This window comes from Tachyglossus aculeatus, chromosome 21 (genome assembly GCF_015852505.1).
Source record: "Tachyglossus aculeatus isolate mTacAcu1 chromosome 21, mTacAcu1.pri, whole genome shotgun sequence".
NCBI classification, from domain to species: domain Eukaryota; kingdom Metazoa; phylum Chordata; class Mammalia; order Monotremata; family Tachyglossidae; genus Tachyglossus; species Tachyglossus aculeatus.
In genome coordinates this window covers 3,426,250-3,498,150 of record NC_052086.1, presented here as the reverse complement: position 1 = coordinate 3,498,150, position 71,901 = coordinate 3,426,250, and the positions used below count along the sequence as shown (strand labels likewise).

The window sequence follows — 71,901 nt, the reverse complement described above, 5'->3', positions numbered from 1 at the left end:
GAGACAGTCCCTACCCAACTGTGGGCTCACAGTCTAGAAGGGGGAGACAGAGAACAAAACCAAACATACTAACAAAATAAAATAGAATAGATATGTACAAGTAAAATAAATAAATAGAGTAATAAATATGTACAAACATATATACATATATACAGGTGCTGTGGGGAAGGGAAGGAGGTAAGACGGGGGATGGAGAGGGGGACGATGGGGAGAGGAAGGAAGGGGCTCTGTCTGGGAAGGCCTCCTGGAGGAGGTGAGCTCTCAGTAGGGCCTTGAAGGGAGGAAGAGAGCTAGCTTGGTGGATGGGCAGTGTCTGTCTGTCTAGAATGGAAAGACAGACAACAAGACAAAACATGTGGACAGGTGTCAAGTCCTCAGAATAAATAGAAATAAAGCTAGGTGCACATCATTAACACGGTAAATAGAACAGTAAATATGTACAAGTAAAATAAATAGAGTAATAAATACGTACAAACATCTATACTGTGACTGTGAGCCCACTGTTGGGTAGGGACTGTCTCTATATGTTGCCAACTTGTACTTCCCAAGTGCTCTGCACACAGTAAGTGCTCAATAAATACGATTGATTGATTGATTGCTCTGCACACAGTAAGCGCTCAATAAATACGATTGATTGATTGATTGATATACAGGCTCTGTGGGGAGGGGAAGGAGGAGAGGATAAAGGGGGCTCAGTCTGAGAAGGCCTCCTGGAGGAGGTGAGCTCTCAGTACCGTCCTCCCCCAAGCACTCTGCACAGAGTAAGCGCTCCCTAAACACGCTGGATGAACGGGTGGCTTCGCGTCGAGCAAGTGCTCGGTGAGCACGGTGGACGAACGGGTGGCTTTGCCCTTTGTAGCTCAACCAGAGGCTGCGGAAGAAGCTGCAGAGCCTGAACCCGGACCCCTGGGACCCCGACGTAGTGACCGCTGCTTACCAGCCCCAGATCAGCGGGCTGGTGGGCGTGGTGAGCCACAGTCTGAGGAGGTGGGCGTGGGGCAATCCCTGCTCCTTTACAAGATCCCGGAGGGGGCTGGGGGGGGGGGCGGGAAAGGAAGGGTGGTCCTGGGGTGGGTTACCAGGGGTCTCAGGTCATGGACTCTCAGGTCCGGGGGTCCTGACCACCCCCCTCCTCACCTCGTTATGGGCGGGGGACGCGTCTGCTAATTCTGTCTACGGTATTTGTTCCATGCTTCATCAGTCGTATTTATTGAGCGCTTACTATGTGCAGAGCACTGTACTAAGCACTTGGGAAGTACAAATTGGCAACATATAGAGACGGTCCCTACCCAACAGTGGGCTCACAGTCTAAAAGAGTGGGCTCACAGTCTAAAAGAGTGGGCTCGCAGTCTAAAAGAGCGGGCTCACAGTCTAAAAGACTGTATAGACATGCCTACTATATGCCAGGCACTGTAATAATAATAATAATAATAATGGCATTTGTTAAGCGCTTACTATGTGCAAAGCACTGTTCTAAGCGCTGGGGGATACAAGGTGATCAGGTTGTCCCGCGTGTTTGTACATACTTATTAGGGGATACAAGGTGATCAGGTTGTCCCGCGTGTTTGTACATATTTATTAGGGGATACAAGGTGATCAGGTTGTCCCACGTGTTTGTACATATTTATTACTCTATTTATTTATTTATTCTACTTGTACGTATCTATTCTATTTATTTTATTTTGTTAGTATGTTTGGTTTTGTTCTCTGTCTCCCCCTTTTAGACTGTGAGCCCACTGTTGGGTAGGGACTGTCTCTATATGTTGCCAACTTGTACTTCCCAAGCGCTTAGTACAGTGCTCTGCACACAGTAAGCGCTCAATAATACGATTGATGATGATGATGATGCTTACTATATGCCAGGCACTGTAATAATAATAATAATAATAATAATAATAATGATAGCATTTGTTAAGTGCTTACTATGTGCAAAGCGCTGTTCTAAGCGCTGGGGGATACAAGGTGATCAGGTTGTCCCGCGTGTTTGTACATATTTATTACTCTATCTATTTATTTATTTTACTTGTACATAGCTATTCTATTTATTTTATTTTGTTGGTATGTTTGGTTTTGTTCTCCGTCTCCTCCTTTTAGACTGTGAGCCCACTGTTGGGGAGGGACTGTCTCTATATGTTGCCAACGTGCACTTCCCAAGCGCTTAGTACAGTGCTCTGCACAAAGTAAGCGCTCAATAAATACGATTGATTGATTGGTTGATCATCCCCATTTTACAAATGAGGTAACAGACTCCGAGAAGTGAAGTGACTTGCCCAAGGTCACACAGCAGACGTGTGGCGGAGCCGGGATTCAAACCCACGACTTCTGATTCCAAAGCCCATGCTCTTTCCACTGAGCCACGCTGCTTCTCTGTACTAAGCGCTGGTGTAGTTGCAATAGTAATAATAATTGTGATATTTATTAAGCGCTTACTCTGTGCCAGGCACTGTACTAAGCGCTGGTGTAGTTGCAATAGTAATAATAATAATAATTGTGGTATTTATTAAGCACTTACTATGTGCCAGGCACTGTATTAAGTGCTGGGGTAGTTGCAATAATAATAATAATTGTGGTATTTGTTAAGCACTTACTCTATGCCAGGCACTGTACTAAGTGCTGGGGTAGTTGCAAAAATAATAGTAATTATGGTATTCGTTAAGCACTTACTCTGTGCCACGCACTGTACTAAGTGCTGGGGTAGTTGCAATAATAATAATAATAATTGTGGTATTTGTTAAGCACTTACTATGTGCCAGGCAGTGTACTAAGCACTGGGGTAGTTGCAATATTAATAATAATAATAATTGTGGTATTTGTTAAGCACTTACTGTGTGCCAGCCACTATACTAAGCACTGGGGAGTTGCAATAATGTTAATTGTGGTATTTTTTAAGCACTTACTAAGTGCCAGGGACTGTAGTAAGCGCTGGGATTATTGCAATAATAATAATTGTGGTATTTGTTAAGCACTTACTATATGCCAGGCACTGTACTAAGTGCTGGGGTAGTTGCAGTAATAATAATAATTGTGGTATTTGTTAAGCACTTACTATATGCCAGGCACTGTACTAAGTGCTGGGGTAGTTGCAATAATAATAATAATTGTGGTATTTGTTAAGCACTTACTCTGTGCCAGGCACTGTACTAAGTGCTGGGGTAGTTGCAAAAATAATAGTAATTATGGTATTCGCTAAGCACTTACTCTGTGCCAGGCACTGTACTAAGTGCTGGGGTAGTTGCAATAATAATAATAATAATTGTGGTATTTGTTAAGCACTTACTATGTGCCAGGCAGTGTACTAAGCGCTGGGGTAGTTGCAATGATAATAATAATAATAATAATAATAATTGTGGTATTTGTTAAGCACTTACTGTGTGCCAGCCACTATACTAAGCACTGGGGAGTTGCAATAATGTTAATTGTGGTATTTTTTAAGCACTTACTAAGTGCCAGGGACTGTAGTAAGCGCTGGGATTATTGCAATAATAATAATAATTGTGGTATTTTTTAAGCACTTACTAAATGCCAGGCACTGTACTAAGTGCTGGGGTAGTTGTAGTAATAATAATAATCGTGGTATTTGTTAAGCACTTACTATATGCCAGGCACTGTACTAAGTGCTGGGGTAGATGCAATAATAATAATAATTGTGGTAATTGTTAAGCACCTACTATATGCCAGGCATAGTATAAGCACTGAGGAGTTGCAGTAATATTAATTGTGGTATTTTTCAAGCATTTACTTTGTGCCAGAGACTGTAGTAGAAGCAGCGTGGCTCAGTGGAAAGAGCCCGGGCTTTGGAGTCAGAGGTCATGGGTTCAAATCCCGGCTCCACCAATTGTCAGCTGTGTGACTTTGGGCAAGTCACGTCACTTCTCTGGGCCTCAGTGACCTCATCTGTAAAATGGGGATGGAGACAGCCCCTCCGTGGGACAACCTAATAAACCTAATAAACTTGTAACCTCCCCAGCGCTCAGAACAGTGCTTTGCACGTAGTAAGTGGTTAATAAATGCCATTATTATTATTAGTAAGCACTGGGGTGGATACAAGCAAATCGGGTTGGACACAGTCCCTGTCCCACATGGGGCTCACAGTCTCCATCCCCATTTTTCAGATGAGGAAACTGAGGCGTAGAGAAGGGAAGTAGCTTGCCCGAGGTCACACAACAGACAAGTGACGGCGATGGGATTGGAACCCAGGTCCTCTGACCCCCAGGCGCGGACTCTACCCATTAGGCCAGACTGCTTTAGTACAGTTCTATTGTGTTCTCCCAAGCGCTTAGTACAGTGCTCTGCACTCAGTAAAAACCAATAAATAATGGCCAATAAAGCCCTCAGTAAGATAGCAAACAGCATGGCCTTGTGGAGAGAGCCCGGGCCTGAGAGTCTGAATAATAATAATAATGATAGTATTTGTTAAGCGCTTACTATGTGCAAAGCACTGTTCTAAGCGCCGGGGAGGTTACAAGCTGATCAGGTTGTCCCACGGCGGGCCCACAGTTTTAATCCCCATTTTACAGATGAGGGAACTGAGGCCTGGAGAAGTGAAGTGACTTGCCCAAAGTCACCCAGCTGACAGTTGGTGGAGCTGGGATTTGAACCCGTGACCTCTGACTCCGAAGCCCGGGCTCTTTCCACTGAGCCACGCTGCTTCTCCAAGGGAGAAGTGAAGTGACTTGCCCAGTGTCACCCAGCTGTCTGAAGAACCCGGATTCTAATCCTGGCTCCTCCGCCTGTCCATTGGGTGACCTTGGGCAGGTCACTTCACTTTCCAGTGCCTCAGTTTCTTCATGTGTAAAATGGGGATGAAGACCGTGAGCCCCAACTGGGACAGGGGCTGTGTCCAACGTGAATAGCTTCTCTCTCCCCCGGCTCTCAGTACACCTAGTAAGCGCTCAATAAGCAGCATGGCTCAGTGGAAAGAGCCCGGGCTTTGGAGTCCGAGGTCAGGGGTTCAAATCCCGGCTCGGCCAGCTGTGTGACTTTGGGCAAGTCACTTCACTTCTCTGGGCCTCAGTTCCCTCATCTGGAAAATGGGGATGAAGACTGGGAGCGCCCCGTGGGACAACCTGATCACCTTGTAACCTCCCCGGCGCTTAGAACGGTGCTTTGCACATAGTAAGCGCTTAATAAATGCCATCATCATTATTATTATGAAGACCGTGAGCCCCAAGTGGGACAGGGACTGTGTCCAACCTTAATAGCTTGTATCTCCCCCGGCTCTTAGTACACCTAGTAAGCGCTCAATAAGCAGCATGGCTCAGTGGAAAGAGCCCGGGCTTTGGAGTCCGAGGTCAGGGGTTCAAATCCCGGCTCGGCCAGCTGTGTGACTTTGGGCAAGTCACTTCACTTCTCCGGGCCTCAGTTCCCTCATCTGGAAAATGGGGATGAAGACTGGGAGCCCCCCGTGGGACAACCTGATCACCTTGTAACCTCCCCGGCGCTTAGAACGGTGCTTTGCACATAGTAAGCGCTTAATAAATGCCATCATCATTATTATTATGAAGACCGTGAGCCCCAAGTGGGACAGGGACTGTGTCCAACCTGAACAGCTTGTCTCTCCCCCGGCTCTCAGTACACCTAGTAAGCGCTCAGTAAGCAGCATGGCTTAGTGGAAAGAGCCCGGGCTTTGGAGTCCGAGGTCAGGGGTTCAAATCCCGGCTCTGCCAGCTGTGTGACTTTGGGCAAGTCACTTCACTTCTGTGGGCCTCAGTTCCCTCTTCTGGAAAATGGGGATGAAGACTGGGAGCGCCCCACAACCTGATCACCTTGTAACCTCCCCGGCGCTTAGAACGGTGCTTTGCACGTAGTAAGCGCTTAATAAATGCCATCATCATTATTATTATGAAGACCGTGAGCCCCAAGTGGGACAGGGACTGTGTCCAACCTGAACAGCTTGTCTCTCCCCCAGCTCTTAGTACACCTAGTAAGCGCTCAATAAGCAGCATGGCTCAGTGGAAAGAGCCCGGGCTTTGGAGTCCGAGGTCAGGGGTTCAAATCCCGGCTCTGCCAGCTGTGTGACTTTGGGCAAGTCACTTCACTTCTCTGGGCCTCAGTTCCCTCATCTGGAAAATGGGGATGAAGACTGGGAGTGCCCCGTGGGACAACCTGATCACCTTGTAACCTCCCCGGCGCTTAGAACGGTGCTTTGCACATAGTAAGCGCTTAATAAATGCCATTATTATTATTATGAAGACCGTGAGCCCCAAGTGGGACGGGGACTATGTCCAACCTTAATAGCTTGTATCTCCCCCGGCTCTTAGTACACCTAGAAAGCGCTCAATAAGTACCATTGATTGATTGATCGATGTACGGAAATGGGGGATATGGAAAGGGAGCACCCGTATATATGTTTGTACGCATTTATTACTCTACCTATTTATTTTATTTGTACGTATCCTATTTTATTTTGTTAATTTGTTTTGTTGTCCGTCTCCCCCTTCTTGTACTTCCCAAGCGCTTAGTACAGTGCTCTGCACATAGTAAGCGCTCAATAAATACGATTGATTGATTGATTGATTCTAGCCCGCTGTTGGGTAGGGACCGTCTCTAGATGTTGCCAACGTGGACTTCCCGAGCGCTTAGTCCAGTGCTCTGCACGCAGTAAGCGCTCAACCCCATGACCTTGTAACCTTCCCAGCGCTTAGAACAGTGCTTTGCCCGTAGTAAGCGCTTAATAAATGCCGTCATTATTATTATTATTATTATTAAGAAATACGATTGAATGAATGGGGCTGTGAGGGGGGGATCTTCGGGAGCAGAGCTGGAGGCGGCCAAGATTGGGCGCGTCCCCCCGGCTCCCCGCAGACGTGCCGCCGCCCCGCTCCTCCCAGGATCCTGAAGGGATCGGAGCCGACGGAGCCGGGCTCCTGGGACCGCCGGCTGGATGGCGTGCTCTTCTCCCTGCGGACCCGGATCAACGATGCCACGCGCCGGACCGCCTATCAGGCCCTCTACAACCTGGAACCCCGCCAGCCCCGGGACCCGCCCGCCCATTTTGACGTGAGTGGCCCCCTTCCAACCCCGACCTGCCGGGAGGCTCCCCTAACCTCCCCGGGCCTCGGTTTCCTCCTCCGTGGAATCATCATCATCATCATCAATCGTATTTATTGAGCGCTTACTATGTGCAGAGCACTGTACTAAGCGCTTGGGAAATACCAACTGGCAACATATAGAGACAGTCCCTACCCAACAGTGGGCTCACAGTCTAAAAGGGGGAGGCAGAGAACAAAACCAAACATACTAACAAAATAAAATAAATAGAATAGATATGTACAAGTAAAAGAAATAGAGTAATCAATCAATCAATCAATCAATCGTATTCATTGAGCGCTTACTATGTGCAGAGCACTGTACTAAGCGCTTGGGAGGCACAAATTGGCAACATATAGAGACAGTCCCTACCCAACAGGGGTCTCACAGTCTAAAAGGGGGAGACAGAGAACAAAACCAAACATACTAATAAAATAAATAGAATAGATATGTACAAGTAAGAGAAATAAACAGAGTAATCAATCAATCGTATTTATTGAGCGCTTACTATGTGCAGAGCACTGTACTAAGCGCTTGGGAAGTACCAATTGGCAACATCTAGAGACAGTCCCTACCCAACAGTGGGCTCACAGTCTAAAAGGGGGAGGCAGAGAACAAAACCAAACATACTAACAAAATAAAATAAATAGAATAGATATGTACAAGTAAAAGAAATAGAGTAATCAATCAATCAATCAATCAGTCGTATTCATTGAGCGCTTACTATGTGCAGAGCACTGTACTAAGCGCTTGGGAGGCACAAATTGGCAACATATAGAGACGGTCCCTACCCAACAGGGGTCTCACAGTCTAAAAGGGGGAGACAGAGAACAAAACCAAACATACTAATAAAATAAATAGAATAGATATGTACAAGTAAGAGAAATAAACAGAGTAATCAATCAATCGTATTTATTGAGCGCTTACTATGTGCACAGCACTGTACTAAGCGCTTGGGAAGCACAAATTGGCAACATCATGATAATTAGCGCGGCTCAGTGGAAAGAGCCCGGGCTTTGGAGTCGGAGGTCGTGGGTTCACATCCCGGCTCCACCGCTTGCCAGCTGCGTGGCATTGGGCAAGTCACTTCACTTCTCTGGGCCTCAGTGAGCTCATCTGGAAAATGGGGATGAAGACGGGGAGCCCCACGTGGGACAACCTGATCACCTTGCGTGGCTCGGTGGAAAGAGCCCGGGCTTTGGAGTCAGAGGTCGTGGGTTCAAACCCCGGCTCCGCCAATTGTCAGCTGTGTGACTTTGGGCAAGTCACTTCACTTCTCTGGGCCTCGGTTACCTCATCTGTAAAATGGGGATTAAGACTGTGAGCCCCCCCATGGGACAACCTGATCACCTTGTAACCTCCCCAGCGCTTAGAGCAGTGCTTTGCACGTAGTAAGCGCTTAATAAATGCCACCATCATTATTATTATTACTATTGTATCCTCCCTAGTGTGTAGAACAGTGCTTTGCACATAGTAAGCACTTAATAAATGCCACCATTATTATTATTATTATAATTGTATTGGTTAAGCGCTTACTACGTGGCAGAGAAGCAGCGTGGCTCAGTGGAAAGAGCACGAGCTTTGGAATCAGAGGGCATGGGTTCGTATCCCGGCTCTGCCACATGTCTGCTGTGTGACCTTGGGCAAGTCACTTAACTTCTCTGAGCCTCAGTGACCTCATCTGTAAAATGGGGATTAAGACTGTGAACCCCACGTGGGACAACCTGATCGCTTTGTATCCCCCCAGCGATTAGAACAGTGCTTTGCACATAGTAAGCGCTTAACAAATGCCAACATTATTAGTATTATTATTACTAATCCCGGTTCTAATCCCGGCTCCGCCACTTATCTGCTGGGTGACCGTGGGCAAGTCACCTAAACCGCTCTGGGCCTCGGTTCCCTCATCTGTAAAATGGGGATTAAAATGGGGATTTTTAGACTGTGAGCCCACTGTTGGGTAGGGACTGTCTCTATGTGTTGCCAATTTGTACTTCCCAAGCGCTTAGTACAGTGCTCTGCACATAGTAAGCGCTCAATAAATACGATTAATTGATTGATTGATTGATTAAGACCGCGCCTCACCGGGGACGGGGACTGCGTCCAACCCCATCAGCTCGTGTCCACCCCAGCGCTTAGTACGGCACCTGCCGCGTAATCAATCTATCAATCAATCGTACTTATTGAGCGCTTACTATGTGCAGACTTTTAGACTGTGATCCCACTGTTGGGTAGGGACTGTCTCTATATGATGCCAACTTGTACTTCCCAAGCGCTTAGTACAGTGCTCTGCACATAGTAAGCACTTAATAAATGCCACCATTATTATTATTATTATAATTGTATTGGTTAAGCGCTTACTACGTGGCAGAGAAGCAGCGTGGCTCAGTGGAAAGAGCACGAGCTTTGGAATCAGAGGGCATGGGTTCGTATCCCGGCTCTGCCACATGTCTGCTGTGTGACCTTGGGCAAGTCACTTAACTTCTCTGGGCCTCAGTGACCTCATCTGTAAAATGGGGATTAAGACTGTGAACCCCACGTGGGACAACCTGATCACTTTGTACCCCCCCCAGCGCTTAGAACAGTGCTTTGCACATAGTAAGCGCTTAACAAATGCCAACATTATTAGTATTATTATTACTAATCCCGGCTCCACCACTTGTCTGCTGGGTGACCGTGGGGAAGTCACCTAAACCGCTCCGGGCCTCGGTTCCCTCATCTGTAAAATGGGGATTAAGACCGCGCCTCACCGGGGACGGGGACTGCGTCCACCCCGATCAGCTCGTGTCCACCCCAGCACTTAGTACGGCACCTGCCGCGTAATCAATCATCAATCAATCGTACTTATTGAGCGCTTACTATGTGCAGACTTTTAGACTGTGAGCCCACTGTTGGGTAGGGACTGTCTCTATATGATGCCAACTTGTACTTCCCAAGCGCTTAGTCCAGTGCTCTGCACATAGTAAGCGCTTAATAAATGCCACCATTATTATTATTATTATTATTATTATTATTGTTGTATCCTCCCTAGTGCTTAGAACAGTGCTTTGCGCATAGTAAGCACTTAATAAATGCCACCATTATTATTATAATTGTATTGGTTAAGCGCTTACTACGTGTCAGAGAAGCAGCGTGGCTCAGTGGAAAGAGCACGAGCTTTGGAATCAGAGGGCATGGGTTCGTATCCCGGCTCTGCCACATGTCTGCTGTGTGACCTTGGGCAAGTCACTTAACTTCTCTGAGCCTCAGTGACCTCATCTGTAACATGGGGATTAAGACTGTGAACCCCACGTGGGACAACCTGATCACTTTGTACCCCCCCAGCGCTTAGAACAGTGCTTTGCACATAGTAAGCGCTTAACAAATGCCAACATTATTAGTATTATTATTACTAATCCCGGTTCTAATCCCGGCTCCGCCACTTGTCTGCTGGGTGACCGTGGGGAAGTCACCTAAACCGCTCCGGGCCTCGGTTCCCTCATCTGTAAAATGGGGATTAAAATGGGGATTTTTAGACTGTGAGCCCACTGTTGGGTAGGGACTGTCTCTATGTGTTGCCAATTTGTACTTCCCAAGCGCTTAGTACAGTGCTCTGCACATAGTAAGCGCTCAATAAATACGATTAATTGATTGATTGATTGATTAAGACCGCGCCTCACCGGGGACGGGGACTGCGTCCAACCCCATCAGCTCGTGTCCACCCCAGCGCTTAGTACGGCACCTGCCGCGTCAATCAATCATCAATCAATCGTACTTATTGAGCGCTTACTATGTGCAGACTTTTAGACTGTGAGCCCACTGTTGGGTAGGGACTGTATATGATGCCAACTTGGACTTCCCAAGCGCTTAGTCCAGTGCTTCTGCACACAGTAAGCGCTCAATAAAGACGATCGATGATGATGATGCAGAGCACTGTACTAAGCGCTTGGGAAGTCCAAGTTGGCAACATATAGAGGCAGTCCCTACCCAACAGTGGGCTCACAGTCTAAATGGCGTAGTAAGCGCTTCGCCTTTTTCATAATTAGATCGCAGCGGCCGACGCCATGGTGGAGCCGCAGGAGGAGCCGGGCGGTCAGGCCGGACCCCGGAGCCGCCGGCCGGAGGAGGCCGAGGCCCAGGCCGACGCGGGGGTCCTCGGCCTCTTCCCCGTCGAGGACCGGGCCGCTCCGACCGCCCCGTCGTGGGAGGACCCGACGGGGCCCAGGACCGTCTACAATCTCAGGCCGACGCGGGCGGCTCGGACCAGGGGACCCCACCCCTGTCCCCCCGAGGCCCCGGTGGAGGTGGCCGCGTTCGAAGACGTGGAGACCACCTGGGAGAGTTGACCTCCCCGCTGACCGCGAGGGACCGACCTGGCGGACACCGGAAGGCCGCGGCTAATACGGGGCTCGCCCCGCAGGTGCTCAATAAACGTGTTGATTGATTAATTGATTGGTTGGAGTTAGGCCGGGCCCCGGCTTCTCCCCCTTGACTGTAAACATCTCCTCCGGTCAGGTCTTCCTCTGGGCAACAAGGGTAAGGCCTTGCCCCTCCTTCCACGGCCCCCTCAGCCCTGGCTTCTCCCCTGCAAAAATGCGCTTCACCCCCCGGGACACACCGTCCGACCCTCGTTAGATCAAAAAGTGCCTCGGACGGCAGGAAAGAGAAGCAGCGTGGCTCGGTGGAAAGACCACAGGCTTGGGAGTCCGAGGACGTGGGTTCTAATCCCGACTCCGCTGCTTGGCTACCGCGTGACCCTGGACAAGTCACTTCTCCGGGCCTGAGTTACCGCAGCTGTAAAATGGGGATTATAAGCGTGAGCCCCACGTGGGACAACCTGATGACCCTGTATTTACCCCAGTGCTCGGCACAGGGTAAGAGCTTAACAAATACCATAATAATATTGCCAGCAAGTGGTCCTTATTGAGGGCTTGCTGTGAGCAGAGCACTGTCCTAAGTGTTGTACAATATAACAGATACATCCCCTGCCCATGATCAAGAAGAGAAGCAGCGTGACATAATAATGATGATATTTATTAAGCGCTTACTATGTGCAAAGCACTGTTCTAAGCGCTGGGGGGGGATACAAGGTGATGAGGTTGTCCCATGGGTTCACGGTCTTAATCCCCATTTTACAGATGAGATAACTGAGGCTCAGAGAAGTTAAGTGACTTGCCCAAGGTCACACAGCAGACATGGGGCAGAGCTGGGCTTCGAACCCATGACCTCTGACTCCAAAGCCTGTGCTCTTTCCACTGAGCCACGCTGACATAGTGGATAGAGCACAGACCTGGCAGTCAGAAGGTCATGAGTTCTAATTCCGGCTCCACCCCTTGTTTGTAGTGTGGCCTCGGGCAAGTCACTTGATTCTCTGGGCCTCAGTTCCCTCGTCTGTAAAATGGGAGCTTAAGAGTGTGAGCCCCAAGAGGGACAGGGACAGTGTCCAACCTGATTTGCTTGTACGTACCCCCGGCACTTAAGTGCAGTGCCTGACAAGTAGTAAGCGCTTAACAAATACCACAATTACTATTATTGTTATGAGCGTCCAGTCTAGAGCCCGAACTCTCCCAACTGGCTTGGAGGGGCGTCTTACCTTCTGGGAGAATGAACTTATTGGGGTTCCCTGGGGGGGGTTGGCCTGGGCCTACCCGCTGCTTTGACCTTCTTGTTCACTGGAAGGAGGCCATCCCAGAGGAGGGGACAGGTCAGCCCCTGCCCCCCAGAAGAGGGGACAGGTTGCCCCCTCAGAGAAGGGGACGGGCCACCCCCCTCCTGCACCTCAGAGGATGGGACAGGTTGCCTCCTGCCCCTCAGGGGAGGGGATAGGTCCCCTCCTGCCCCTCAGAGGAGACAGGTCACCCCTTTGCCCCCCAGAAGAGGGGATGGGTCATTCATTCATTCAATTGTATTTATTGAGCACTTACTGTGTGCAGAGCACTGTACTAAGCGCTTGGGAAGTACAAGTCGGCAACAGAGAGACGGTCCCTACCCAACAACGGGCTCACAGGCTGGAACCAGGAGATGGACAAGACCAAACACCCCCTTGCCCCCCAGAGGAGAGGACGGGTTACCCCCTTGCCCCCCAGAAGAGGGGATGGGTTACCCCCTTGCCCCCCAGAGGAAGGGATGGGTCACCGCCTTACCCCCCCCACCAGAGGAGGGGACGGGTCCCATCGTGCCCCACTGGGCAAACCCAGCGTCTGGTCTGTCATTGGGAAGCAGGGTGGCTCAGTGGCAAGAGCCCGGGCTTTGGAGTCAGAGGTCATGGGTTCAAATTCCGGCGCTGTCAGCTGTGTGACTTTGGGCGAGTCACTTCACTTCTCCACTTCACTTCTTCAGACTGTGAGCCCACTGTTGGGTAGGGACTGTCTCTATATGTCGCCAACTGGTACTTCCCAAGCGCTTAGCACGGTGCTCCACACACAGTTCAATCAATCCGATTGATTGATTGATTGATTCTCCAGGCCTCGGCTCCCTCCTCTGTCAAATGGGGAGGAAGGCGGTGAGCCCCCCGTGGGACGACCCGATCACCTTGTAACCTCCCTGGCGCTTAGAACAGTGCTTGGCACAGAGTAAGCGCTTAATACAAATACCATCATTATCATCACTATTATTATCGGGGCCCGGCCGGGGGATCGGGGTCCGTGGGCGGGGCCTGTTTCGGGGTGGGGCCTTTGGTGGGCGGGGCCAATGGGGCGTGGCCTTTCGCGTGTGGGCGTGGCCCGCACGAGCGAGGGCCTGCGGGGGCGTGGCCTGGGGGGCGTGGCCCGTGGCGACGGGGCCTATGGGGGCGTGGCCTGCGCGAGCGGGGCCAATGAGGGCGTGACCTTTGATTGGGGGCGTGGCCCGGGGAGGGCGTGGCCGGAGAATGTGGGCGTGTCCCGAGGGGGCAGCAGGGGCGGGCGGACGGACGTTTGTGGCGGAGGGCGCCGCTGCGGCGCCTTTAAGAAGGCCCGGCCGTCCGTCCGTCCGTCCGTCCGGCCATCCCCCGGTCCGTCCCTCGGTGCCCGGGGATGGAGCTGCACATCCTGGAGCACCGGGTGCGGGTGCTGAGCGTGTCCCGCGGCGGGCTGTGGCTCTACACGCACCCGCTCATCAAGCTGCTCTTCCTGCCCCAGCGCTCACGGTACTGCCCCGCCCCACCGGGCGGACCGGACCGGACCGGACCGGACAGGACCGGACCGGACCGGACCGACGGACGCCCACCGGGGGACAAGGCCGGGGGGCGCGGGCCTGGGGGCGGGGGAGGACGGGCACCGACACCGAGCCCGACCGGTCTGACCGGCCCCCCGCCCCCGCCCCCGCCCCGGACGCCACAGGGACCAGCAGCTGCGCCCTCCTTCTTCCTTTCTCTCCTTCTTTCCTTCCCTCTTTCCTTTCTTTCTTCCTTCCTTCCCTTTTTCCTTTCTTTCTTCCTTCCTTCCCTCTCTCCATCCTTCCTTCCTTCCCCCTCTCCTTTCTTTCTTTTTTCCTTCACTCCTTTGTTTCTTTCTTCCCTCTCTCCTTCCTTCCTTCCCTCAATCAATCGTATTTATTGAGCGCTTGGGAAGTACAAGTTGGCAACATATAGAGACAGCCCCTACCCAACAGTGGGCTCACAGCCTCACTCCTTCCTTCCTTCCCTCACTCCTTACTCCTTCCTTTCCTTTCCCCTTCCCTTCCTTTCCTTTCCCCTTCCTTTCCTTTCCCCTTCCTTTCCTTTCCCCTTCCTTTCCTTTCCCCTTCCTTTCCTTTCCCCTTCCTTTCCTTTCCCCTTCCTTTCCTTTCCCCTTCCTTTCCTTTCCCCTTCCTTTCCTTTCCCCTTCCTTTCTTTTCTTTTCCCCTTCCTTTCTTTTCCTTTCCCCTTCCTTTCCTTTCCCCTTCCTTTCTTTTCTTTTCCCCTTCCTTTCTTTTCCTTTCCCCTTCCTTTCTTTTCCTTTCCCCTTCCTTTCTTTTCCTTTCCCCTTCCTTTCTTTTCCTTTCCCCTTCCTTTCTTTTCCTTTCCCCTTCCTTTCTTTTCCTTTCCCCTTCCTTTCTTTTCCTTTCCCCTTCCTTTCTTTTCCTTTCCCCTTCCTTTCTTTTCCTTTCCCCTTCCTTTCTTTTCCTTTCCCCTTCCTTTCCCCTTCCTTTCCCTTTCCTTCCTTTTCCTTTCCCCTTCCTTCCTTTCCTTTCCCCTTCCTTTCCTTTTCTTTCCCCTTCCTTTCCTTTTCTTTCCCCTTCCTTTCCTTTTCTTTCCCCTTCCTTTCCTTTTCTTTCCCCTTCCTTTCCTTTTCTTTCCCTTTCCCTTTCCGTTTCCCTTTCCCTTTCCGTTTCCCTTTCCCTTTCCGTTTCCCTTTCCCTTTCCGTTTCCCTTTTCCTTTCCGTTTCCCTTTTCCTTTCCGTTTCCCTTTTCCTTTCCGTTTCCCTTTTCCTTTCCGTTTCCCTTTTCCTTTCCGTTTCCCTTTTCCTTTCCGTTTCCCTTTTCCTTTCCGTTTCCCTTTTCCTTTCCGTTTCCCTTTTCCTTTCCGTTTCCCTTTCCCTTTCCGTTTCCCTTTCCCTTTCCGTTTCCCTTTTCCTTTCCGTTTCCCTTTTCCTTTTTCCCCTTCCCTTTCCTTTTCCTTTTCCTTTCCTTCCCGTCTTCCTGCCCAGGGAGGGGAACTCAAAACCCTACAGCCGCACCCCCACCAAAACCCACCCTCCAGACAGAGACTGTGAGCTCTCTGTGGGCAGGGAATATGTCTTTTATATTGTTCTGCTGTCCTCCCGCAAGCACTTAGTACGGTGCTCTGCACACAGGAAGCGCTTAGTAAATACAACCGATGGACTCCCCTCCCCATAGCAAATTTGCAAGCTTTCTCTCCGCCTACCCCCCAACTTTGGGTCTCCCCTCAGCGAGCTACCCCCCACCCCCAGGGCAACCGTGCGGCCCTGAGGCTGGGGAGTGGACTCCTTGGGGCTCCCCGGGCCCTGCTGGGGCGGGGCAGGATGAGGTGGGACAGCTGCTCAGGGCCTGCAGGACACAGGTCGGGGTTGGGTCCGGGGCAGGGCGGCCGGCGGGAAACAGAATTGGATGGGTTCAGGGCCATCGTGGAGGAAGACTAGGCCTCTACCCTGCTCCTCCTTGACCTCCTTCCTCGTCCTCCTCCTCCTCATCATCCGGCTAGGAGTCGGAGGGTCTGCTCTGTCCACTCCGGCTGGCCCCGCTGCCCTCCACGATGGGGCTGAAGCTCTTGGGGGTAGAAGGGAGCTCAGCCGGGCTCCTTGGGAGATGGGAAGGAGGATCCCTGGACTCCCGGCTCCTCCCGACCGATGGACTGGATGGGAGCCCGTGGCCCTGCGGGGCCCCGGGGGGAGAGGCCACCCTGGAGGAGTCGGGCTCGTCATGGAGGAGGAAGGAGGTTGCAGGGCCAGGCATGGAGGACTGCGGGTCTGGCCAAGAGGGGGGTGCTTAGAGATCCTGATTTTTCCCCCCACCCAGTGAAGCCCTGGAGCCTGGGGAGGGAGAGACTGCCTTGTGGGATGTTTTAGCAGGGTCAGACCTGACCTTTTGACCCCCACCCCGGGGGCTGTGGGCACAGGCGGGTGGGCTTGGGTGTCAGTTGGGGTCTTCTCCAGCCAGCTGGCCAGAACATGCCCCCTTTCCCTGTCGGGAGCCAGGTTCCCGTGGCAGGTGGAATGATGCCGAGGTCAGAGGTCAGATCAAAGTCCACCCGGGCAGCATCCCTGCCCCTCCCTGCGCAGCTGCAGGCCTGGAAGGAGGGAGGGACCCACAAGACTCCCGCCATCCTCTCTCCACAGGTGCAAGTTCTTTAGCTTGACGGAGACCCCGGAGGATTACACCCTCATGCTGGACGAGGAGGGCTTCAAAGGTACCCTGGGCGCAGCTGGGCCATCATCACAATCATAATAATCATCCTCATGGTATCTGTTAGGCGCTTTCTACGTGTCAGGCGCTGTTCTAAGCGCTGGGGTAGATACAAGATCATCGGGTCCCCACCCCACGTGGGGGCTCACGGTCTTAATCCCCATTTTACAGATGAGGGAAGGGAAGTGACTTGCCCAGGGTCGCACAGCAGCCGAGTGGCGGAGCTGGGTTTAGAACGCCTGACCGTTTGATTCCCGGGGCTGTGCTGCTTCTCCTGGACTCTGCCCGGCCTCCACCTCAGTCGGTTTGTGGAGCACTTAATGTGTGCAGAGCACTGTACTAAGCACTTGGCAGAGGACGATAGAAGAAAAGAATAGTCACGGTCCCTGTCCGCACTGAGTTTACCAGCCTCCCTCTTCAGTCAGTCGTATCGATTGAGCGCTGAACGTACGCCGAGCGCTGTAGAGAAGCAGCGTGGCTTAGTGGAAAGAGCACGGGCTTTGGAGTCAGAGGTCAATCAATCAATCAATCGTATTTATTGAGCGCTTACTGTGTGCAGAGCACTGTACTAAGCGCTTGGGAAGTCCAAGTTGGCAACAGATAGAGACAGTCCCTACCCAACAGCGGGCTCACAGTCTAAAAGGGGGAGACAGAGAACAAAACCAAACGTACTAACAAAATAAAATAGAATAGATATGTACAAGTAAAATAAATAGAGTAATATGTACAAACATATATACAGGTCATGGGCTCGAATCCCGACTCCGCCATATGTCTGCTGTGTGATCTTGGGCAAGTCACTTCACTTCTCTGGGCCTCAGTTACCTCATCTGTAAAATGGGGATGGAGACTGTGAGCCCCACGTGGGACAACCTGATCACCCTGTATCCTCCCCAGCACTTAGAACAGTGCTTTGCACATAGTAAGCACTTAACAAATGCCAATTATTATTATTACTAGCACTTGGGAGAGGACAGTCCAACAAAATAACGGACATTCCCTGCCCACCACGAGCTTACCCTGGCCCCCACACCCTCCCTCTCCCGCCGCTGCCGTGGCTCCGGGGGCTGAGGCTGGCTTGTCAGCGTCTCGTTGTAACATGCTCCTGCCCGCCTCTCCCCAGCCTGCGGCTTTCCCACCCCTCCCTCCCTGCAAGAAATTCCGCATCCGGGGCTGGGCCGTGGGCCGGTTGCCCCCGGAGTGCGGGAGCGGGTGGGAAGGGAGCTCACTGGAGGTATGGTGGGTGGGCGGTCAGGATCCCTGGATTCTGGTGGTCCTCCTCCTCTTCCTCGGTGAGCTCCCTGCCCTCCCTCCTGCAAAACCACGAGGCCCCAAATGGGCCAGGCCGTGTCCACACTGGCCGCGTAGCCCCACTAGGCCCAACCTCTTAGGTTTAGCTCCAGAACGGCTCCAGTGAGCCCACTGTTGGGTAGGGACTGTCTCTGTGTGTTGCCGATTTGTACTTCCCAAGCGCTTAGTACAGTGCTCTGCACATAGTAAGCGCTCAATAAATACGATTGAGTAAGCGCTCAATAAATACGATTGATGATAATTCTGATACGTGGTAAGCGCCATGGGCCAAACACTGTGCTGATCGCAAGGGTGGATGAGACACAGACCCTGTCCCACCCGGAGCTCACGGCCTAAGTGGGAGAGATTAAGATTACTGACGAGGTAACTGAAGGCCGGAGAAGTGGAAGTGACTTCCCCAAAGTAGCGCAGCGGGGAAGTGGAGCTGGGATTAGAACCCAGCTCCTTTCATCCCCAAGACCAGGTTCTTCCCACTAGGAAGACGGTGCTCTAGCTGATATGGCCTGGGAATCAAAAGGATCTGGGTTCTAATCCCAACTCTGCCACTCGTCTGCTGTGTGACTTTGGGCAAGCCACTTCATTGCTCTGGGCCCCTGGTACCTCATCTGTAAATAATAATAATAATGATGATAGCATTTATTAAGCGCTTACTATGTGCAAAGCGCCGGAGAGGTTACAAGGTGATGAGGTTGTCCCACGGGGGGCTCACAGTCTTCACCCCCATTTTACAGATGAGGGAACTGAGGCCCAGAGAAGTGAAGTGAGTTGACCAAAGTCACACGGCTGACAGTTTGCGGAGCCGGGATTTGAACCCACGACCTCTGACTCCAAAGCCCGGGCTCTTGCCACTGAGCCACTGCTGCTTCTCAAACGGAGATTAAGTCGGTGAGCCCCACGGGGGACAGGGATTCTGTCCAACCTGATTAGCTTGTATCTCCCCCAGTGCTTAATACAGTGCCTGGCACATAGTAAGCGCTCAACCAACACCATAAAGAAGGAAAACGGGCCTCATCTTGCCTCGTCCCTCACCCCCGTCTGGTTCCGAGGGGTGTCTCCCTTCTCCCTCCCTGGCGTTCACCGGGGCCGAGCAGACTGTAAGCTTGTCGTGGGCAGGGAGTGTGACTGTTACTGTATCGTCGTCTCCCAAACGCTCAGTACAGTGCTCTGCACGCAGTACGCGCTCAATAAATGCGGTTGAATGAATGAAATGGGGTTTGAGGACTCTGTTTGCCCGGCTCAAAGACTGCCCTGGTCTGGCTGGGGGCTTCTGGGCAGTCTGCCCCCGCTGCGCCTAGGAGGCCGAGCCGCTGTGATGAACGCAGCCGGCGGGCCCGCCCTGGCTCCCCTCCCGTCCCGCTTGGGTCAGGGAAGGGAAGGGAGGGTGGCAGGGAGCTCCGGAGGCCGGGCCGGGAAGGAAGGAAGCTGACGAGGCTGGAGTTGGTGCCAACAAAGAAGGCTTTGTGCCGCTCCCAGGGCCCCGGCCCGGAGCTGCCCATGATGTACTGCACAGTTTGTGCCGTGTCCGGGTGACCAGTCCACCCACCCCTGGAGCGAGGGAGGGAGGGGTGGGGGTCCCTTGGGGAAGGGGGCACCCACTAAGCCCCCTTCCCTCCCCCCGGCGCCCTGATGGGTCAGAGGAGGCAAGAAACGAGTCCGGGGGGTGGGGTCTAAGGGCAGCCCGTGACCAGGATTAAACATTCAGGTCCGCGAAGATGGGGGCCTCTTCGGGGCGGGATAGCACCAGTGACCCCCTTAGAGTTTCTGGGTTAAAGATTTGCGGATTCCATAAAGTTGTTAAAAAATTAGCCTCCCTCCTGGTGAAAATCCCAGGCCAAGGGGCAGCGGAGAGGGAGTGTGGTGGGGGAAAGGGTACTGGCTTTTGTTTTTTTTTTATGGTACTTATTAAGCGCTTACTGGGTGCCAGCACGGTACTAAGCACTGGGGTAGATCCAACCTCATCATATTGGACGCATTCCCCGTCCCACGTGGGGCTCACCGACTTAATCCCCGCTTTACGGATGAGGGGACTGAGGCCCAGAGAAGGGAAGTGACTCACCCAAGGCCCCACAGCAGACAAGTGGAGGAGCTGGGACTAGAACCCAGGTCCTCCTGACTCCCAAGCCACTAGGCCACGCTGGTTGAGGGCAGGTGGGGCTAGACTGGACCCCCCCCCGGTTAATTTCTAGACACCTTCTCCCTACTCACTATCAATCATATTTATTGAGCCTCTTCTCTTGGCAGACCAGTCCATGGTATTTATTGAGTGTTTACTCTGGGCAGAGCATTGTATTAAGCGCTTTGGAGAGGACAAAACCACTGATAGGCCCAATCCCTGCCCTCAGGGAGCTAACAGTCCAATGGGGGAGACCGACTTCAAAAAAAATATCAGGTAGGGGCCACGGCCAAGAGTCAGGAAATATGCCTGAGTGCTTTGAAGGTGGGAATAGGGGAGAGATGTTGGGGAGGGAAAACTGGGGTGTGGGGGCGGTGAGAGATTATACCAGGAAGGGTTTTTTGTGGAAGAGAGGGGATTTCAGTCCGGTTGTGGAGGCGGGAGCTGAAAGCACTGTAGTGAACGCCCGGGAGAGTATAATGGAGTTAATAGATGTGGTTAGGAGAGAAGCAGCGTGGCGTCGTGGGTAGAGATTGGTCCTGGGAGTCAGAGGGGTCCTGGGTTGATTCATTTATTCATTCAGTCGTATTTATTGAGCGCTTACTGCGTGCAGAGCACTGGACGAAGCAGTTGGGAAGTACAGTTCGGCAACAGACGGTCCCTACGCAGCAACGGGCTCACAGTCTAGAAGGGGGGCCGATCCCGACTCCGCCACTTGTCTGCTCCGTGCCCTTGGGGAAGTCACTTCTCTGGACCTCAATACCTCCTCTGTAAAACGGGGATTGAGACGGTGAGCCCCACGTGGGATGGGGACTGCGTCCAACCCGATTTGCTTGTATCCACCCCGGCACTTAGTAATAATAATAATAATAATAATGATGATGGCATTTATTAAGCGCTTACTATGTGCAAAGCACTGTTCTAAGCGCTGGGAAGGTTACAAGGTGATCAGGTTGTCCCACGGGGGGCTCACAGTCTTGATCCTCATTTTGGAGGTGAGGGGACTGAGGAACAGAGAAGTTAAGTGACTTGCCCAAAGTCACACAGCTGATAATTGGCAGAGCCGGGGTTTGAACTCATGACCTCTGACTCCAAAGCCCGGGCTCTTTTCGCTGAGCCACGCTGCTTCTCTAATGAATGACTATTATTAATGCAGTGTTTACTACATGCTGGGGGGGGAGGGGAATACAAGGTGATCATGGTGATCCTGTATATATGCATGTATGTTTGTACGTATTTATTACTCTATTTTACTTGTACATTTTTATTCTATTTATTTTATTCTGTTAATATGTTTTGTTGTCTGTCTCCCGCTTCTAGACTGTGAGCCCGCCCGCTGTTGGGTGGGGACCGTCTCTATATGTCGCTAACTTGTACTTCCCAAGTGCTTAGTACAGTGCTCTGCACACAGTAAGCGCTCAAATACGATTGAATGAATTAATGAATGACTATTATTAATAGAAAGTTTACTACGTGCAAAGCACTGTTCTAAGCACTGGCGGGGATACAAGGTGATCATGGTGATCCTGTATATATGCATGTATGTTTGTACTTATTTATTACTCTATTGATTTTACTTGTACGTATTTATTCTATTTATTTTATTCTGTTAATATATTTTGTTTGGGTCTCTGTCTCCCCCTTCTAGACTGTGAGCCCACTGTTGGGTAGGGACCGTCTCTAGATGTTGCCAACTTGGACTTCCCAAGCGCTTAGTACAGTGCTCTGCACACAGTACCCGCTCAATAAATACGATTGAATGATTATTATTAATACAGCGCTTACTACGTGCGAAGCACTTTTCTAAGCGCTGTGGGGGGTGTTCAGGCTGATCAGGTTGTCCCATGAGGGGCTCACCGTCTTCACCCCCATTTTCCAGATAATAGTAATAATGGCATGAGCCCGCTGTTGGGTAGGGACCGTCTCTATTTGTTGCCAACTTGTACTTCCCAAGCGCTTAGTCCAGTGCTCTGCACACAGTAAGCGCTCAGTAAATGCGATTGATTGATTGATTGATCCAAAGCCCGGGCTCTTTCCACAGAGCCAGGGGCCGTGGCCATCAGGCGCTTGAGGGGGCGGGGACTCCGCCTCCATGCGCCCCTGTAATGGTCAACTCCTCGGCAAGGCACGAAACAGGCAGCAAAGACATAGGGGGTGTCCCCCCGAGCCCCCCGACACTCACAAGTACAGTGCTTGGCACTTGGTAAGCGCTTAAAAAATACCACTGTTATTATTAGGTAGAAGAAATAGTGTTTATTAAGTGCTTACTTTGTGCAGACCACTGTACTAAGCGCTGAGGAGACGCAGCTGGGTGTTCTCCCACTCTTTTCTGCGTCGCCCTGACTTGCTGCCTTTATTCATCGCCCCCAGCCCCACTTATGTCTGTAGCTGCCACTCGTTTATTTCTATTAATGTCTGCCTCCCTTCTAGACGGTAAGCTCGTCATGGGCAGAGGATGTGTCCGTTTACTGTCGTATCGTCCTCTCCCAAGCGCTTAGTACAGTGCTTTGCACACACTAAGCACTCAGTAGATGCCATCGAGTGAGTGACTGAATGGGTACAGTGAGTAGGTTGGTGTTCGGTGAGCTGGCTGAGTTTTATAGCAGGAAATAAGTGAGGAAAGGTAGGATGGGGTGAGCCGCCCGAAAGCTTTAAAGCAGACGATAATAATAATAATAATGACATTTGTTAAGCGCTTACTATGTGCAAAGCACTGTTCTAAGCGCTGGGGAGGTTACAAGATGATCAGGTTGTCCCACGTGGGGCTCACAGTCTTTATCCCCATTTTACAGATGAAGTAACTGAGGCCCAGAGAAGTGAAGTGACTTGCCCGAAGTCATACAGCTGACAAGTGGCAGAGTGGGATTTGAACCCCTGACCTCTGACTCCAAAGCCGGGGCCCTTTTCACCGAGCCACGCTGCTTTTTTTGCTCGATGCGGAGGTGGATGGGCAGCCACTGGAAGTTCTTGAGAAGGGATATGTGGACTGAAACTTTTTTATTTTTAGAAAAACGATCTGGGCAGCAGAGTGAAGTATGGATTGGGGTTGGGTAGAGACCATTCATTCATTGTCATATTTATTGAGCACATACTGTGTGCAGAGCACTGTTTTAAGCGCTTGGGAAGTACAAGTTGTTACTCAAAAGTACTCCAGTGGTTGCCCATCAACTTCCGCGTCATACAGAGACTCTCTGCGATCGGTTTTAAAGCCCTCAGTCCCCTGGCCCCCTCCTACCTCACGTTGCCGCTCTGCCAGCCTGCACCCTTCGCTCCTCTAATGCCAACCTACTTACTGGGCGCCTATCTCGCCGCCGACCCCTCGCCCTGGTCCCGCCTCTGCCCCGGAGCGCTCTTCCTCCTCATATCGGACAGTCGCTCTCTCCCATCCCTTTCACCGGCGTATTGAAAGCACATCTCCAAGAGGCCTTCCCTAAATCCTCATTTCTTCTTCTCCCACTCCCATCGGCGTCGCCCTTGCACTCAGATTTGCATCGGCGCTTAGAACGGTGCTCGGTACGTAGTAAGCGCTTAACAAATGCCGTCATCATCCTCGCCACCCTTTATTCACCACAACCTCAGCCCCACAGCACTTATATCCGTATTTGATTCATTGATATTCCTGTCTGTCTTCCCCTCTAGACTGTGAGCTCCTTGTAGGCAGGGAACGTCTACTCTTTTGTATCGTCCTCTCCCAAGCGCTTAGTACAGTGCTGTGCACTTAGAGCCGTGCAGTAGAGGGAAGGGAGCTCCCTGATGGGCATCCCTGCTGTCTCCTCGAGACCGGAAGCCTGTTGTGGGCAGGGAATGTGTCTCTTGTACTCTCCCAAGCTCACAGTACAGTGCTCCGCGCACAGTAAGCGCTCAGTATACACCACTGATTGATTGATTTAATCTCCTCCCTGGGCCCCCTCCCAAGCCAAGCTGCTGAATGCCAACTTGTACTTCCCAAGTGCTTAGTACAGTGCTCCGCACACAGTAAGCGCTCAATAAATACGATTGATTGATGAGGAAGGGGCTCTCTGCCCCCTGCAGAGGCCGAGAGACCTCCCTCTCGGTCCAGAGATCTCTCACCCTCCAGGCTTGGCCTGTGAGTCAAAGACACGTAAGGGAGCTGGGACTAGAACCCAGGTTCTTCTGATTCCCAGGCCCGGGCTCTAATAATAATAATAATAGCATTTATTAAGCACTTACTATGTGCAAAGCACTGTTCTAAGCGCTGGGGAGGTTACAAGGTGATCAGGTTGTCCCACGGGGGGCTCACAATCATAATCCCCATTTTCCAGATGAGGGAATGGAGGCAGAGAGAAGTGAAGTGACCTGCCCAAAGTCACACAGCTGAAAATCGGCAGAGCTGGGATTTGAACCCGTGACCTCTGACTCCAAAGCCCTGGCTCTTTCCACTGAGCCACGCTGCTTCAACACCCCTACTCGATTGCGTACCCCAAGTGGCACAGGGGCTGTGACCAAGTTGATGATCTTGTATCCACCCCAGCGTTTAATACGTTGCTTGTTACATAGTAAAGTATTAAACACGGTGAGCCCGTTGTTGGGTAGGTACCGCCTCTATCTGTTGCCGATTTGTACTTCCCAACCGCTTAGTACAGTGCTCCGCGCACGGTAAGCGCTCAATAAATGCGGTTGAATGAAATACTGTTGTGAGAAGCAGCGTGGCTTAGTGGAAAGAGCCCGGGCTTGGGAGTCGGAGGTCGTGGGTTCTATTCCTGACTCCGCCATTCATTCATTCAATCGTATTTATGAGCACTTACTGTGTGCAGAGCACTGTACTATGCGCTTGGGAAGTACAAGTTGGCAACATTTAGAGACGGTCCCTCCCCAACAGTGGGCTCACAGTCTAGAAAGGGGAGACAGGGAACAAAACAAAACGTATTAACAAAATAAAATAAGTAGAATAAATACGTACATAAAATAGAGTAATAAATACGTACAAACATATATAGAGCCACTTGTCAGCTGTGTGACTTTGGGTAAATCACTTCACTTCTCTGGGCCTCAGTTACCTCATCTGTAAAAGGGGGATCAAGACTGTGAGCCGCATGTGGGACAACCTGATTAGCTGGTATCTACCCCAGAGCTCAGAACAGTGCTTGGCACCTAGTAAGCGCGTAACAAATTTTCAGCGCTTAGAACAGTGCTTGGCACATAGTAAGCGCTTAACAAATACCATTATTATTATTATTATTATTATTATTAGCAGAATAACACTCTCCAGAATCTTTGATGGAAAGCTGCTGAATCTTGAACCTTTCTTCACTTCTCTGGGCCTCAAGTTACCTCATCTGTAAAATGGGGATCAAGACTGTGAGCCCCATGTAGGACAACCTGATTAGCTGGTATCGACCCCAGAGCTCAGAACAGTGCTTGGCACCTAGTAAGCGCGTAACAAATTTTCAGCGCTTAGAACAGTGCTTGGCACACAGTAAGCACTTAACAAATGCCATCATTATTATTATTATTATTATTATTATTATTATTATTATTATTAGCAGAATAACACTCTCCAGAATCTTTGATGGAAAGCTGCTGAATCTTGAACCTTTCTTCACTTCTCTGGGCCTCAAGTTACCTCATCTGTAAAAGGGGGATCAAGACTGTGAGCCCCATGTAGGACAACCTGATTAGCTGGTATCGACCCCAGGGCTCAGAACAGTGCTTGGCATCTAGTAAGCGCATAACAAATTTTCAGCACTTAGAACAGTGCTTGGCACATAGTAAGCGCTTAAATACCATTATTATTATTATTATTATTATTACTAGCAGAATAACACTCTCCAGAATCTTTGATGGAAAGCTGCTGAATCTTGCACCTTTCTTCACTTCTCTGGGCCTCAAGTTACCTCGTCTGTAAAAGGGGGATCAAGACCGTGAGCCCCATGTGGGACAACCCGATTAGCTGGTATCGACCCCAGAGCTCAGAACAGTGCTTGGCACCTAGTAAGCATGTAACAAATTTTCAGCGCTTAGAACAGTGCTTGGCACATAGTAAGCGCTTAACAAATACCATCATTATTATTATTATTATTATCATTATTATTATTATTATTATTATTAGCAGAATAACACTCTCCAGAATCTTTGATGGAAAGCTGCTGAATCTTGAACCTTTCTTCACTTCTCTGGGCCTCAAGTTACCTTGTCTGTAAAATGGGGATCAAGACCGTGAGCCCCATGTGGGACAACCTGATTAGCTGGTATCTACCCCAGAGCTCAGAACAGTGCTTGGCACCTAGTAAGCGTGTAACAAATTTTCAGCGCTTAGAGCAGTGCTTGGCACATAGTAAGCGCTTAACAAATCAGCGGGCTCGCAGTCTGGAAGGGGGAGACAGACAACAAAACAAAACAGGTTGACAAAATAAAACAAATAGAATAAATATGTACAAATAAAATAAATAGACTCCAAAGCCTGGGCTATTTCCACTGAGCCATGCTGCTTCTCAAGCTGCTTCTGGTTATCCGTCTACAAGACTTTCTCCAAACAATGAAATTCTCCAACGCCCTGCTATGGGACAAGGAAGATTCAGATGCTGGTGGTATCAAATATTTCTTTCTGCATCAGATATTTAAGAGACATCTATAAGACGGTGTTGAAAATACAATCGACACCTTTTCCTCTCGGCTGGGACATCACAACACTATGTTAGGAAATACTTGGACAGTGTTAAAAGCCATTGGAAAACGTTTAGTACATATTTGCTATTTTTATTTTGTTAGTGATGTGCATCTAGCTTTAATTCTGTTTGTTCTGACGGTTTTGACACCCGTCTCCATGTTTTGTTTTGTCGTCTGTCTCCCCCTTCTAGACTGTGAGCCCGTTGTTGGGTAGGAACCGTCTCTATATGTTGCCAACTTGTGCTTCCCAAGCGCTTAGTACAGAGGTTACACACAGTAAGCGCTCAATAAATACGATTGAATGAATGAATATAGCTTTAATTCTATTTGTTCTGACGGTTATGACACCTGTCTACATGTTTTGTTTTGTTGTCTGTCTCCCCCTCCTAGACTGTGAGCCCGCGATTGGGTAGGGACTGTCTCTAGATGTTGCCGACTTGTACTTCCCAAGCGCTTAGTACAGTGCTCTGCACACAGTAAGCGCTCAATAAATGAATGAATGAATGAACAAATACCATTATTATTATTATTATTATTACTAGCAGAATAACACTCTCCAGAGTCTTTGGTGGAAAGCTGCTGAATCTTGAACCTTCCCTCCCCCCGGCCTCCCGCAGAGCTGCCCCCGTCGGAGTTCCTGCAGGTGGTGGACGCCACGTGGCTGGTCCTGAACGTGCTGTCCAACAGCAGCTCGGCCCCCGACGTCCCGGCCGTGGGAGTGACCAAGATCGCCAAGTCGGTCATCGCCCCCCTGGCCGAGCACCACGTCTCCGTCCTGATGCTGTCCACCTACCAGACGGACTTCATCCTGGTAAGAATGGGTGGAAGGGGGGACTCACACACACACACACACACACACACACACACACACACACCCTACACCTCAATGCCGTGTGTGTGTTTGGGGTGGAGGGACATCCCGGTATTTAATTCATCATCATCATCATCATCAATCGTATTTATTGAGCGCTTACTATGTGCAGAGCACTGTACTAAGCGCTTGGGAAGTCCAAATTGGCAACATGTAGTGACAGTCCCTACCCAACAGTGGGCTCACAGTCTAAAAGGGGGAGACAGAGAACAAAACCAAACATACTAACAAAATAAAATAAATAGAATGGAAAGTACAAGTAATTCACCCAAGTGATTTTCCTTCCCGAGGGAGCCTTTCAATCAATCAATCAATCAATCAAATCGTATTTATTGAGCGCTTACTATGTGCAGAGCACTGTACTAAGCGCTTGGGAAGTACAAGTTGGCAACATATAGAGACAGTCCCTACCCAACAGTGGGCTCACAGTCTAAAAGGGGGAGACAGAGAACAAAACCAAACATACTAACAAAATAAAATAAATAGGATAGATATGTACAAGTAAAATAAATAAATAAATAGAGTAATAAATAGAGGAGCATCACGTTGGGCACAGTCCCTATCCCGCGTGGTCTCCGTGGCCCCGTGGGTAGAGCCCAGGCCTGGGTGTCGGGAGGACCTGGGTTCTAATCCCGCCTCCGCCACTTGTCTGCTGTGAGACCACGGGCAAGTCACCTCACTTCTCTGCTCTTCAGTTCCCTCGTCTGGAAAATTCATTCGTTCAGTCGTATTTATTGAGCGCTTACTGTGTGCAGAGCACTGTGCTAAGCGCTTGGGAAGTACAAGTCAGCAACATAGAGAGACGGTCCCTACCCAACCACGGGCTCACAGCCTAGAAGGGGGAGACAGACAACAAAACAAAACATGGAGACGGGTGTCAAAACCGTCAGAACAAATAGAATTAAAGCTAGATGCACATCACTAACAAAATAAAAAGAACAGCAAATATGTACTAAACGTTTTCCAATGGCTGTTAACACTGTCCAAATATTTCCTAACATAGTGTTGTGACGCCCCAGCCGAGAGGAAAAGGTGTCGATTGTATTTTCAACACAGCCTTATAGATGTCTCTTAAATATCTGATGCAGAAAGACATATTTGATACCACCAGCATCTGAATCTTCCTTGTCCCATAGCAGGGCGTTGGAGAATTTCATTGTTTGGAGAAAGTCTCGTAGACGGATAACCAGAAGCAGCTTGAGAAGCAGCTCAGTGGAAAGAGCCCGGGCATTGGAGTCTATTTATTTTATTTGTACATATTTATTCTATGTATTTAATTTTGTTAAATGGGGATTACGATTATGAGCCCCGTGTGGGACAGGGACGGTGTCCAACCCGATTTGCTTGTAACCACCGGAGCGCTTAGTTCGGTGCCTGGCACGTAGTAAGCGCTTAACAAATACTGTTATTATCATTAGTTTTCGGATCAATCCATCAGTGCTGTTTACTGAGCGTCTGTTTTGCGCAGAGCTCTAAGAGCTTGGGAGACGACCAACCGACCAGAAGTAGGAGGGAGAACAAGTATTGAATCCCCTTTTTATAGATGAGGAAGCTGAAGCCCAGAGGGGTTAAGTGACTTGCCCAAGGTCACACAGCGGGCGAGTGGCAGAGCTGGAATTAGAACCCAGGTCCTCCGACACCCGGGCTATTTCCATTAAGTCACGCTGCTTCCCCGCCCCTTTCCTCTCATTCTCCCCCTCGTCCCCCTCTCCATCCCCCCCCATCTTACCTCCTTCCCTTCCCCACAGCACGTGTATATATGTTTGTACATATTTATTACTCTATTTATTTATTTATTTTAATTGTACATATCTATTCTATTTATTTATTTTGTTAGTATGTTTGGTTTTGTTCTCTGTCTCCCCCTTTTAGACTGTGAGCCCACTGTTGGGTCGGGACTGTCTCTATATGTTGCCAACTTGTACTTCCCAAGCGCTTAGTACAGTGCTCTGCACACAGTAAGCGCTCAATAAATATGATTGATTGATTGATTTTTTTTTTTCCCCCCCCCGCCTCCAGTGATTTCCAGGTGAACTTCCTGGAAGAGGCGGATGGAGGATTGGGAGGAAGATGGGCTAGGTCACCTGATGTCACGCGGGGGTGAAGCAGTGTGGCCCAGTGGCTAGAACACAGGCCTAGGAGTCAGGACTCCCGGCTCTGCCGCTTGTCTGCTGTGTGACCTGGGCGAGTCACTTTATGATGATAATAATAATAATAATAATGGCACTTATTAAGCGCTTACTATGTGCAGAGCCTCATCTGCAAAATGAGGATTAAGGCTGTGAGCCCCGCCTCATTAGCTTGTATCTACCCCAGCGCTTAGTACAGTGCCTGGCACATAGTAAGCCCTTAACAAATATCATAAAAAAGGGGTATTCTTCCACCCACCTCCCCATGCCCTCTTCGAATCCCCCAAACCACAACTCGCCCCAGCTTCAAAGCCCCTTCCTGAAATCCCCCCTCCTCCGGGAGGTCTTCCCTGATGAATTCCCCGCACCCGCTAGACTGTCAGCTCGTTGTGGGTAGGGAACGTGCCTTCCAACTCTGTTGTATTGTCCTCTCCCGAGTGCTTAGTACAGCGCTCTGCACCCAGGAAGCGCTCAATAAATACCATCTGTGACCGCCCCACCCCCTGTGGTTTCGTCGATACTCAGCTCCCTCAATCACCCGTCAGTGGGTGGGCCCCGAGCGTGGTGCTCTGTACTAATCAATCAATCAATCATATTTACTGAGCGCTTACTATGTGCAGAGCACTGTACTAAGCACTGTACTAAATGTTTGTGTCCCCCCCCAATTCCCGCTCCGAGCGGAAGCATCATAAACTAGGTTGCCAGGGGCCTGGGAGGGAGGCGGCAGTGGCGGCGGACAGGAAATCAATCAATCAATCAATGGTATTTATTGAGCGCTTACTATGTGCAGAGCACTGTACTAAGCGCTTGGGAAGTCCAAGTTGGCAACATAGAGAGACAGTCCCTACCCAACAGTGGGCTCACAGTCTAAAAGGAAATGAAGACAGCGGGCGGACACAACCTGTTGCCGGAGTTGGAATGGGAATGGGAACCGGGAAGTGGGACTTGGCGGGGCCCATGGAAAGAGAGCAGGCTGTTTTTAGCGAAGGAAGGCAGAGGGAATGGGACCGTTGGAGAGAGGAATCAATCGGGGTATTTATTTTTTGATAATAATAATAATAATGATAGCATTTGTTAAGCGCTTACTATGTGCAAAGCACTGTTCTAAGCACTGGGGGGGGGGGATACAGTGTGATCAAGTTGTCCCATGTGGGGCTCACAGTCTTAATCCCCATTTTTACAGATGAGGTCACTGAGGCTCAGAGAAGTTAAGTGACTTGCCCAAGGTCACACAGCAGACTTGTGGCGGAGCCGGGATCCGAACCCATGACCTCCGACTCCAAAGCCCGGGCTCTTTCCACTGAGCCACACTGCCGATATGCCCAGGCACCGTTCTAAGCGGTGGGGTAGATACAAGCGAATTGGGTTGGACAAATGTCCCAAGTGGGGATCACTGTCTTAATCCCTGTTTTACAGATGAGGGAACTGAGGCCCAGAGAAGTCAAATCAATCAATCGTACTTATTGAGCGCTTACTGTGTGCAGAGCACTGTACTAAGCGCTTGGGAAGTACAGGTTGGCAACATGTAGAGACTGTCCCCTACCCAACGGTGGGCTCGCTGTCTAAAAGGGGGAGACAGAACAAAACCAAACATGCTAACAAAATGAAATAAATTTTATTTAAATGACTGGCCCAGGGTCACACAGCAGACATGAAGCGGAGCCTGGAATAGAACCCAGGTCCTTCTGACTGCCGAGACTGGGCTCTAGCCATTAGGCTACACCGTTCCTCCTGATAGTTGCCAATGTAATAGCCCCTGCACGGAGAAGCTGCCGACTGCAGAGCACTGTACAGAGCTCTCGGGGGAGAGGAGAGGAGAGATTAAGGATTGGATGCCTGTCCTTGAGTGGCTTATAGTCTTGTAAACCTTTAAAGAGCATGTCTAGGAGACGTGAGTGTGGCTTGGCGGTTAGAGGCCCTGCATTCTCATCCCGGCTCCTCCACTTAGCTGCAGGGAGACCTTAGGCAAGTCACATCACTGCCCCGGGCCTCGGTTTCCTCACCTGACATACGGGAATTCAGCAGCTGTTCTTCTCCCACTTAAACTGTGAGCCCCATGCGGGGCGGGATTGCGTTGGACTGGATAATAATGGGATTTATTAAGTGCTTACTATGTGCAAAGCACTGTTCTAAGCGCTGGGGAGGTTACAAGGTGATGGGAAGTTACAGTGGGAGGTTACAAGGTGATTAGAGAACCACCGTGGCACAGGGGAAAGAGCCCCGGCTTTGGAGTCGGAGGTCATGGGTTCAAATGCCACCTCCGCCAATTGTCAGCTGTGTGACTTAGGGCAAGTCACTTCACTTCTCTGGACCTCAGTGACCTTATCTGTAAAACGGGGAATGAGATTGTGAGCCCCCCGTGGGACAACCTGATCACCTTGTAACCTCCCCAGCGCCTAGAACGGTGCTTTGCACATAGTAAGCGCTTAATACATGGCATCATTATTAAGAGAAGCAGCGTGGCTCAGTGGAAAGAGCCCGGGCTTTGGAGTCGGAGGTCATGGGTTCAAATCCCGGCTCCGCCAATTGTCAGCTGTGTGACTTTGGGCAAGGCACTTAACTTCTCTGGGCCTGCTACCTCATCTGTAAAATGGGGATTAAGACTGTGAGCCCCCCATGGGACAATCTGATCACCTTGTAACCTCCCCATTGCTTAGAACAGTGCTTTGCACATAGTAAGCACTTAATAAATGCCATTATTATTATTATTATTATCAGGTTGTCCAACCGGGGGCTCACAGGCTTGATCCCCATTTTACAGATGAGGTAACAGGCATGAGAAGTGAAGTGACTCGCCCCAAGTCACACAGCTGACAATTGGCGGAGCCGGGATTTGAACCCATGACCTCCGACTCCAAAGCCCCTGCTCTTTCCACTGAGCCACGCCGCTTCTCTGATTATCTTGGGTCTCAACGCTTAGCATGGTGCTCGGCACATAGGGAGCGCTTAACAAATATTATCGTTGTTCTGTAGACTACTAAGTCACTTCCTCACTGGTCTTTCTGTGTCTATTGCCGCTCCTCTTCATCATGTCACTCTACTGGCCGGATCTTTTACAGATGAGTTCCCTCATCTGTAAAATGGGGATTAAGGCCGTGAGCCTCACGTGGGACAACCTCATCACCTTGTATCCCCCCCAGCGCTTAGAACAGTGCTTTGCACATAGTAAGCGCTTAATAAATGCCATCATCATCATCATCTTTTTCGTAAAACCATGATTCTGGCTATGTCCTCACTCCTCCCCGGCTGCACGTTCCCTCTGTGTGGAACGCAATCTCCTGGCCTTTGGCTTTAATCGTTCCTTCGGCTCTTCTCCTCCTTACCTATCCACTCCCGTGTCCCGTTAACCCCTCCCCAACTCGCCCTCTTCATCCCTCTCAGACTAACCTACTCTCCGTGCTTTTTTTCCTCATCTCTCCTGCCCCTTCCCTTTGGCCTGCCCCATCCTTCCTGCCCGGAAGCTCGTTCTCGGGTGGGGAACGCATCCGTAATTCTGTTGTGTTGTCTTCTCTCAAGCGCTCGGTACAGTGTCCCGCACAAAGTCAGTGTTCAGTAATAATAATAATGATAATGATGGTATTTGTTAAGCGCTTACTATGTGCAATCAATCGGTCAATTGTATTTATTGGGCGCTTACTGTGTGCAGAGCACTGTACTAAGCGCTTGGGAAGTACAAGTCGGCAACACATAGAGACGGTCCCTACCCAACAGTCTAGAAGGGGGACAGCACAAAGGGGGAGGGGGACAGTGCAAAGCACTGTTCTAAGCGCTGGGGTAGAAACAAGGTAATCTAGAACTTCCCCATTCTAGACTGTGAGCCCACTGTTGGGTAGGGACCGTCTCTGTATGTTGCCAACTTGTACTTCCCAAGCACTTAGTACAGTGCTCTGCACACAGTAAGTGCTCCAATACGATTGAATGAATGAAAGGTAATCGGGTTGTCCCATGTGGGGCTCACAGTCTTAATCCCCATTTTACAGATGAGGTCACTGAGGCCCAGAGAGGTGAAGTGGCTCGCCCAAAGTCACCCAGCTGACAAGTGGCGGAGCCGGGATTAGAACCCGTGACCTCTGACTCCCAAGCCCCGGGCTCTTTCCACTGAGCCACCCTGCTTCTCAGTACCACCGACCGATCGGAACTCGGTCCCCTTTCCCATCCGGCAGGCCGTCTCCCGCCCCGTTTCCGAAACCCTCCGGAAAGCCCGCCTCCTCCCGGAGGCCTTCCCCGGCGGATCTCCCGTCTCCCGATTGCCGTCGCGGCGTCCCGGGGCCATCTGTGTGCCGTGTTGGCTACCGATGGTTGGCGTTTACGGGGGAAAGGGGGGGCTGAGGCCTCTCCCGGTCCCCCACCCCCTTCCCCATCCCCTCCTCCAGGTGCGAGAGCAGGACCTGCCGGTAGTCATCCACACCCTGGCCCGGGAGTTTAACATATTCCAAGAGGTGGACGGGGAGGCCGAGCCTGTGGCCTGTGATGACAACAGTAACGGCTTCCACAGACTCAGGCACGGTGAGTCTGGGGGCTGGGATGAGGGGGGCGGACTTGGGGGGGGCTTTATTCTTCCCCCCCGGGGGCTCGCACAGCTTTGGTGGAGAGCGTCTAGTGGTTGCGATGCCCTGTATTAACAATAATCGTAATAATCACGGTGCTTGTTAAGCGCTTACTATATGCCCAGCACTCTTCTAAGCACTTACCATGTGCAGAGCACTGTACTAAGCGCTCGGGAAAGTACAATACAACAATAAAACAGTGACATTCTCTGCCCACAACGATCAGACGTAGCACCTGGTCCACACTAATTATATTTGTTCTGATGACTTTGACACCTGTCTACATGTTTTGTTTTGTTGTCTGTCTCCCCCTTCTAATCAATCAATCGTATTTATTGAGCGCTTACTGTGTGCAGAGCACTGTACTAAGCGCTTGGGAAAGTACAATGCAACAATAAAACAGTGATATTCTCTGCCCACAACGATCAGACATAGCACCTGGTCCACTCTAATTGTATTTGTTCTGACGACTTTGACACCCGTGTACTTGTTTTCTTTTGTTGTCTGTCTCCCCCTTCTAATCAATCAATCAATCAATTGTATTTATTGAGCGCTTACTGTGTGCAGAGCACTGTACTAAGCGCTTGGGAAAGTACAGTGCAACAATAAAACAGTGATATTCTCTGCCCACAATGATCAGACATAGCACCTGGTCCACTCTAATTGTATTTGTTCTGACGACTTTGACACCCATGTACTTGTTTTCTTTTGTTGTCTGTCTCCCCCTTCTAATCAATCAATCAATCAATCGTATTTATTGAGCGCTTACTGTGTGCAGAGCACTGTACTAAACGCTTGGGAAAGTACAATACAACAATAAACAGTGACATTCTCTGCCTACAACGATCAGACGTAGCGCCTGGTCCACTCTAATTCTATTTGTTCTGACGACTTTGACACCTATCTACATGTTTTGTTTTGTTGTCTGTCTCCCCCTTCTAATCAATCAATCGTATTTATTGAGTGCTTACTGTGTGCAGAGCACTGTACTAAGCACTTGGGAAAGTACAATACAACAATAAACAGTGACATTCTCTGCCCACAACGATCAGACGTAGCGCCTGGTCCGCTCGAATTGTATTTGCTCTGACGACTTTGACACCTATCTACATGTTTTGTTTTGTTGTCTATCTCCCCCTTCTAATCAATCAATCAATCGTATTTATTGAGCGCTTACTGTGTGCAGAACACTGTACTAAGCGTTTAGGAAAGTACAATACAACAATAAAACAGTGACATTCTCCACCCACAGTGATCAGACCTAGCGCCTGGTCCACTCTAATTGTATTTGTTCTAACGACTTTGACACCTGTCTACATGTTTTGTTTTGTTGTCTGTCTCCCCCTTCTAATCAATCATTCGTATTTATTGAGCACTTACTGTGTGCAGAGCACTGTACTAAGCGCTTGGGAAGTCCAAGTTGGCAACATATAGAGACGGTCCCTACCCAACAGCGGGTTCACGGTCTAGAAGGGGGAGACGGTGAGCCCGCTGTTGGGTAGGGACCGTCTCTCTACGTTGCCAACTTGTACTTCCCAAGCGCTTACTCCAGTGCACACAGTAAGCGCTCAATAAATACGACTGAATGAATGAATGAAGGGGCTCCAGGTTTTAAGAGGGAGAGTGTCTTAGCACCATTTTACAGATGAGGAAACAGAGGTCCAGAGAAGTGACTTGTCCAAGGTCACCCAAGCAGGCTGGCGTTAGAGCCCTGGTCTCCTGACTCGGGGCCACTAGGCCATGCTGGGCTATGGGGGGGCTCGCTTTTTCCCCTCCTTTCACCACCCCCACACCCTTAAGGCAGTGGGGAGCGGTCCTAAGATATCCAGGCCTAAGTCCAATATCAATCAACCACATTTACTGAGCGCTTCCTGTGTGCAGAGCACGAGACTAAGCATCCGGGAGAGTGCAGTAGAACAGAGCTGGTAGACCCGTGTCCTGTCCACAGCGAGCTTACGTACTTGTTTATTCTATTTATTTTATTTTGTTAATTTGTTTTGTTCTTTGTCTCCTCCTTCTAGACTGTGAGCCCACTGTTAGGTAGGGACCGTCTCGATATGTTTCCAACTTGTACTTCCCAAGCGCTTAGTACAGTGCTCTGCACACAGTAAGCGCTCAATAAATACGATTGATAGAGGGGGAGACAGATGATAATACAAATAAAGTTGCGGATCCGGACGTAAGCGCCGTGGGGCTGAGGGAGGGGTGAATAAAGGGAGGAAATCCAAGTGCAAAGGAGATGCAGGAGGGAGTGGGAGAAGAGGAACTAAGGGCTTAGTCGGGGAAGGCCTCTCGCAGCGGTGACTTCAATAAGTCAGTCAATTGTATTTATTGAACGCTTACTGTGTGCCGAGCGCTGTACTAAGCACTTGGGAGAGTGCGAGAGGCCTTCCCAGACTATGCCCCACCTTTTCCTCATCTCCCACTCCCTTCTGCGTCAACCTGACTTGCTTCCTTTCCTCTCCCCCGTTCCCCCCTCCAGCCCCACACCACCTATGTCCGTAGCGGTAATTTTATTTACTAGTACTGATGTCTCGACTGGAAGCTCGTTGTGGGCAGGGAAAGTGTCTGTCTTTTTATCTGCTTTTGTTCTCTGCCTCCCCCTTTTAGACTGTGAGCCCACTGTTGGGTAGGGACTGTCTCTATATGTTGCCAACTTGTACTTCCCCAGCGCTTAGTACAGTGCTCTGCACACAGTAAGCGCTCAATAAATATGATTGATTGATTGATTTATCGTTCTTTTGTCCTCTCCCAACCACTTAATACAGTGCTCCACGCACCATAAGAACTCAAATATTCATTCGGTCGTATTTATTGAGTGCTTACTGTGTGCAGAGCACTGTACTAAGCGCTTGGGAAGTGCAAGTCGGCAACATAGAGAGACGGTCCCTACCCAACAACGGGCTCACAGTCTAGAAGGGGCAGACAGACGACAAAACAAAACAGGTGGTCAGGTGTCAAGTCGTCAGAATAAATAGAAGTAAAGCTAGATGCACATCATTAGAACAGTGCTTTGCACATAGTAAGCGCTTAATAAATGCCATCATTATTATTATCAATTAATCAACCAATCAATCATATTTATTGAGCGCTTACTGTGTGCAGAGCACTGGACTAAGCGCTTGGGAAGTACAAATCGGCAACACGTAGAGACAGTCCCTACCCAACAGCGGGCTCACAGTCTAGAAGGGGGAGACAGAGAACAAAACCAAACATACTAACAAAATAAAATAAATAGAACAAAAATATGAGCACTTAATGTGTGCAGAGCACTGTACTAAGTGCTTGGGAAGTACAAATCGGCAACACATAGAGACAGTCCCTCCCCAACAGCGGGCTCACAGTCTAGAAGTGGGAGACAGAGAACAAAACCAAACATACTAACAAAATAAAATAAATAGAACAAAAATACGAGCACTTACTGTGTGCAGAGCACTGTACTAAGCGCTTGGGAAGTACAAATTGGCAACACATAGAGACAGTCCCTCCCCAACAGCGGGCTCACAGTCTAGAAGGGGGAGACAGAGAACAAAACCAAACATACTGACAAAATAAAATAAATAGCACAAAATTATTATTATTATCATTGACAAAATAAATAGAATAGTAAATATGTACAAGTAGAATAAATAGACGTAGTCTCCGTCCACTACAAACTTGCAGTATAGAGGGGAACTTTCAGTATAAGGCTTTGAAGCGGGGGAGAGTGGTTGTCTGTCAGATAGGACAGACTGTGAGCCCACTCTTGGGTAGGGGCCGTCTCTATATGTTGCCAACTTGTACTTCCCAAGTGCTTAGTACAGTGCTCTGCACATAGTAAGCGCTCAATAAATACGATGGAATGAAGAGGGAGGGTGTCCTAGGCCAGAGGCAGGCCGTGGGCGAGGGGTCAGCGGGTGAGATGGAGGTACGGTGGAGTTACTGGACAACAGAGGCCAGAATTAATGTCGGGGATTCCTCCTGCTTCTTCCCGTTGGGGTGATGGCCCTAACGCAGAGCGGCCACCGGAGAAAAGCTGTGGGACCAGGCCTGCGGCCTTTGAGCCCGGCTCCGGTCACACTTGTCTGCTGTGTGACCTTGGACAAGTCCCTTCACTTCCCCCGGCCTCCGTTCCCTCATCTTTCAATCAATCAATCGTATTTATTGAGTGCTTACTGTGTGCAGAGCACTGTACTAAGCGCTTGGGAAGTACAAATTGGCAACATGTAGAGACAGTCCCTACCTAACAGTAGGCTCACAGTCTAAAAGGGGGAGACAGAGAACAAAACCAGACATACTAACAAAATAAAATGAATAGAATAGATATGTACAAGTAAAATAAATAGAGTAATAAATATGTACATACATATATACAGGTGCTGTGGGGAAGGGAAGGAGGTAAGATGGGGGATGGAGAGGGGGATGAGGGGGAGAGGAAGGAAGGGGCTCAGTGTGGGAAGGCAAGGAGGTAAGATGGGGGGGATGGAGAGGGGGATGAGGGGGAGAGGAAGGAAGGGGCTCAGTGTGGGAAGGTCTCCTGGAGGAGGTGAGCTCTCAGTAGGACCTTGAAGGGAGGAAGAGAGCTAGCTTGGTGGATGGGCAGAGGGATTGGGGGCAATCCAGGCCAGGGGGTCGATGGCGGGACAGGCGAGAAAGAGGTACGGTGAGGAGATTAGCGGCGGAGGAGCGGAGGGTGCGGGCTGGGCTGGAGAAGGAGAGAAGGGAGGTGAGGTAGGAGGGGGTGAGGTGATGGATGGACAGCCTTGAAGCCCAGGGTGAGGAGTTTCATCCTGATGCGCAGATTGATTGGTAGTCATTCGAGATTTTTGAGGAGATTTCAAATGGGGATTGAAACTGCGAGCCCCACGGGGGACAGGGACCGCGTCCAACCTGATTTGCTTGTATCCGCCCCAGTGCTTAGTGCAATGCCTGGCACTTAGCACTTGCCCAGTGCTCAGAGCGGTGCTTTATGATGGCATTTATTAAGCACTTACTATGTGCAAAGCACTGTTCTAAGTGCTGGGGAGGTTGCCAGGAGATCAGGTTGTCCCACGGGGGGCTCACAGTCTTAATCTTTTAGACTGTGAGCCCACTGTTGGGTAAGGACTGTCTCTATATGTTGCCAACTTGTACTTCTCAAGTGCTTAGTACAGTGCTCTGCACACAGTAAGTGCTCAATAAATAATTGATTGATTGATTAATCCCCATTTTACAGATGAGGGAACTGACGCACAGAGAAGTGAAGTGACTTGCCCAAAGTCACACAGCCGGCAATTGGCAGAGCCAGGATTCAAACCCATGATCCCTGACTCCAAAGCCCGTGCTCTTTCCATTGAGCCATGCTGCTTGGCCAATAGTGAGCCCTTAACAAATACCATCATTATTATTAGAGAAGCAGCGTGGCTCGGTGGAAAGAGCTGGGGCTTGGGAGTCAGAGGTCATGGGTTCTAGTCCCGCCTCCGCCACTTGTCAGCTGTGTGACTTTGGGTAAGTCATTTCACTTCTCTGTGCCTCAGTGACCTCATCTGTAAAATGGAGATGAAGCCTGTGAGCCCCACGTGGGACAACCTGGTTACCTTGTATCTCCCCCAGCGCTTAGAACAGTGCTCGGCACATAGTAAGCGCTTAACAAATACCAAAATTAGTAGAGAAGCAGCGTGGCTCGGTGGAAAGAGCACGGGCTTGGGAGTCAGAGGTCATGGGTTCGAATCCTGACTCCACCACTCGTCAGCTGTTTGACTGTGGGCAAGTCACTTCACTTCTCTGTGCCTCAGTGACCTCATCTGGAAAATGGAGATGAAGCCTATGAGCCCCATGTGGGACAACCTGGTTACCTTGTATCTCCCCCAGCGCTTAGAACAGTGCTCGGCACATAGTAAGCGCTTAACAAATACCAAAATTAGTAGAGAAGCAGCGTGGCTCGGTGGAAAGAGCACGGGCTTGGGAGTCAGAGGTCATGGGTTCGAATCCCGACTTCACCACTCGTCAGCTGTTTGACTTTGGGCAAGTCACTTCACTTCTCTGTGCCTCAGTGACCTCATCTGGAAAATGGAGAGTAAGCCTGTGAGCCCCATGTGGGACAACCTGGTTACCTTGTATCTCCCCCAGCGCTTAGAACAGTGCTCGGCACATAGTAAGCGCTTAACAAATACCAAAATTAGTAGAGAAGCAGCGTGGCTCGGTGGAAAGAGCACGGGCTTGGGAGTCAGAGGTCATGGGTTCGAATGCCGACTTCACCACTCGTCAGCTGTTTGACTTTGGGCAAGTCACTTCACTTCTCTGTGCCTCAGTGACCTCATCTGGAAAGTGGAGATGAAGCCTGTGAGCCCCATGTGGGACAACCTGGTTACCTTGTATCTACACCAGCGCTTAGAACAGTGCTCGGCGCATAGTAAGCGCTTAACAAACACCAAAATTGGTAGAGAAGCAGCGTGGCTCAGTGGAAAGAGCACGGGCTTGGGAGTCAGAGGTAATGGGTTCAAATCCTGACTCCACCACTCGTCAGCTGTGTGACTTTGGGCAAGTCACTTCACTTCCCTGTGCCTCAGTGACCTCATCTGTAAAATGGAGATGAAGCCTGTGAGCCCCACGTGGGACAGCCTGGTTACCTTGTATCTCCCCCAGCGCTTAGAACAGTGCTTGGCACATAGTAAGCGCTTAACAAACACCAAAATTAGTAGTATTATTTTTACCAAGTGCCGTAATTATTTATTATTATTCTCTCCAGGCCAGTGGCTGAAGTCCAGCGATCGTAATAGGTTTGGCCGCAAGGGGGCGCTACTGCCCCACAAATTCAAGTAACCATTCAATCGTCTTTCAATCGAATTCATTCTTTCAGTCATATTTATTGAGCTCTTACTGTGTGCAGAGCGCTGTACTAAGCGCTTGGCAATTGCAATTCGGCAACAGAGAGACAATCCCTGCCCACAACGAGCTCCCAGTCCAGAAGATGATGATGGCTTTTGCTTTAAATGGCATTTATTAAGCGCTTACTACGTGCAAAGCACTGTTCTAAGCGCTGGGGAGGTTACAAGGTGATCCGGTTGTCCCACGGGGGGCTCACAGTCTTCATCCCCTACTGAGAGCTCAAGGCCCTACTGAGAGCTCACCTCCTCCAGGAGGCCTTCCCAGACTGAGCCCCTTCCTTCCTCTCCCCCTCGTCCCCCTCTCCATCGTCCCCATCTTACCTCCTTCCCTTCCCCACAGCACCTGTATATATGTATATATGTTTGTACATATTTATTACTCTATTTATTTTACTTGTACATATCTATTCTATTTATTTTATTTTGTTAGTATGTTTGGTTTTGTTCTCTGTCTCCCCCTTTTAGACTGTGAGCCCACTGTTGGGTAGGGACTGTCTCTATGTGTTGCCAACTTGGACTTCCCAAGCACTTAGTCCAGTGCTCTGCACACAGTAAGCGCTCAATAAATACGATTGATGATGATGATGATCCCCATTTTACAGATGAGGTCACAGGCAGAGAGAAGTTAAGTGACGTGCCCAAAGACATACAGCTGACAGGATTTGAACCCCTGATCTCTGACTCCAAAGGCCGTGCTCTAAGCGCTTACTAGGTGCCAAGCATTGTTCTAAGCTCTGGGATATTCATTCATTCATTAGATCGTATTTATTGAGCGCTTACTGTGTGCAGAGCACTGTACTAAGCGCTTGGGAAGTACAGATAAAGATGGTCCCTACCCAACAACAGGCTCACAGTCTAGAAGGGGGAGTCAGACAACAAAACAGAACATGTAGACAGGTGTCAAAATCGTCAGAACAAATAGAATTATAGCTGTAAAAAATGATAATGGTATTAAGCACTTACTTTGTGCCAAGCGCTGTTCTAAACACTGGGGTAGATACAAGGTAATCGGGTTGTCCCCCATGGGGCTCAGTCTTAATCCCCATTTTACAGATGAGGTAACTGAGGCACAGAGAAGTTAAGTGATTTGCCCAAGTCACACAGCAGACAAGTGGCAGAGGGGAGATTAGAACCTACGACCTCTGATTCCCAAGCCCACGATGGGCTCACAGTGTGTCTATTTATTGTTGTATTGTCCTCTCCCAGGCTCTTAGTAGTAATAATAATCAATCAATCAATCATATTTATTGAGCGCTTACTGTGTGCAGAGCACTGTACTAAGCGCTTGGGAAGTACAAGTTGGCAACATATAGAGACAGTCACTACCCAACAGAGGGCTCACAGTCTGATGATGGCATTTGTTAAGCGCTTTCTATGGGCAAAGCACTGTTCTAAGCGCTGGACAGTGCTGTGCACACAGTAAGCACTCAGTAGATACGACTGAATGAATGAACCATGATGGTTATGGTACTGGTTATGTGCTTACACTGTGCCAAGCATTGTTCTAGGCATTGGGGTAGATAGAGGTTAATCAGGTTGGACCCAATCCCTGCCCCACATGGGGCTTACAGTCTAAGGGGGAGGGAGAACAGGTGTTGAATCCAGCGTGGCATAGTGGAAAGAGCATGGTTTTGGAAGACGGAGGTCGTGGATTCTATTTCCGGCCCCACCACTTGTTTCATTTATTTATTCATTCAATCGTATTTATTGAGCGCTTACTGTGTGCAGAGCACTGGACTAAGTGCTTGGGAAGTCCAAGTTGGCAACATCTAGAGACGGTCCCTACCCGACAGTGGGCTCACAGTCTAGAAGGGGGAGGCAGAGAACAAAACAAAACGTATTAACCAAATAAAATCAATAGAATAAATATGTACAAATAAAATAAATAAGTAAATAGAGTAATAAATACGTACAAACATATATACAGGTGCTGTGGGGTTGGGGGGCAGAGGGGGGAGAAAGGGCATCCCCAGGTCAGGGACGCCTCCATGGTCTTTAACAAACTGATTTCCTTATTTCTATCTCAGAGGAAGGTATAAATACCAGCTGAGAACCCATGGTCTGCTACAAAAGGAATTCATTCATTCAATCATACTTACTGAGCACTTACTGTGTGCAGAGCACTATACTAAGGGCTTGGGAAGTCCAAGTTGGCAAGCTGTGTGACTTTGGGCAAGTCCCTTAACTTCTCTGTGCCTCAGTTACCTCATCTGTAAAACGGGGATAAAGCCTGTAAACCTCACATGGGACAACCTGATAAGCTTGTATTTACCCCAGCGCTTAGAACAGTGCCTGGCACATAGTAAGCACTTAACAGATGCCACCATTATTATTTTACAGCAGCGTGGCCCAGGCCCGGGAGTCAGAAGGACCTGCGTCCTAATCCCAACTCCGCCGCTTGTCTGCTGGGTGACCTCGGGCAAGTCGCTTCACTGCTCTGGGCCTCGGTTCATCTATAATAGTAGTAATTGTGGTATTAAACGCTTACTCTGTGGCGGGCATTGAACCACGCGCTGGGGTAGAGCCAGAATAATCAGGTTGGACACAGTCCCTGTCCCACCGGGGGCTCACAGTCTTCATACAAATTCATGTGTATGAATTTATTACTCTATTTTATTTATGCATATTTATTCTATTTATTTTATTAATTGGTTTTGTTCTGTCTCCCCCTTCTAGACTGTGAGCCCACTGTTGGGTAGGGACCGTCTCTATTTGTTGCCAATTTGTACTTCCCAAGCGCTTAGTACAGTGCTCTGCACATAGTAAGCGCTCAATAAATACGATTGATGATGATGATGATGTTGGGTAGGGACCGTCTCTATATGTTGCCAACTTGTACTTCCCAAGCGCTTAGTACAGTGCTCTGCACACAGTGAGTGCTCAATAAATACGATTGAATGAGTGAACGAAAATCCCCCATTTTACGGATGAGGGGACTGAAGCCCAGAGGAGTTACATGACTTGCCCAAGGTCACACAGCACAGCAAAGTCGGGGAGCTGGGTTTAGAACCCAGGTCCTTCTGACTCCCTGGGCTGTCTCCACTAAGCCACGCTACTTCTCTAGTAGAATTAGTAGATACAATTCTTGCCCTCAAGGAGGTTTCCATCTGCTATGTGCAGAGCGTTGTATTAAGTACTTGGGAGGGTACTGTAGGAGGTAATAGATAGAATCCCGGCCCTCAAGGAGGTTTCCATCTGCTATGTGCAGGGTGTTGTATTAAGCACTTGGGAGGGTACTGTAGGAGGTAATAAATAGAATCCCGGCCCTCGAGGAACTTCCAGGCCGGTGGGAAAGAGGCAACTGGGGATATTGCCGCTGGGTTGTGACCCCTGGGAGTGCTAAATGAGACACTTTTCTTGGGGTCCCCAGGCCCCAGCCCCACAGTGCACCCCATCCAGAGTCCCCAAAACCGCTTCTGCATCCTGACCCTGGACCCCGAGACCCTGCCTGCCATCGCCACCACCCTTATCGACGTCCTCTTCTACTCCCACAGGTAGGGCTGGGGGCTCGCCCACCCCCGGGGGTCCCAGCCCCTCCCACCGCCTTTCCCACCTCTCCGACGAGAGGACTGCCTGGTCCTGCAGAGGGAGAAGGGCCTTGGGGGTGACCGGCCCCTTGGGTGGTCTCTGCTCAGGGCCCGCTCAGCCTTCTGGTCCCCAAGCAGTGAGCTATAGCCCGGCCTAGGCGCTTGGGGGTCGTTCTGCTCCCCCACCTCAAGTTTCTGCCCCAGATCTGGGAGTGGGGCGGGGGAGCTCTCTGTCTCACCCATCATCCCCCTGGACCTGCCTTGGCCCCTAGTAGAGAGAGAATAAGGGGTATGTCAAGGGTTGGGGGACAGAGACCTGTTTATGGTTCCTCAAGGGAAAGGTGGACACTCTCTCTCTCTCCCTCTCCCTCTCCCTCTCCCTCTCCCTCTCCCTCTCCCTCTCCCTCTCCCTCTCCCTCTCCCTCTCCCTCTCCCTCTCCCTCTCCCTCTCCCTCTCCCTCTCCCTCTCCCCCTCCCCCTCCCCCTCCCCCTCCCCCTCCCCCTCCCCCTCCCCCTCCCCCTCCCCCTCCCCCTCCCCCTCCCCCTCCCTCTCTCCCTCCCTCCCTCCCTTCTCATCTTTTTCTTTTTTCTTTTTCCTTTTCCCCCCCTTTCCTCCCCCCGTTCCTCCCCCCTTTCTCCCCCCATTCTCCCCCCCTTCCTCCCCCCCTTCCTCCCCCCCTTCCTCCCCCCCTTTCCCCCCCTTTCCCCCCCTTTCCTCCCCCCTTCCTCCCCCCCTTCCTCCCCCCCTTTCCTCCCCCCTTTCCTCCCCCCCTTTCCTCCCCTCCTTTCCTCCCCCCTTTCCTCCCCCCTTTCCTCCTCCTCTTCCTCCTCTTTCTCTTTTCTCTTCTTTCTTTTCCTTCTCCTCTTCCTCTTCTTTCTTTTTTCTCTTCTTTCTTTTCCTTCTCCTCTTCCTCCTTTCTCTTCCTCCTCTTTCTCTTCCTCCTCTTTCTCTTCCTCCTCTTTCTCTTCCTCCCCCCCCCCCCCACCCCCCAGGGGTTAACGCCTTCCCTGGGCCCCTAGAGGAGTGGGGGTGAGGGCTGACCTATTCTCCCTGTGACTTTGGGGGTGGCCTAGCTGGCACTCTCTGCCCCCCGGGAGTGGGGATGGGGGGGGAGCTGTGCACGTGACACCCTGTCTCTGCCCTGCAGGGCGCCTAAGGAGGCAGCCTCTAGTGGCCCCGAACTGGACTCCATCCCCTTCTTCGCCTTCTCCCTGATCGAGGGCTACATCTCCATCGTCATGGACGCCGAAACGCAGAAGAAGTGGGTGTCACCATCCCGAACCCCCAAATCCCCACGGGGCTGAGCCAGATGTGGGCCTGGGGGCCCTAGGCAGAGCCTCAGCATTGGGGGGGCACTGCTAAGGGAAGGACCCCAGGGCAACAGGGTGGACCAGACACGGGAAGAGCATCTCCTCAGTTCCAAAGCCCCGCTGTCTGTCTCTCCCCCAGGTTCCCCAGCAACCTGCTGCTCACCAGCTCCTCGGGCGAGCTTTGGAGGATGGTGCGGATTGGGGGGCAGCCTCTGGGCTTTGGTGAGTCTCCCCCACTGCCCGGACCCCTGCCCACCCCTCTCCTCTGGATGATGCCGGCCTGCTCACTTCTTGCTGGAGACCCGAGGCCGGGTTCACGGTGGGGAGGGAGAGGGCACCCAGAGCCCCTACAATCAATCAATAAATCAATCAATGGTATTTATTGAGCACTTTCTACGTGCAGAGCACTGTAGCGAGGGCTTGGGGGAATACAATACAACAGAATTGGTAGACCCGTTCTCTGCTAGTGGTCAGTCCCCAGCAGCCTGGCCCAGCCTGGGAGTCAGAAGGACGTGGGTTCCCATCCCGGCTCTGACACTCGTCTTCTGGGGACCTTGGACAAGTCACTTCACTTCTCAGGGCCTCAGTTACCTCCATCTGTAAAATGGGGGATTAAGACTGTGAGCCCTATGTGGGACAGGGACCGTGTCCAACACGATTTGCTTGTATCCATCCCGGTGCTTAGTACAGTGCCTGGTACATAGGAAGTGTGTAACAAATGCCACAATTATTATAATTATTATTAGGTGGGCTCAGGATAGGAGGAGGGCGATATCCCCAAAAGAGAGATGTAATGGTCTAGTTGAAGAAATCCAGGCCTGGGACCCTGAGGACCTGGGTTCTAATCCCAGCTCTGCCACTTGTCTTCTTGGACACTGGTCAAGTCACTTTTCTGGGCCTCAGTTACCTCATCTGTAAAATGGGAATTCATTCCTTCTTCTGACTTAGATTGTGAGTCCTATGTGGGACAGGGACTGGGTACAAACTGATTATCTTCTCTCTACCCCAGCGCTTAGAACAGCATTTAACACATAGTAAGTGATTAACACATGCCATTTTTTTTTTAATAAAAAAGGGAAAATCGCAGGGGTGGGTTGGGCTGGGGGATGGGGAGTATTTCACTGCGTCCCTCTCCCCAGATGAGTGTGGGATTGTGGCCCAGATCGCAGGACCGCTGGCCGCGGCGGACATTTCAGCCTATTACATCAGCACCTTCAACTTTGACCACGCTCTGGTGAGTTCCTTCTCGCCCTCCTGCAACCTCTCTGTCCTCTCCGGTGGTGGGGTGCCCCCCTTCCCCTCCAGCGGCCCCCTTCCTCGGTTCCAGTCGGGTGGTTCCCTGGGCTTTGGGCGCTGGGGCCGACGGCCTTGGACGTCCACTCCCGAGGAGCGCCGTGGTCTCCGGCCCGAGCGTCCGCCATAAGGGGAAGACGGGCCTGGAGGAGCCACGGGGCGGGGGGCAGGAGTGGGCATGGACAACAGTGTGCCCGGCGACCCCACAGGTTCCCGAGGACGGGATCCAGAGCGTCATCGAGGTCCTGCAGCAGCGCCAGGAATGTTCCCGGTAGCCGTGAGACATCACGGGCCATCCCGCCCGCCCCCCTTCCACCTCCCCGCGGATCCTTGGTCGGTGCCCCGGTGCAGCCGTCCATCAGTCGGGGTTGGGCTGGGGTACCAGGAGCTGAAACCGGACCACGGGGCTGCACCGGGCGTCCCTCACCAAGTCCACTTCCTCGAACCTCACCGCGGAGGCCTCTGACCACGTCTCAGTGGCCTCCGTTCTCTCTCCCCGGGCCGCTTAGTGATTTCCCGTGCCGTTCTCCTGTCGGGCTCGGGGCCCGAGCGGGGTCTCCTCCCACACACACACCCCCACTCACAGGTTAAGGTGGTGTCCCCCCCCCAACACACACACCTGTCACCCTTTCCTCAGTCCATTGTACTTGCTGGGGCTGGGATCAGGTCAGGTCAGGTCCGGCCCCAGGGCAACTAAGGTGGGGGCTGCCTCAGTTTCTTTATCCAGGTCCGCCCCCTCCCCTCGGGGTCTGTGTGGCCTGGGCCAAAGCAGTCTCTGGCCGCCCAGTCTGGACCCGGCTGGGTTTGGCAGGGGGTGGTTCGGGTTGGGGTGGGGGTAAGAAGGGAAGTGGAGGCAGCAGATTTCGTTCCCTTTACCCAACCACCCCCTCCTGCCTTATCTCAGTTTGGGGCTGGGGTCAGTCTCTCTGTCACACAGAGGTTGGTGGCCTCCCGCCTGTCACAGCTGGGCAGAGTTGTCTGTGTGTATGAGGGGTGAGGCACGGACCCCCTCCTCCATCACTCCATGGGACCACCCACTCACACAGGGCTTGAGTCCCTATTCTCAGGAAAGAGGCCAGGGGCTGGCCGTTTCAGGCCGTGACCCATTTTTGGGGGGGCCTTTCCAGCCTCTCCCTCCCACCCACCCCCGTCACAGTGCTCCTATGGTCTTTGTAAAAACACACCTCTCTTTTTACATCTTTTTACAAACGACTTATCAATAAAGTACTGGTGACCAGCAGAAAGGGAGACGTGTCCTCTTCCGCCGGGGGGTGGGTTGGTGGGGGGTTATTAGTCGTCAGTCGGCCTCTCTTCCCGCTGCGGGGGACTGTGGGAGTCAGCGCGGGGATCCTCTCCCCATCCTGTTTTTCCTCATTTATGTCGCATTTTCCTTTCCTTGGCTCTTCCCCTCCTTCCTTATCATGCAGTGGGGGCCAGGGGACAAGCCAAGGCTTCGCCACGGCTTTAAACCTGTACTTTCCAAACCCGTCGCCTTACCACAGTGGCCTATAGCCGCCCAGTTGCCCGGCGCCCAATCCATCACCCCCTTCTCTCACCTCCTCTGGGGGTCCAGCTAACAGCAGCCCACCCCTCCCTCACCCCCAGCCCCCCTCTTTCCCATGGAAAGCAGATCCAAAGGAAGGAGAAAGCGAGCTCCATCAGTCCATTTGGGGCCTGGCTGCCATTCAGCACGTAGCCTCTGTTGTTCGTCCTGCGTGTGATTTTAAAAGCGACTCAGAAGAGCCTGAAGTAGCAGTTAAAGCCCTTAATTTATCATTCATATTTATTGAGCGCTTACTGTGTGCAGGGCACTGTACTAAGCGCTTGAGAGAGGACAATACAACAGAATTAGCAGATGTGCTCCCTGCCCATACCCAGCTAACAGATTGGACTTGGTGTCAGACCTCACACCAGCTTCACTACCTCAAAGCAGCTCTTTCAATCATTCAATTGTATTGAGTGCTTACTGTGTGCAGAGCACTGTACTAAGCGCTTGGAAAGTACAATTCAGCAACAAATAGTGACAAGCCCCGCCCACAGCGGGCTCCCAGGTAACCCCATTTTACAGATGAGGATCCTGAGGCCCCGAGAGGCCAAGTGACTTGCCCAGGGTCACACAGCAAGTCAGGGGCAGAGCTGGAATTAAAAACCAGCCCCCCTCTGACTTGCCTGCTCTTTTTTTTTTTTTTTTTTTTTTTGGTGGTATTAAGTGCTTACTACACGCCAGGCACTTCACTAAGCGGCTGGGGTAGATCTTCATTTAATCATATTTATTGAATACTTACTCAAGATGATGGTATTTAAGTGCTTACTACGTGCAAGGGTGTACTAAGTGGTAGGGTAGATATTCTAGACCGTGAGCCTGCTGTGGGCAGGGATTGTCTCTGTTGCTGAATTGTACTTTCCAAGCGCTTAGTACAGTGCTCTGCACACAGTAAGCGCTCAAATACGATTGAATGAAGTGTTCATTTAATCATATTTACTGAGCGCTTATTGATGACAATGGCATCTGTTAAGCACCTCCTATGTGCCAGGCACTGTACTAAGCTCTGGGGTGGATACAAGCAAAACAGGGCGGACAAAGTCCCTTTCTCAATCCCCATTTTATAGATGAGGTAACTTGAGGCCCAGAGAAGTGAAGTGGCAGAGCCGGGATTGGAACCCATGACCTTCTGACTCTGAGGCCCCGGCTCTATTGTCTCCCCCGACACCTTCTTTGCTTACTCTGTGCAAAGCACTGTACTGAACACTTGGGAGAGGACGATAGAACAGCAAACAGACACATTCCCTGCCCGTGACAAGCTCAGTCTAGGTACAAGGTTGTCACGTCGGACGCAGCCCCTGGCCCACATTCATTCATTCATTCGTATTTATTGAGCGCTTACTGTGTGCAGAGCGCTGTACTAAGCGCTTGGGAAGTTGGCAACATATAGAGACGGTCCCTACTGAACCCCCATTTTACAGAGGAGGGAACTGAGGCCCGCAGAAGCGACGTGACTCGCCCCAAGTCACCCAGCAGACAAGCGGGGAAGCAGCGTGGCTCAGTGGAAAGAGCCCGGGCTTTGGAGTCAGAGGCCGTGGGTTCAAATCCCGGCTCCGCCACTTGTCAGCTGGGTGACTTTGGGCAAGTCACTTCACTTCTCCGGGCTTCAGTTCCCTCATCTGTAAAATGGGGGTGAAGACTGTGAGCCCCCCGTGGGACAACCTGATTACCTTGTATCTACCCCAGCACTTAGAACAGTGCTTTGCACAAACAAATAACAATTTATTTGTTATATCCACAATTATTTACGTCTGTACTTGTTAGATCCTTAATTATTTGTTCTATCTAATGGTATCAATCGTTGTCTCCCGCTCCAGACTGAAAACTTGTTGTGGGCAGGGAAGGTGTCCACCAACTGTTATATTTATAATAACAACAGCGTGGCTCAGTGGAAAAGAGCCCGGGCTTTGGAGTCAGAGGTCATGGGTTCAAATCCCGGCTCTGCCACTTGTCAGCTGGGTGACTTTGGGCAAGTCACTTCACTTCTCCGGGCTTCAGTTCCCTCATCTGTAAAATGGGGGTGAAGACTGTGAGCCCCCCGTGGGACAACCTGATTACCTTGTATCTACCCCAGCACTTAGAACAGTGCTTTGCACAAACAAATAACAATTTATTTGTTATATCCACAATTATTTACGTCTGTACTTGTTAGATCCTTAATTACTTGTTATATCTAATGGTATCAATCGTTGTCTCCCGCTCCAGACTGAAAACTTGTTGTGGGCAGGGAAGGTGTCTACCAACTGTTATATTTCTAATAACAACAGCGTGGCTCAGTGGAAAAGAGCCCGAGCTTTGGAGTCAGAGGTCATGGGTTCAAATGCCGGCTCCGCCACTTGTCAGCTGGGTGACTTTGGGCAAGTCACTTCATTTCTCCGGGCTTCAGTTCCCTCATCTGTAAAATGGGAGTGAAGACTGTGAGCCCCCCATGGGACAACCTGATTACCTTGTATCTACCCCAGCGCTTAGAACAGTACTTTGCACAAACAAATAACAATTTATTTGTTATATCCATAATTATTTACGTCTGTACTTGTTAGATCCTTAATTATGTGTCATATTTAATGGTATCAATCGTTGTCTTCCGCTCCAGACTGAAAACTTGTTGTGGGCAGGGAAGGTATCCACCAACTGTTATATTTATAATAACAACAGCGTGGCTCAGTGGAAAAGAGCCCGGGCTTTGGAGTCAGAGGTCATGGGTTCAAATGCCGGCTCCGCCACTTGTCAGCTGGGTGACTTTGGGCAAGTCACTTCACTTCTCCAGGCCTCAGTTCCCTCATCTGTAAAAAGGGGGTGAAGACTGTGAGCCCCCCGTGGGACAACCTGATTACCTTGTTATCTACCCCAGCGCTTACAACAGTGCTTTGCACAAACAAATAACAATTTATTTGTTATATCCAGAATTATTTACGTCTGTACTTGTTAGATCCTTAATTACTTGTCATATCTAATGGTATCAATTGTTGTCTCCCACTCCAGACTGAAAACTTATTGTGGGCAGGGAAGGTGTCCACCAACTGTTATATTTATAATAACAACAGCGTGGCTCAGTGGAAAAGAGCCCGAGCTTTGGAGTCAGAGGTCATGGGTTCAAATCCCGGCTCCGCCACTTGTCAGCTGGGTGACTTTGGGCAAGTCACTTCACTTCTCCGGGCCTCAGTTCCCTCATCTGTAAAAAAGGGGTGAAGAGTGTGAGCCCCCCGTGGGACAACCTGATTACCTTGTATCTACCCCAGCTCTTAGAACAGTGCTTTGCACAAACAACAATTTATTTGTTATATCCATAATTATTTACGTCTGTACTTGTTAGATCCTTAATTATTTGTCATATCTAATGGTATCAATTGTTGTCTCCCGCTCCAGACTGAAAACTTGTTGTGGGCAGGGAAGGTGTCCACCAACTGTTATATTTATAATAACAACAGCGTGGCTCAGTGGAAAAGAGCCGGGCTTTGGAGTCAGAGGTCATGGGTTCAAATCCCGGCTCCGCCACTTGTCAGCTGGGTGACTTTGGGCAAGTCACTTCACTTCTCCGGGCCTCAGTTCCCTCATCTGTAAAATGGGGGTGAAGACTGTGAGCCCCCCGTGGGACAACCTGATTACCTTGTATCTACCCCAGCACTTAGAACAGTGCTTTGCACAAACAAATAACAATTTATTTGTTATATCCACAATTATTTACGTCTGTACTTGTTAGATCCTTAATTACTTGTTATATCTAATGGTATCAATCGTTGTCTCCCGCTCCAGACTGAAAACTTGTTGTGGGCAGGGAAGGTGTCTACCAACTGTTATATTTCTAATAACAACAGCGTGGCTCAGTGGAAAAGAGCCCGAGCTTTGGAGTCAGAGGTCATGGGTTCAAATGCCGGCTCCGCCACTTGTCAGCTGGGTGACTTTGGGCAAGTCACTTCATTTCTCCGGGCTTCAGTTCCCTCATCTGTAAAATGGGAGTGAAGACTGTGAGCCCCCCATGGGACAACCTGATTACCTTGTATCTACCCCAGCGCTTAGAACAGTGCTTTGCACAAACAAATAACAATTTATTTGTTATATCCAGAATTATTTACGTCTGTACTTGTTAGATCCTTAATTATTTGTTCTATCTAATGGTATCAATCGTTGTCTCCCGCTCCAGACTGAAAACTTGTTGTGGGCAGGGAAGGTGTCCACCAACTGTTATATTTATAATAACAACAGCGTGGCTCAGTGGAAAAGAGCCCGGGCTTTGGAGTCAGAGGTCATGGGTTCAAATGCCGGCTCCGCCACTTGTCAGCTGGGTGACTTTGGGCAAGTCACTTCACTTCTCCAGGCCTCAGTTCCCTCATCTGTAAAAAGGGGGTGAAGACTGTGAGCCCCCCGTGGGACAACCTGATTACCTTGTTATCTACCCCAGCGCTTACAACAGTGCTTTGCACAAACAAATAACAATTTATTTGTTATATCCAGAATTATTTACGTCTGTACTTGTTAGATCCTTAATTACTTGTCATATCTAATGGTATCAATTGTTGTCTCCCACTCCAGACTGAAAACTTATTGTGGGCAGGGAAGGTGTCCACCAACTGTTATATTTATAATAACAACAGCGTGGCTCAGTGGAAAAGAGCCCAGGCTTTGGAGTCAGAGGTCGTGGGTTCAAATCCCGGCTCCGCCACTTGTCAGCTGGGTGACTTTGGGTGAGTCACTTCACTTCTCCGGGCCTCAGTTCCCTCATCTGTAAAATGGGGATGAAGACTGTGAGCCCCACGTGGGACAACCTCATCACTTTGTATCCCCCCCGGCGCTTAGAACGGTGCTTTGCACATAGTAAGCGCTTAATAAATGCCATCAAAAAAACCCCCAAAACAACATTATTATTATTAAGTGGCCCGGGCGGGATTAGAACCCAGGTCCTCCCGACTCCCGGGGTTCCACCCGCTAGGCCGCACTGCTTCTCCCGCTTCTCCTGTCCTTATCAGCCGGGCTCACCCTCCGCCGGCCGCCCCGGTTACTGGAAGCGGAGGGCAGATGGGCAAGATTTCAGGGTAGGGAGTGGAGAAGGGGCTGGCGGCGGCTACCGAGAAGGGTGGGAGCCATGCCCAATCTGAACCGTCCCTGGCACCTCGCCACCGACCCCCAGCTGGCCTGAGGAGCATCAGGGAGGGGGGGGCCTGCCCTCAAAGACGTTATTGGGGTCCGGTGGACGGGGAAAGGAGCCCTCCACTATAGTAGCAGCGTGCCTCAGCGGAAGGAGTCGGAGGTCACGGGTTCAAATCCCGCCTCCGCCACCTGTCGGCTGTGTGACTTCGGCCAAGACGCTTCACTTCTCTGGGCCTCAGTTACCTCGTCTGGAAATTTAAGACTGATTACCTTGTAACCTCCCCAGCGCTTACAGCAGTGCTTGGCACAGAGTAAGCACTTAATAAATGCCATTGGTGGTGGTGGTGGTGGTGGTGGTAGTAGTAGTGCTCAATAAGTACGCTTGATGGATTGATTGATTACTACATGCCAACCTCAAGTGGCTAAGTGATGGGGTGAATCTAATACAGTCAGATCAGACCCGCTGACCCAGGGCTCACCACCTAGGGAAGGAAAGGAGAACAGATTTCACCATCTTAAACCCCATTTACAGACGAGGAGACCAAGGCCTAGAGAAGCCAAGTGACCTGCCCAAGATCGCACGGGGGGCAAGCGGCGGAGCGGAGACTAGAACCCAGACCCTCCTGACTCCCAGTCGCCGTCTCTTTCCCATTAGCCCTGCCCTGAAGGGTGTTCACACCAGGCCTTCTTGCTGCAAACGGGTCAGGCAGACCCTCTGAGCCTGGAAGAAATGGTCTGTGCGCTCTGGTGCAACCTGATTACCTTGTTACCTCCCCAGTGTTTAGAACAGTGCTTCATCATCATCATCAATCGTATTTATTGAGCGCTTACTATGTGCAGAGCACTGTACTAAGCGCTTGGGAAGTACAAATTGGCAACATGTAGAGACAGTCCCTACCCAACAGTGGGCTCACAGTCTAAAAGGGGGAGACAGAGAACAAAACCAAACATACTAATAAAATAAAATAAATAGGGTAGATAAGTACAAGTAAAATAAATAAATAAATAAATAGAGTAATAAATATGTACAACCATATATACATATATACAGGTGCTGTGGGGAAGGGAAGGAGGTAAGACGGGGGGGATGGAGAGGGGGACGAGGGGGAGAGGAAGGAAGGGGCTCAGTCTGGGAAGGCCTCCTGGAGGAGGTGACACATGTGCTTGGCACATAGTAAGCACTTAATAAATGCCATTGGTAGTAGTAGTAGTAGTAGTAGTAGCAGTAGTAGTAGTGGTGGTGGTGGTAGTAGTAGTAGTAGTAGTACCACCCCCACTTTCACAGCACTTGTACATGTTTACTATTTTATGTATTTTGTTAATGATGTGCGCATAGCTTCAATTCAATCAATCAATCAATCATATTTATTGAGCGCTTACTGTGTGCAGAGCACTGTACTAAGCGCTTGGGAAGTCCAAGTTGGCAACATATAGAGACAGTCCCTACCCAACAGTGGGCTCACAGTCTAAAAGGGGGGAAAGCTTTAATTCTATTTGCTCTGACGATTTTGATACTGGTCTACATGTTTTGTTGTCTGTCTCTCCCTTCTAGACTGTGAGCCCGTTGTTGGGTAGGGACCGTCTCTATATGCTGCCGACTTGTACTTCCCAAGCGCTTAGTACAGGGCTCTGCACACAGTAAGCGCTCAATAAATACGATTGAATGAATGAATCAAGGGTATTTCTTGAGCATGTGTGAACAGCACTGTACTAAGTGCAAGAAATACCCTTGATTCATTCATTCGTTCATTCAATCATATTTATTGAGTGCTTACTGTGTGCAGAGCCCTGTACTAAGCACTTGGGAGAGGACAAAACAATAGAGGTGGTAGATACATTCCCTGCCCACATTGGTAATTTGTTCGTTAGATGTGTAATTTATTCATTAGAACTGTAATTATTTGTTATATCCATAATTATTGACATCTGTACTTGTTAGATCCTTCATTATTTGTTATATCTAATGGTATCAATTGCTGTCTCCCCCTCCAGACTGAAAACTTGTTGTGGTCAGGGAATGTGTCCACCAACTGTTATATTTATAATAACAATAATAATGATGGTATCTGTTAAGCGCTTATTATGTACCAAGCAGTATTCTAGGTGCTGGGGGAGATATAAGGTAATCAGGTTGTCCCAGGTGGGGCTCGCAGGCTTAATTTGAGAAGCAGCGTGGCTCAGTGGAAAGAGCACGGCCTTGGAAGTCAGAGGTCATGGGTTCAAATCCCTGCTCCGCCAATTGTCAGCTGTGTGACCTTGGGCAAGTCACTTAACTCCTCTGAGCCCCAGATACCTCATCTGTAAAATGGGGATTAAAACTGTGAGCCCCGCGTGGGACAATGTGTTCACCTTGGATCCCGCCAGTGCTTAAAACAGTGCTTTGCACATAGTAAGTGCTTAACAAATGCCGTCATCATTATTATTATTATTATCCCCATTTTCCAGATGAGGTGACTGAGGCACAGAGAAGTGAAGTGACTTGCCCAAGGTCACACAGCAGACTCAAGGAGGAAAGGGGACGAGAAGCCAGGTCCTTCTGACTCCCGGGCCTGGGTTCTAGCCACAGGGCCGCACTGCTTGTTAAGCGTTTCCTGTGGGCCAAGATCAGCTCTAAGAAGTTAAATGACTTGGCCAAGGTCACACAGCAGACAATGCAGGCCCGGGATTAGATGGGATTGTCCTGGGCGGGGAGGCTGGTGGGAGGCTACTGTGGCTCGGATGAGGCGGGATGAGGACCAGGAAGCTGAGCCTTCTGCGTCCCCTCCGCACTCCTGGTTGGGACCCCCATCCTTGAGCCCACTGTTGAGTAGGGACCGTCTCTATCTGTTGCCAACTTGTACTTCCCAAGCGCTTAGTACAGTGCTCTGCACACAGTAAGCGCTCAATAAATACGATTGAATGAATGAATGACCCGGCCAAGTGTCCCTGCCAGTCAGCAGAGGGAATCAGCAGACCTCCTTCTAAACTGGAAACTCGTAGGCCCAGACCCATTCATTCAGTCAGTCCTATTTAATAATAATAATAATAATGATGGTATTAAGTGTTTACTATGCTCAAAGCACTGTTCTAAGCGTTGGGGATACAAGGTGATCAGGTTGTCCCACTTGGGGCTCACAGCCTTAATCCCCATTTTACAGGTGAGGTAACTGTGGCACAGAGAATAGTAATAATAATAATAATTATGGCATTTATTAAGCGCTTACTATGTGCAAAGCACTGTCCTAAGCGCTGGGGAGGTTACAAGGTGATCAGGTTGTCCCGGGGGGGCTCACAGTCTTCATCCCCATTTTACAGATGAGGTAACTGAGGCCCAGAGAAGTGAAGTGACTTGCCCAAAGTCACACGGCTGACAAGTGGCGGAGCCGGGATTTGAACCCATGACCTCTGACTCCAAAGCGCGGGCTCTTTCCACTGAGCCACACTGCTTCTCAAGTGAAGTGACTTGCCCAAAGTCACACAGCTGACAAGTGGTGGAGCTGGGATTAGAACCCATGACCTCTGACTCCCAAGCCCGGGCTCTTTCCGCTGCGCCATGCTGTATTTATTGAGTGCTTACTGTGTGCAGAGCACTGTGCTAAGCGCCTGTACCTGGCCCCCGGGGGAGCTTTGAGGGGCTCCATGGGAGGGGGCAGGAGATGATCCGGTCCACCATGGATCGAGAAGCAGTGTGGCTCAATGGAAAGAGCCTGGGTTTGGGAGTCAAATCAATCAATCAATCAATCAACTGTATTTATTGAGCGCTTACTTTGTGCAGAGCACTGTACTAAGCTCTTGGGAAGTACAAGTTGGCAACATATAGAGACAGTCCCTACCCAACAGTGGGCTCACAGTCTAAAAGGGGGAGACAGAGAACAAAACCAAACGTACCAACAAAATAAAATAAATAGAATAGATATGTACAAGTAAAATAAATAAATAAATAGAGTAATAAATATGTACAAACATATATACATATATACAGGTGCTGTGGGGAAGGGAAGGGAAGGAGGTAAGGTGGGGGGGATGGAGAGGGGGAGAGCACTGTACTAAGCGCCTGGGAAGTACAAGTTGGCAACATATAGAGACAGTCCCTACCCAACAGTGGGCTCACAGTCTAGAAGGGGGAGACAGAGAACAAAACAAACCATATTAACAAAATAAAATAAATAGAATAAATATGTACAAATAAAATAGAGTAATAAATACATAGAAACATATACATATATATACAGGTGAGTCAAAGGTCATGGGTTGTAATCCCGGCTCCACCACTTGTCTGCTGTGTGACTTTGGGCGAGTCATTTAACTTCTCTGGGCCTCAATTTCTCATCTGTAAAATGGGGATTAAGACTGTTAGCCCCACGTGGGACAACCTGATCACCTTGTATCCCCCCCAGCATTTAGAACAGTGCTTTGCACATAACTCAAAGCTTCTTGTGGGCAGGGAATTTGTAATACTCTCCCTGACACTCAATACAGTGCTCTCTGCTCAACGCTCAATAAATAGCACTGATAGATTGATTGATGATGATGATAATGGCATTTGTTAAGCACTTACTATGTGCAGAGCACTGTTCTAAACACGGTGGGGGGGATACAAGGTGATCAAGTTGTCCCACGTAGAGTTCACAGTCTTAATCCCCATTTTACAGATGAGGTAATTGAGGCTCAGAGAAGTTAAGTGACTTGCCCAAGGTCACACAGCAGACATGTGGCGGAGCGGGATTCGAACCCATGACCTCTGACTCCAAAGCCCGTGCTCTTTCCACTGAGCCACACTGCTTTTTATTATTATTAACAACAATAATAATAATAATAATGGTATTTTTGGTGATATTTGTTATGAGCTTACTGTGTGCCAAGCATGTCCTAAGAGCTGAATGTGTCTGTTGTGTTTTGTTTTTTTTTTATTAAGTGCTTACTATGGGCCAGGAACTACTCTAAGCGCTGGGATAGTTATGAGGTAACGTTTGGGCACAGTCCATGTCCCACATGGGGCTCACAGTCTTTATCCCCATTTTACAGATGAGGGAACTGAGGCGCAGAGAAGTGAAGTGACTTAGCCAAGGTCACACAGCTGGCAATTGGCAGAGCCGGGATTAGAACCCAGGTCCTTCTGGCTCTCAGGCCCGTGCTTTATCCACTAAGCCACACTATCAGTGCTCAGTCAATCACATTTGAGTACTTACCGTGTGCAGAGTACTGTACTAAGCGATTAGAAGAGTACGATATAAAAATAGATGCATTCCCTGTCTACAAAGAGCTAGAGGACAATAAATACTATTGATGGATTGATTGATTGATTACTGATCTAAAGGGCCCTGGGGAACCAGCGCTTAGTACAGTGCTTGGCCCATAGCGCTGAACAGATATCATAATTATAATTAACTCGGGTGTTTCTGGTCATCCTAGGATTTGGGGTTGTTTTTTTTTCCGGGTGGGCCTGGGGGTCCCGCTCAGACCAGAACCCTGGGGTCCTCGAAACCCAAATTCTTGCGTTGAACACAGACCCGATCCCATCTTGAGGGAGGAGCTGAGAGGAGGAGATTTTGGAGATGAAGGGAGAGGGGAAATGGAGGTGGGGAGAAGATGAGATGGAATTGGGGGGTAAATATGGGGATAATAATAATTGTGGTGCCTCTTAAGTGCTTATTATGCGTCAAGCACTGTGCTAAGTGCGGGGATAGATGTGTGATAATCCGATCAGACACAGTCCCTAACCCACATGGGGTTCAAAGCTTAACTAGAAAGGAGAACAGGTTGGCATTTGTTCAGCGCTAACTATGTGCAAAGCACTGTTCTAAGCGCTGGGGGGGATACAAGGTGATCAGGTTGTCCCACGTGGGGCTCACCACAGTCTTCACCCCCATTTTACAGATGAGGTAACTGAGGCTCCGAGAAGTTAAGTGACTTGCCCAAGGTCACACAGCAGACATGTGGGGAGCCAGGATTCGAACCCGTGACCTCTGACTCCAAAGCCCGGGCTCTTTCCACTGAGCCACGCTGCTTCACAGTCCCTGTCCCGCGTGGGGCTCCCAGCCTTCATCCCCATTTCACAGATGAGGGAATCGAGTCACAGAGAACTGAAGCGACTTGCCAAATCAATCAATCAATCAATCGTATTTATTGAGCGCTTACTATGTGCAGAGCACTGTAGTAAGAGCTTGGGAAGTACAGAATTGGCAACATATAGAGACAGTCCCTACCCAACAGTGGGCTCACAGTCTAAAAGGGGGAGACAGAGAACAAAACCAAACATACTAACAAAATAAAATAAATAGGATAGATATGTACAGATAAAATAAATAGAGTAATAAATATGTACAACCATATATACATATATACAGGTGCTGTGGGGAAGGGAAGGAGGTAAGACGGGGGGATGGAGAGGGGGACGAGGGGGAGAGGAAGGAAGGGGCTCAGTCTGGGAAGGCCTCCTGGAGGAGGTGAGCTCTCAGCAGGGCCTTGAAGGGAGGAAGAGAGCGAGCTTGGCGGATGGGCAGAGGAAGAGCATTCCAGGCCCGGGGGATGACGTGGGCTGGGGGAAAATAAACCGACTCTGGTGGGATTCGAACCCACAACCTTTGAATCGCTAAAGTTCACACAGCCGACATGTGGTGGGGCTGGGATTCGAACCCAGGTCCTTTCGGACTCCCAGGACCGGGCTCTAGCCACTAGGCCATAGGAGAGAGGGGTGTTGGGCTACCATGAGGGGGGGAAACTGTGTGTTAAGCTCTCCCTCTAGACCAGAAGCTCCTTCTGGGCAGGGAACACATCTACCAGCTCTTTGGTAGTGTGTCCTCCTGAGCGCTTAGTACAGTGCTCTGCATACAGTGGTGCTCAATAAATAAAGTGGACTGATAGATTGATCCCTTGTGGGGGGGAAGAAGGGGTGTTGGGGTGTACCCCAGGTGGGTGGAGGGGAGAGGGTAAGGGTTAGGGCCCGGGTTCTGCACTGGCTGGGATTCCCACCCGGCCCAGCCCGCCATTACTTCTCATTCATTCATTTGTATTTATTGAGCGCGTCCTGTATGCAAAGCACTGTTCTAAGCACTGGGGAGGTTACAAGGTGATCAGGTTGTCCCACGGGGGGGGCTCGCAGTCTTAATCCCCATTTTACAGTTGAGGTCACTGAGACACAGAGAAGTGAAGTGACTTGTCCAAAGTCACACAGCTGACAATTGGCGGAGCTGGGATTTGAACCCATGACCTCTGACTCCAAAGCCTGTGCTCTTTCCAGAGAGCCACGCTGCTTCTGATAATACAATTCTCATTTGTATTTATTGAGCGCTTCCTGTGTGTAGAGCACTGTACTAAGCGCTTGGGAGAGGGCAATCCAACAACATTCATTCATTCAATCGTATTTATTGAGCGCTTACTGTGTGCAGAGCACTGTACTAAGCACTTGGGAGAGGGCAATCCAACAACATTCATTCATTCAATCGTATTTACTGAGCATTTACTGTGTGCAGAGCACTGTACTAAGCGCTTGGGAGAGGGCAATCCAACAACATTCATTCATTCAATAGTATTTATTGAGCGCTTACTGTGTGCAGAGCACTGTACTAAGCGCTTGAGAAGTACAAGTTGGCAACATATAGAGACGGTCCCTGCCCAACAGTGGGCTCACAGTCTAGAAGGGGGAGACAGACAACAAAACAAATTAACAAAATAAAATAAATAGAATAAATATGTAGAAGCAGCGTGGCTCAGTGGAAAGAGCACGGGCTTTGGGGTCAGAGGTCATGGGTTCGAATCCCGGCTCTGCCACATGTCTGCTGTGTGACCTTGGGCAAGTCACTTAACTTCTCTGAGCCTCAGTTACCTCATCTGGAAAATGGGGATTGTCTGTGAGCCCCACATGGGACAAGTTGATCACCTTGTATCCCCCCCAGCGCTTAGAACAGTGCTTTGCACATAGTAAGCGCTTAACAAATGCCATCATATATATATATATATATATATGTGTACAAATAAAATAGAGTAATAAATATATATATATACATATATACAGGTGCTGTGGGGAGAAAGGAGGTAAGGCGGCGGGGGGGGGGATGGGGAGGAGGGAGAGAGGAAGCAGCGTGGCTCAGTGGAAAGAGCCCGGGCTTTGGAGTCACAGGTCATGGGTTTGAATTCTGACAATGCCATTGGTCAGCTGTGGGACTTTGGGCGAGTCACATCACTTCTCTGGGCCTCAGTGACCTCATCTGTCAAATGAGGATGAAGACTGGGAGCCCCCCGTGGGACAGCCTGATATAATAATAATAATAATAATAATAATAATAATAATAAAATAATAATAATAATAATAAATAGCATTTATTAACAACAGACAGACACATTTCCTACCCGCAGTGAGCTTTTTCACTCAGCTCCTGTCCTTCCCTTTGGGGTCAGGCTGGAAATTCCAGTTAGAGGCCAAGGAGGGGGGTTTGAGGAAAGGGGAGCAGGTGGGGGCTGGGGATGGGGAATTTGGGGGGCAGGGGGAGAACTCTGGGGAGAAAAGCAGTTCCCTCCCCCAACCTGTACTTCTCAAGCGCTTAGTACAGTGCTCTGCACACAGTAAGCACTCAATAAATACGATTGAGTGAATGAATGAATGAACCTGCTTCCACCTCCCCCCACCTGTCCTCATTCATTCCTTCATTCAATCGCATTTACTGAGCGCTTCCTGAGTGCGAAGCAATTCTATCTATTTTAGTAATGGTATTTGTTAAGCGCTTACTATGTGCCAAGCACTGTTCTAAGCACGAGGATTGATGCAAGGTAATCGGGTTGTCCCACGTGGGGCTCACAGTCTTCATCCCCATTTTACAGATGAGGGAACTAAAGCACAGGGAGGTGAAGTGACTTGCCCCAAATCACACAGCTGATAAGTGGCAGAGCTGGGATTAGTACAAGTGCTTAGTAATAATAATAATAATAATGGCATTTGTTAAGCGCTTACTATGTGCAAAGCACTGTTCTAAGCGCTGGGGGGATACAAGGTGAGCAGGTTGTCCCACGCGGGGCACCCAGTCTTCATCCCCATTTTACAGATGAGGGAACTGAGGCTCAGAGAAGTGACTTGCCCAAGGTCACACAGCAGGCATGTGTCGGAGTCGGGATTCGAATCCACGACCTCTGACTCCAAAGCCCGGGCTCTTTCCACTGAGCCACGCTGCAGTGCTCTGCACACAGTAAGCGCTCAACAAATACGATTGAATGATTAGAACCCACGACCTCTGACTCCCAAGCCTGGGCTCTTTCCACTAAGCCACACTGCTTCTCTTTTGTTAATGTTGCTTTTATTAATGATGTGTTCATATCTATAATTTATTTATATTTATTTTATACATTCTTATGGATGCAATGCCTCTTGACTTATTTTGATGTCTGTCTCCCCCCTTCGAGACTGTGAGCCCGGTGTGGGCAGGGATTGTCTCTATTGCTGCATTGTACTTTCCAAGCGCTTAGTACAGTGCTCTGCACACAGTAAGCGCTCAATAAATACGATTGAATGAATGGAGGCTGCCAGGTTGCTGGAGACTCTGGGGTTGGGGGAGGTGGGAGAAGTCCCACCTGCGGAGTAAGCAGTGTGGCCCAGTGGAAAGAGCCTGGGCTCTGGAGTCAGAGGTCATGGGTTCAAATCCCGCCTCCTCCACTTGTCAGCTGTGTGGCTTTGGGCAAGTCACTTCACTTCTCTGGGCCTCAGTTACCTCATCTGTAAAATGGGGATTAAGACTGTGAGCCCCACGTGGGACAACCTGATCACTTTGTAACCTCCCCAGCGCTTAGAACAGTGCTTTGAACACAGTAAGCGCATAATAAATGCCATCATCATCATCATCAGGTCCGTTTCGAGCAGTGTAACAGATTATAAATCTGTAATTTATTTATTTATCTATCTATTTCTATTAATGTCTGTCTCTCCCCTCTAGACTGTGAGGTCCTTTTGGACAGGGAATGTGTTTGATGTTATAGTGTGCTCTCCCAAGCGCTTAGTACAGTGCTTTGCACACAGTAAGCGCTCAATCAATACAGTTGATTGAATGAACAACGCACTCGGCACAGAATTAAGCACTTGGGAGAGGACGGACAGTAGTGACAGTCAACGTAAACCTTGTCCTCAAGGAGTTGACATTTAAAATAAATTATAGATAAGGGTAGCAGTAGAGTATAAATATATTCATTCACCTTGTATCTACCCCAGCAATTAGAACAGTGCTTTGCACATAGTAAATCAATCAATCAATCATATTTATTGAGCGCTTACTATGTGCAGAGCACTGTACTAAGCGCTTGGGAAGTACAAATTGGCAACATATAGAGACAGTCCCTACCCAACATTGGGCTCACAGTCTAAAAGGGGGAGACAGAGAACAAAACCAAACATACTAACAAAATAAAATAAATAGAATAGATATGTACAAGTGAAATAAATAAATAAATAAATAGAGTAATAAATATGTACAAACACATATTCATATATACAGGTGAATGCATATGCATATAGTAAATGCATAACAAATACCATTATTATTATTATTATTCAATCGCATTTATTGAGGGCATAAATATATTCATTCACCTTGTATCTACCCCAGCAATGAGAACAGTGCTTTGCATATAGTAAACGCATAACAAATACCATTATTATTATTATTATTATTCAATCGCATTTATTGAGGGCATAAATATATTCATTCACCTTGTATCTACCCCAGCAATGAGAACAGTGCTTTGCATATAGTAAACGCATAACAAATACCATTATTATTATTATTATTATTCAATCGCATTTATTGAGGGCATAAATATATTCATTCACCTTGTATCTACCCCAGCAATTAGAACAGTGCTTTGCACACAGTAAACTCATAACAAATACCATCATCATTATTATTATCATCATCATCATCATCATCAATCGTATTTATTGAGCGCTTACTGTGTGCAGAGCACTGTACTAAGAGCTTGGGAAGTCCAAGTTGGCAACATATAGAGACAGTCCCTACCCAACAGTGGGCTCACAGTCTAAAATTATTATTATTCAATCGCATTTATTGAGCGCTTACTGTGTGCAGAGCACTGTACTAGGCGCTTCGGAAAGTACAATTCAGCAATATGTACATTAAGTGCCCTCTAGGCTCTCCTAAATATCCCCCAAACACAAAATATACAGATCATTTTACTTTACTCTTTAAGCCCTTTTTTTTATTTCTCCTCTCCATCTTGCATTCTCTTTTTCCTCTTGTCTGTAAATGTTGTCTCCCCTGGCTCGATTGTCAGCTCCTTATGGTGCTCTATTGTCCTCATCCAGGTGTTTAGTACAGTGCTCTGCACATGGAGACTGTCAGCTCCTTAAGGGCAGGGATCCTGTGGATTAACCCTATTGTTCTCCCCCAAGCCTTTAGTACAGTGCTCCGCACACAATTAGCTCCTTGAGGACAAAGATCAGGTCTCCTAATTCTCTTGTGGCCTCCCAGGCACTTAGCAGAGGACTGTGCAATCATTAGGTGCTCAGTAATAATAATAATGGTATTTGTTAAGCGCCTACTCGGCGCCAAGCACTCTACTAATCACTGGAGTAGATGCAAGATAAACAGGTACCGCACTGAGCTCACCAAGTAGGAAGAGGAAAATGTTTTGAATCCCCATTTTCCAGAGGCTAATCATCATCATCATCATCAATCGTATTTATTGAGCGCTTACTATGTGCAGAGCACTGTACTAAGCGCTTGGGAAGTGCAAATTGGCAACATATAGAGACAGTCCCTACCCAATAGTGGGCTCACAGTCTAAAAGGGGAAGACAAAGAACAAAACCAAACATACTAACAAAATAAAATAAATAGAATAGATATGTACAAATGAAATAAATAAATAAGTAGAGTAATAAATATGTACAAATCCGACTGGATTTAAGTCATTCATTCATCCAATCATATTTATTGAGCGCTTACTGTGTGCAGAGCACTGTACTAAGCGATTGGAAAGTACAGTTCAGCGACAGAGACAATTCCTTCCCGCATTGGGCTCACAGTCTACGAGGGGGGAGTAGTAAACAAGTAAACTGGCATCAATAGCATCAATATAAATAAATAGGATTATAGAGCTATATACGTCATTAATATAACTTAATAGAATTAAAGATATGTACATATACGTAATAATAATAATGGCATTTTTTAAGCGCTTACTATGTCTAAAGCACTGTTCTAAGCGCTTGGGAGGTTACACGGTGATCAGGTTGTCCCACGAGGGGCTCACAGTCTTAATCCCCATTTTACAGATGAGATAACTGAGGCACAGCGAAGTGAAGTGGCTTGCCCAAGGTCACACAGCTGACAATTGGCAGAGCCGGGATTCGAACCCATGACCTCCGACTCCAAAGCCCGGGCTCTTTCCAAAGTGCCGTGGGGTGGGGAGGCGGTAGAACAAAGGGGGCCATTTGGGGCGATGGGGAGAGGAGGAGCAGAGGAAAGCGGGGTCCCACATGGTACTCTGCCTTCATCCCCATTTTACAGATGAGGGAACTGAGGCCCAGAGAAATGAAGTGACTTGCCCAAGGTCACAAAGCGGACAAGTACTGGAGCTGGGATTAGAACCCAGGTCCTTGTGGAACAACCCAGGCGGGTGCGGGGTACCAGTAGAGTATAAATATATTTAGACTGTGAGCCCACTGTTGGGTAGGGACTGTCTCTATATGTTGCCAATTTGTACTTCCCAAGCACTTAGTACAGTGCTCTGCACACAGTAAGCGCTCAATAAATACGATTGATGATGATGATGATGATGATGATGTACAACTTTAAGGTCGCCCCATTCCCCCTCTATCAATCAACCAATCAATCGTATTTATTGAGCGCTTACTGTGTGCAGAGCACTGTACTAAGCGCTTGGGAAGTGCAAGTTGGCAACCTATAGAGACAGTCCCTACCCAACAGTGGGCTCACAGTCTAAAAGGGGGAGACAGAGAACAAAACCAAACATACCAACAAAATAAAATAAATAGAATAGATATGTAAATAAATAGAGTTATAAATATGTACAAACATATATACATTTATATAGACTGTAAGATAATTGTGGGCAGGGAATGTGTCTATTGTTGTATTGTACTCTCTCAAGCGCTTAGTACAGTGCTCTGCACACAGTAAGGGCACAATAAATATGACTGAGTGAATGAATCCCCCAAACTTTAAGTGTTTTAGTCTCCCCTCCATCTTTCATTTTCTTTTTCCTCTTGTCTGAAAATGTTGTCTCTCCTGGCTAGATTGTCAGCTCCTTAAGGTGCTTACAAGATGCAGCCTGGCTTAGTGGACAGACCCCGGGGGCCTGGGAGAAAGAAGGTCCTGAGTTCTAATCCCGGCTCTGCCACTTGTCTGCTGTGTGACTTTGCACAAGCCACTTCGCTTCTCTAGGCCTCAGTTCCCTCATCTGGAAAATGGGGATTGAGACCGTGAGCCCTGCGTAGGACAGGGATTGGGTCCAACCTGATTTGCTCGTATCCACCCCGATGCTTAGAACAGTGCCTGGCACATAGTAAGCGCATAACAAATGCGCTGCTAGACTGTGAGCCCACTGTCGAGTAGGGATTGTCTCTATATGTTGCCAACTTGTACTTCCCAAGCGCTTAGTACAGTGCTCTGCACACAGTAAGCGCTCAATAAATATGATTGCTTGATTGATTGACTGTATATGTTGCCAACTTGTACTTCCCAAGCGCTTAGTATAGTGCTCTGCACACAGTAAGCGCTCAATAAATACGATTGATTGATTGATTGACTGTCTCTATATGTTGCCAACTTGTACTTCCCAAGCGCTTAGTACAGTGCTCTGCACACAGTAAGCGCTCAATAAATACGATTGATTGATTGATTGACTGTCTCTATATGTTGCCAACTTGTACTTCCCAAGCGCTTAGTACAGTGCTGTGCACACAGTAAGCGCTCAATAAATACGATTGATTGATTGATTGACTGTCTCTATATGTTGCCAACTTGTACTGCCCAAGCGCTTAGTACAGTGCTCTGCACACAGTAAGCGCTCAGTAAACACGATTGATTGATTGACTGTCTCTATATGTTGCCAACTTGTACTTCCCAAGCGCTTAGTACAGTGCTCTGCACACAGTAAGCGCTCAATAAATACGATTGATTGATTGATTGACTGTCTCTATATGTTGCCAACTTGTACTGCCCAAGCGCTTAGTACAGTGCTCTGCACACAGTAAGCGCTCAGTAAACACGATTGATTGATTGACTGTCTCTATATGTTGCCAACTTGTACTTCCCAAGCGCTTAGTACAGTGCTCTGCACACAGTAAGCGCTCAATAAATACGATTGATTGATTGATTGACTGTCTCTATATGTTGCCAACTTGTACTTCCCAGGTGCTTAGTACAGTGCTCTGCACACAGTAAGCGCTCAATAAATACGATTGATTGATTGATTGATTGTCTCTATATGTTGCCAACTTGTACTTCCCAAGCACTTAGTCCAGTGCTCTGCACACAGTAAGTGCTCAATAAATACGGTTGAATGAATGAATGAATGAATGAATGAACAAATACCATCGTTATTACTATTGGCTCAGTGAAAAGAGCCCGGGCTTGGGAGTCAGAGGTCATGGGTTCAAATCCCGGCTCCGCCCATTGTCAGCTGTGTGACTTTGGGCAAGTCACTCCAATCATCATCATCAGTCATATTTATTGAGCGCTTACTGCTAAGCGCTTGGGAAGTCCAAGTTGGCAACATATAGAGACAGTCCCCACCCAATAGTGGGCTCACAGTCTAAACTTCATCATCAATTGTATTTATTGAGCGCTTACTGTGTGCAGAGCACTGTACTAAGCGCTTAGAAAATGATGACATTGTCCCACATGGGGCTCACAGTTTTAATCCCCATTTTACAGATGAGGTAACTAAGGCTCAGAGAAGTTAAGTGATTTGCCCAAGGTCACACAGCAGACATATGGGGGAGCCGGGATTAGAACCCATGACCTCTGACTCCCAAGCCCACGCTCTTTCCACTGAGCCAAGCTGCTTCTCTTCACTTCTCTGGGCCTCAGTTACCTCATCTGTAGAAGGGGGGTTAAGACTGTGAACCCCCCGTGGAGCAACCTAATCATCTTGCAACCTCCCCGGCGCTTGTATATATGTATATATGTTTGTACATATTTATTACTCTATTTATTTATTTATTTTACTTGTACATATCTATCCTATTTATTTTATTTTGTTAGTATGTTTGGTTTTGTTCTCTGTCTCCCCCTTTTAGACTGTGAGCCCGCTGTCGGGTAGGGACTGTCTCTATATGTTGCCAATTTGGACTTCCCAAGCGCTTAGTACAGTGCTCTGCACATAGTAAGCGCTCAATAAATCTGATTGATTGATTGATTAGAGCAGTGCTTGGCACATAGTAAGGGCTTAATAAATGCCGTTATTATTATTATAATTATGATTATCCAAGTTCTCAGTGCCGCGCTGTGCGCACAGGGGACCGGCATCTCGTTGTGGGCAGGGATGGTGTGGACTAAACACCACTGGAAGTTGCGGGCGGCCCCCTCGGGGGGAGGATCACCCTGGAAGTGGTTCCCGGGGGCCGGAAGGGGTTGCACGGATTCCATGAAATGCCCAGGGTCTCTTGCGGGTTCACTTCCTCCATCCCTGCTGTCTGAGGGAGGGGACCCCATCTTGCGTCACGCGTGACCAGAATTCCGTCGGGGGAGGGCGGGGGGTAGGGGATGTCATCATCATCATCATCATCAATCGTATTTATTGAGCGCTTACTATGTGCAGAGCACTGTACTCTGTCAGGGAAGACCTCTGCCTGACTCAGCAGGGATGACGCCCAGAGGATATACAAGCGCTTAGTACAGTGCTCTGCACGCAGTAAGCGCTCAATAAATACGAGTGATGATATCTGGTCTAGTTTATTTTGTTAGCATGTTTGGTTTTGTTCTCTGTCTCCCCCTTTTCGACTGTGAGCCCACTGTTGGGTAGGGACCGTCTCTAGATGTTGCCGACTTGGACTTCCCAAGCGCTTAGTACAGTGCTCTGCACGCAGTAAGCGCTCAATAAATACGAGTGATGATATCTAGTCTATTTATTTTATTTTGTTAGTGTGTTTGGTTTTGTTCTCTGTCTCCCCCTTTTCGACTGTGAGCCCACTGTTGGGTAGGGACCGTCTCTAGATGTTGCCGACTTGGACTTCCCAAGCGCTTAGTACAGTGCTCTGCACGCAGTAAGCGCTCATTAAATACGAGTGATGATATCTAGTCTATTTAGTTTATTTTGTTAGTGTGTTTGGTTTTGTTGTCTGTCTCCCCCTTTTAGACTGTGAGCCCACTGTTGGGTAGGGACCGTCTCTAGATGTTGCCAACTTGGACTTCCCAAGCGCTTAGTACAGTGCTCTGCACACAGTAAGCGCTCAATAAATACGATTGATGATGATGATCTTGCATCACCCGTGACCAGAATTCAGTAGGGGGAAGGCGGGGGGGGTAGGGGATGGCAGGCAAGACCTCTGCCTGACTCAGCGGGGATGATGCCCAGAGGATATATAAGCACTTAGTACAGTGCTCTGCACGCAGTAAGCGCTCAATAAATTCGATTGATGATATCTATTCTATTTATTTTATTTTGTTAGTATGTTTGGTTTTGTTGTCTGTCTCCCCCTTTTCGACTGTGAGCCCACTGTTGGGTAGGGACTGTCTCTAAATGTTGCCATCTTGGACATCCCAAGCGCTTTGTACAGTGCTCTGCACACAGTAAGCGCTCAATAAATATGATTGATAATAATAATAATAATAATGGCATTTATTAAGTGCTTACTATGTGCAAAGCACTGTTCTAAGCGCTATTGGTGATGATCTTGCTTCACCCGTGACCAGAATTCAGCAGGGGGAAGGCAGGGGGGTAGAGGATGGCAGGGAAGACCCCTAGCTGACTCAGCGGGGATGACGCCCAGAGGATATATAAGCGCTTAGTACAGTGCTCTGCACACAGTAAGCACTCAATAAATATGATTGATGATATCTATTCTATTTATTTTATTTTGTTAGTATGTTTGGTTTTGTTCTCTGTATCCCCCTTTTAAACTGTGAGCCCACTGTTGGGTAGGGACCTTCTCTAGATGTTGCCAACTTGGACTTTCCAAGCGCTTAGTACAGTGCTCTGCACACAGTAAGCGCTCAATAAATACGATTGATTGATTGATTGATTGGGCTGAGGAGAGCCCAGAAGAAGAGCAGGAGCACCGGGCTCTAGGCCCGACTCTGACACCCATCTGCTGCGTGACCTTGGGCTAGTCGCACAACCTCTCTGGGCTTCTCGTCGGCAAAAGGGGGAGAGAATACCTGCCCGGCTTACGCCATTCATCATCATCATCATCATCATCATCATCATCAATCATATTTGAGCGCTTACTATGTGCAGAGCACTGTACTAAGCACTTGAGAAGTACAAATTGACAACATATAGAGACAGTCCCTACCCAACAGTGGGCTCACAGTCTAAAAGGGGGAGACAGAGAACAAAACCAAACATACTAACAAAATAAAATAAATAGGATAGATATGTACAAGTAAAATAAATAAATAAATAAATAAATAGAGTAATAAATATGTACAAACATATATACATATATACAGGTGCTGTGGGGAAGGGAAGGAGGTAAGATGGGGAGATGGAGAGGGGGACGAGGGGGAGAGGAAGGAAGGGGCTCATTCATTCAATCGTATTTATTGAGCTCTTACGGTGTGCAGAGCACTGTACTAAGCGCTTGGGAAGTACAAACGCTTAGCTTAGCTAATAATAATAATAATGATGGCATTTGTTAAGCACTTACTATGTGCAAAGCACTGTTCTAATAATAGTAATAATAATAATGGCATTTGTTAAGCAC

The 71,901-nt window shown here is 49.2% G+C and overlaps 1 protein-coding gene across 1 annotated transcript; it reads left to right on the top strand.

Moving 5' to 3' along the window:
• Positions 1-13,979: 13,979 nt before the first annotated feature.
• Positions 13,980-48,570, top strand: CASTOR1 (cytosolic arginine sensor for mTORC1 subunit 1). Its single transcript, XM_038763011.1, has 9 exons — positions 13,980-14,131; positions 16,762-16,832; positions 27,497-27,690; positions 34,253-34,385; positions 44,642-44,765; positions 45,947-46,060; positions 46,249-46,331; positions 47,249-47,343; positions 47,612-48,570. The coding sequence occupies exons 1-9, from the start codon at positions 14,019-14,021 to the stop codon at positions 47,675-47,677; spliced, it is 993 nt and encodes a 330-aa protein (XP_038618939.1). The 5' UTR covers positions 13,980-14,018; the 3' UTR covers positions 47,678-48,570.
• Positions 48,571-71,901: the final 23,331 nt, after the last annotated feature.

Excerpts from the sequence above, each read along its gene's own strand:
- CASTOR1 (XM_038763011.1), top strand. The coding sequence starts at position 14,019 with ATGGAGCTGCACATCCTGGAGCACCGGGTGCGGGTGCTGAGCGTGTCC. Across the intron at positions 14,132-16,761 it reads TTCCTGCCCCAGCGCTCACG|GTGCAAGTTCTTTAGCTTGA; the intron begins GTACTGCCCCGC and ends CTCTCTCCACAG. Across the intron at positions 16,833-27,496 it reads GGACGAGGAGGGCTTCAAAG|AGCTGCCCCCGTCGGAGTTC; the intron begins GTACCCTGGGCG and ends GGCCTCCCGCAG.